Source organism: Camelus dromedarius, chromosome 29 (assembly GCF_036321535.1).
Source record: "Camelus dromedarius isolate mCamDro1 chromosome 29, mCamDro1.pat, whole genome shotgun sequence".
NCBI lineage: Eukaryota > Metazoa > Chordata > Mammalia > Artiodactyla > Camelidae > Camelus > Camelus dromedarius.
The window spans coordinates 4,164,672-4,235,512 of NC_087464.1; the positions used below are offsets into that span (position 1 = coordinate 4,164,672).

Here is a 70,841-nt window from a genome sequence, read left to right on the forward strand (position 1 = left end):
GACATCAAGTTCCAAATGGGACCTGATGGGCTCAACTGGCCTTGCCCACCTCCCTTCATTCCTTCTTGTTTCCTTAAATGACAAGAATGAAGGGGCGCCGCCTGGCTCTTGGCAATGGGTCTCGGAGAGGAGCCGGGACCACTGTGGCAGCAACTGGAAACTGGTGGCAATTCCCAGCTTCCCGGATGGGATCAGACACTCTGGGGGTGGGGCCAGCACTTAGTTTAAAGCCCTCCAGGGGCCCCCAGGGCAGCTGAAGCATGACACCCCCGGCTCACAGCTTCCCTCTCCCCCCCTCAGACGTGACCCCCAGCACAGATTCCCTCTGTCTGGTCCTCCTGACCCAGCTCCCTGAAGCCCTGCAGCTCCTCCAGCTAAAAGCCTCTCCAGGCTTCCTCCTCACTACTTGTGCCCAAAAAAACCTCACCAGGCTTATTCCTGGAACTCCCGATCTGTCTGAATGGCCCCTCTCACCGATGGTGGGATATGGGTGGGCATGTGGGAGACTCAGGGTTCAGATCCCCTCCTCTGCTCATAGCTGAAAGCCCCTCCCCCGTGGGAGTCACCTTCCAAAGGGCAGGGGGTTACAGATCTGCCTCAGTATCTGGTCTCCTTACTGCAAAGGTGGTGCCAGGCATCTGAGCAAGGACAGAATAGAGAGCATCCTACATCCCTGGGCGGCTGAGAGATAAGGGACAGAAAGCCAGTTCAGGGGGTGGGGGTGGGGGATGGGCTTTCCCAGTAAGGCGTCCAGACCTGTCCCCAGGAAGCCACCTGAGCATCTTGACCATCCCTCCGCTGTCCCAGTTTATAGGGTCGGTGCCCATGGGATACCCCTTCTTGGCACAGTCAGTACCCTGCCCAACAGAGGGAGGCGTGCTCAGCCAGACCAGGCTGCAAATTGGAGCTGAGTCACCCAGGCTGCAGAAACTGGCAGGGGCTGCCTCACCACTCCCCATCTCCCAGAGCTAGAGACTTCACTGGGCCCTCTCTGCATCTCTGTTCCCAGCCAAATCAACCATCAGAACATCCCTGTGGACAGACAGCATCTGTCCCCTGCATGGGTGAGCCCTCTGCCTCTCCAGCCCACCAACCAGGGTCCTTCCTCTACTTCAGAGCCAAGTCTGCAGACCCCCGGTCTCCCTTTGGAGCAGTATCATGTGTCCCTGTCATGTCCCTGACAAAGCTCTCCATCCCCTAAGGACAGGTCCGTTCCTCCTTTGAATTTGCACCCTCTCTGCCGATCTTCCCAGCCGCTGCCACTCATCTGGGCACATGGGGAAGGCATACGTCTGAGAGACCCCAGTTCCCATCCCAACTCTGCCCCTTGTGAGCAAGTGACACTGGCCAAGTGAGCCCAGGAGCCTGCTTTCCCATGTCAACTAAAATAAAATGCACAACCTACAAGCTGAGAGTTATGTTCTATTTGGTGGACTTTCTGAGGACCAGAGCCCAGGAGCAGCCTCTCACATCGCTCTAAAGAGACTGTTCCACCCAAGCAAGGGAGGACCAGGATATATAGGAGTTTTTGCAACAAAGACCATGTAGTTGGAACACCAAGAGATTACTGTTAACTAAAGAAAACCAGACATCTCAAGTTAAGGAATTTAGTGCTTTTCTATGTATGGGAAGGTGCAAAGGTCTGGGCTTGTTGAACTCATCCCTTTGATACTTATCTAGCTGTCTAGAGCCAGTGTCCTGTTCTTCCACATCCTGAGTCCCCTCAGGGGGCACCGTTTGGGGTGGCAGCAGAGGCCAGGCTGCCTGCTTGTCTCCATCCTGAGTTCCCTGCGCTCACTGTCAGGGGTGGGGGTGGCAGTAATGGCTGATGACTAAATGGCCACAGCATCCTCTGTTTACTAATGTGGCTGGCAGTATTTTTCATTCACACTCACCTGTCAAGTGATGCTTCCAACATGTTCCTTATTTGTGTACTCAGTGAATACATATATTCTATACACACTCGACATTCTGTTGGAGGAAACAGGAAAAGAGACCAGAAATGGCAGTGAGGAGAAAAGGGAAAAGGGTACGGGGGGGGGGTCCTTCAGACGGGGTGGGGGGTCGGGGCATCTGCGGAAGAAAGATGGGAAGGAGCCGGTGGGTCCAAGGTGCGAGAAGACATCACAGCCAGCTCAGACTCTAGACTGGAGCCCCTCAGTGATTCAAGGCTGGATGGCCATGGTGTGGGGAGCAGGGACAGACAGCCAGAGAGGGCAGCAGGGCCAGTGCACAGAGCTGGAGAGCATCCTGAGTGTGATGGAAAAGCACCAGTGGGATGAGGCAGGAGTGACATCTTTAAATAGCCCCTCTGGCTGCTGGGGAGATAGACTTGGGACAGAGCCACGTGGACAGATGGCTGTGGGTCAGTGCCCGCGACAGGGCGGCCCCATCAGTCTGGGACCCCATGTGCCAGAGCAGTGAGTGGAATTCTCTTCACCTCGCTCCAATTCTGCAGAAGATTTTTGTTAAAATCCACAGGAGATTTTTTTTTTATCCTCAAAGGGTACATATTATACACAGAATGTAGAGTTTATTTTATTTAAAATAATTTCAATATGCAACTTAACAGAATCACAAATATAAAGGTCTGCTTCTTCCTTAAGCTTTTGAATTCAACTAACTAATGTTCCTATTGTATACGTAAGCCTGGCAGGTTGGAACCATCACTTTGAGGGGGAAGGGCTTTGATTTGTGCTCACCTATCTACATATTTCATTAATTAAACCCCTCTAGACATATTAAACTACATTTGTACATTTAAGTTTTAATTCGACGGGGTAGGCATAGCTCAGTGGTAGAGCACATGCTTAGCATGCACAGGATCCTGGGTTCAATCCTCAGTACCTCCATAAAAAAATTTTAATTTGATTTTTAAGTATTTCAACAGTCTCAATAACAAAAACCCTTCTCAAGTGCTCAAGTACATTTTCATAAATCTAATACATTAAATACAATGACATGTTCTCTGAGTGTGCCAATATTGTAAGAACTTAGATTTCAAGTTAAAATGTCAAGTCTAAATTAATTACTCAAATATATCTTTAAATTCTAATTACAAGGGTGGCCAAACCAGATTATCTTAAATGTGACAGATGCGAAAAGGCCAAATGTGGATGTTTAATGATGTTAAAATTGTGGATTCGGTAGGAGGAGGGTATAGCTCAGTGGTAGAGTGTGTGTTTAGCATGCACGAGGTCCTGGGTTCAATCCCCAGTATCTCCATTAAAAAATAAACAAACAAACAAACAAACCTACTTACCTTCCCCCCCAAAAATAAATTTAATTCTTGTAGACAACTGGAGGGACAGTTTTACAGATTGTCATCCCAAATAATATCAGAATTCCCTTTCCAAGGAATGTTGGGTTGCGTTCTTGGCTGCCAGGGCATGTAACATGCGGAGAGGCCCTGCCGGGTGCACACTTGCCCTGCTGGCTGGGCCCGCTGCAGGTTTGCTCTGCCCATTCCTTCTCCAACCCTGGAGAGAGTGTGTCTTTCCCAGTCAAGTCCCTACACATGGGTCACTCATCACCTAATTCCTGTCTCTGTTCACAGAAGTTTGTGGTCTCCACCTCGGTAGCTCCACACTTAACTGCATGTAACTGGGCTAGGTACCTCACTCAGTTCTGGATTTCTTCCCAGGTCTTCTTACCTGTCAGCAGAACCAGCTGGTGTGTAAAATGCATCTGGCTCTCTCCCCTCTAATCAGTGACACTGGACTGTTGCTGCTTGATGATGTGGGCCACTGTGCCCTGGATGTCTCCCCCCACCAGATTTACGGATCTCAAGGAGACTGTGCTGCCTGCTGGCCCCAGTCCCCCAAGCCAGATGTCCAGCCGCATGGACAGGATGACAGGTGTGCCCCAGCACGCCCAGGTGTCCTGAGTACCCATCTGTACCAGCCCCACTCACCAGCCTTGGGCACCACGCAGAGCCAGCCTCCAGGCAAAAACCCCACCCACCCTGCCAGCCCAGTGCCCTCCAAGGCAGACAATAACAAGTGTTGGTGAGGATGTGAAATAATTGGTGCACTCACACACCACTGGTGGGGATGGAAAATGGTGCAGATGAAAATTCAAATTCTTCAAATGGTTAAACAGAGTTACCGCATGACCCAGAGATTCCACTCCTGGGTATATTGTCAGAAGAAGGACACACATCCGCACAAAACTTGTACACAGATGTTCCCAGAAGTATCATTCACAACAGCCCAAAAGTAGAAACAACCCCAATGTCCATCAACTGATGACTGGACGTTACTGGCTCCAAGCTCGTACCACTTGCTGCATGACAGGCCAATGAATCAGGAGACAAGTTGTTAGGGCAAGGAATAGGGATTTTATTTGGAAAGCCAGCAGCAGCAGACCGAGAAGATGGTGGACTGGTATCCCAAAGAAACATCTTCCCTGAGTTAGAATTCAGGCTTTTTTTAAACTAAAAGGGGGAGGTTAATGTCAAACATTTTCTGGTTCCGGTCAGCCTCCAGAGGGGATGTGTTAATTCTTCCTTCCTGCAGGCATTCACAGGTGGGCCTGGTCAGGATGTTTCCCGTGAGATAAACAAAGGTATTTTAGCTTAATGCACATTACCTGGGAGGCAGGGTTCCCAGAAATGGGCCATTATGTATAATTTAAGCTTATAGGCAACACTTTTTTAGTGATTAATTTGTAGCCAAAGCAATAGAATGCAAAAGTTAAAGTAAAAGAAACAGATCCAATATGGAGTCAGATTTGTTCTTCCCTATCATATGGATAGAAAAAAAAAAAAAAAAGGTGTATCCATACAGTGTTATTCCAGAAAAAGGAATGAAGTACTGGTATATGTTATATTATAGATGAACCTTGAAAACACTTGGTTAAGTGAATGAAGCCAAATACAAAATGCCCTATTTGGTAGAACTCCATTTATAAGAAATATTCAGAATAGACAAATCTATAGAGACAGAAGGTAGGCTAGCGGTTGCTCAGGGCTGAGGGGAGGAGGGAACCACAGGGTGAGAGTTAAGGGTGAGTCATTGAGGTGACAAAAGTGTTCTGAATGTGTAGTGATAGTTGCACACATCCATGAATATAGTAAAATCCCGTGAGTTGTGTACATCAAATGGGTGAATTGTATGATCTGTGAATTGTATCTCAGTAAAGTTGTTACAGGGAAAAAAGTACGCCCAGAGAAATCTTGCGTCCACTCCTATCCCCTCTGCCCATATCCATGAGACTTTTTGTTAAAATATTTACATATATGTTTTTAATGGCTCTTTTTGAGAGGGGGCATGGGGAAATAATTAGTTTCGTTTATATACTTGTTTGTTTGTTTATTTATTTATTTATTTTAATGGAGGGACTAGGGGATTGAACCCAGGACCTCGTGCATGCTAAGCATGTGCTCTACCACTGAGCTGCATCCTTCCTCCTCTGCTTTCAGGCTCATAGGTACCCTCTGGTACCTTACCTTTTTTTTTTTTTTTTTTTTTTTAAGCTTAGTGCATCCTAACTCTGGCTGTTTCCATCTTTGTCCTGTTTTCAGAAGGTAGGTGCACAGGACTTTCGGTTGGGGCGGCATGCACTGTGGGGAACATCTGTGCCTGCCTGTGGCTCAGTTCCCTGGGGAAGGTTCCAGGACCTGAGGGCACATGAGCCGAGATCTTATCAAGGCTGTGCTCTCCCTCCAGCCTTGCACCTGGCGCTTGGTGGTCTACAGGTATCTCCGTCTTCTCATCTGTAGACCGGCTGTTGTGGGAATCCAGCCCGTTGACACAGGTCGGGGTTGTAGAACAGCGTCTGGGACAGAAGGAGCATGATGTGAGTGGGAACTGTTATTCTTATGACCCTCGCCTTCAAGGCCAAGCCAGCCAGCCTGGAAGCTCTGCCCAACGCCTGGTACATGGCCTTCTCTTTGCTCTTTGAGGTCAGCAGCAGCTGAGCCCAGTAAAAGGGTGAGACCAGGGACAGTAGAAGCAGGCGGGGCCCTTGGATGGAGGAACAGAGGTACTGGGAAGGGAGGCTGCTTCCACAGTCTGGGAGGCCAGGGCACCCTACGTTAGGTGGGTAGGAGGAGTGATGGAGTGGGCGCTGTCTTTCGATAGGGTTCAGGGAAGTCCTGGCTCATGAGGAGCAGCTGAGAGGAGGCCTGCACGCAGTGAGCTCAGAAAGGGTGAAGGCCCCGAGCAGGGCCTACCCGAAACTACAGGGGGGCCCATGTGGCTCCAGCAGCATGGGGGCAGGGTGGTGGTGGGGTAGGGGCAAGGAAGAGTTCTGGAAGGGAGGCAGGTGCCAAGTCAGGTGGGGTCTGGCACCACTGTGAGTGGGGAAGGAGGCCATTGGTAGGTTCTCATCAGAAAAAGACCTGTCTACTTGCCTCTGAATCTGGAAGGCTCCCCTGGCCTGGGCTGGGAGTAGGTTGTATGAAGCCTGTCAGTGCCAGCTGCTGTCTCAGTCCAGGCAGGAGAGGATGGGGGCTGGACCCTGAGTGACATCTTGGAGGTTCTCTGATGGTGGGGTCAAAGAATTGACACCTACCCATCTCCTCTGTGCAGCAGGTCCTCCCTGGGGCCTGAGTGTCCAACTAGCCTCCATCTGCTGAAGACACCTTCTAGAAGCTTCTAGAGTGTGGGCAGTGAGGGGGTCCATTGAGGAAATGAGCGTGGGCTCTTGGCCCCATGCCCACTTGACCCATCTCTGGGGCTTGGGCAGAGATCACGGTGTGGAAATCACATGACCAGACTCTTCCATGAATTTCCAAAACATTGCCTGCCCCAGGCACTCTGCCTTGTGGTCCTTGTGTGGGTCCTCCCCAAGATCTCCCCAGGGATCCTCTCAATATTATGGCCCTGGGGCTCCAGAGCACAGAGGAAGGGGTCCCACTGGATAAGGCAGGGCAGTAGTGGCCACAAAGGACAGGTACAAGGCGGTGGAAGAGACAGTGTCGCTGGGACTGCCTGAGGCCTCTTCCGGAAGCTGGACACCCCTAGAGCGGGTGGAAACTGGAGGACGTGTGATCACAGACCAGGGAAACCTGGGCGATTCTGGTTACCAAGAGCTGGGGTGGGGAGGGGAGAGGAGAGGGCTGGGGCCAAGGTCAGGATGCTTGGACAGCCAGGAACAGGGCCTGCTGAGCCTCACCGCCCCTTCTGCGAGAAGGAGGGGGTCTCCTTCCCCTTCTCGGGGATCATCGTCAGCATTCGATGAGCTCTTGTGAGTAAAAAGCACCTTAAAATGACACAGGGAGCAGAAGATTGCAAGAGAGGATGACCGTCCTCATCGCCCAAGATTGCGGCATCGTTTTCCTATCATACAAGTAGTGTGTGCGTGAGTGTGCGTGTGTCCCGGAGTGGATGCAACATATTCTCAGAGCCCGAGGGCTGACACAGATTTGAGGGGTTAGAAATGCCAGCAGCAGCAGCAGCAGCACCAGCGAGAAGCCCCTCCCCGAGGTGAGCCCAGCGGGCACCGGCCACCTCGCCCGGTCCGGGGAAGTGGGCGGAGCGAGGGAGGGGGGAGGGAGGGACGCTCCGAGGGGGCGGGCCTCCGAGGCGCAGGCGGGCGTGTTCCGTGTGGGGCCCTGTACGCGGAGGGAGGTGGAGGCACAGGTCTGGGGTGTTCCTCCCGCGGAGCCCCGCAGAGCGGCGAGGGCAGACGGCGCCCCGGGACCTTTGCCGGGAGCCCGGCGGTCTGGCTGGAGGGAGCGGCCGGATGTGCGCCTCCGGGCCTCGGGGAAGGGGCCGCCCGCCTGTCACCGGTGCTGACAGCTCCACCCGCAGCCGCCCACACGGGAATCTCTAGCCTCCCGGGTTTCTGCAGAAAAACCACCTCTCTGGGAGCAGATCATGAATTCCAGGAATTTACTGGAGACTTGGGAAGCAAGGGAGGGGCCTCCTGCCTGGGCCCCTCCCCCCCAGCCCTTCTCTCACCCTGTCCCTGCCTCTAGGAGCCCCCGCAGGCCTGGAGGACAGTGCAGTGCCTCACAGCCCACCTCCGACCCCCTCAAAGCCCCCTGGTCTCCTGCAAACCCCCAGAGATTTCCTCCACAGCCCTCCCACAACTCCCCCACAGTCCCATCCCATAGTCCCACTCCTAGTCCTCCACAGATCCCCCCTTCAGGGACCCCCACAATCCCTCCACAGCCACACCTACAGCCCATCCCCAAGCCCCCAACATCCCCCAGACCCCCTTCGCAGCCCCCCAAACCCCACAGCCCCCTACAGCCCCTTCACAGCCCCCGACAACTCTCTACAGCCCCCCACAGCTTCCTTCCTAGCCCTTCATAATCCCTCCACAGCCCCTTCACAGCCCCAAATCCTTCACAAGCCCCACAGCCTCCCCACAGCCTCCCCACAGCCCCCCACAATCCCTCCACAGCCACACCCATAGCCCCCCACAGTTCCCCACAGCCCCCCCACCTGCTGGTAGAGAAGGCCATGTGGTTAAGAATGGTGAGTTTTTCCTATCTCAGCAGTTTTGTAAAGTTCAGGACCAGGTGCCCCTGGCTCAGCCGGCCATGGGCACTGCCTGGGGACAGGGATGCCAGGAAAGCTGGGAAAGGACATAGTGTGTGGGCTGAGTCTTAAAGGAGGCATGAGAATGTAAGTATAGAAGGCTGTTCCAGCTCAGGGAACAGACCAGGAGGAAAGATAAATCCAAGGAAAATCCAGAAAGACAGAAAAAGTGTAAGAAGATGTATGGGGCACTGCAGATTGACAGAAAATGACGCTCCCCAACCCCGGCCTGCCCTACTACAGATGGGAGGTAAAATGTGTTCACCCAATTTGCCCTTGAGGCTAAGAATATCTTTCTAGAATGGTCCGAGCTGAGGGTCACAGAGAAGGAAGTGTCCCCTAGCCCCGGGTTGACACATAAGGACATGTTCGAAGCCCGGGTGGTGAAAAGGCTCCCACGGAACCCTCCTTTACTGCAAATAAAGTTCACAAGAGCAAATGACTAAGGGGCAGAAGGAGGTCCTGAGGAGGGCGGAGTCGGGCAGGAAGAGGGCGTGGCGAGGGCAGGACCCTCACCTTCCACGGAGGGGAGTTGAGATGCAGCCCCAAGGTGGAGCAGCATCCTTGAGGGAGGAAAAACTTCAGAGGGAAGTGACGGGGAAGTTGAAAGTCTCCTCGTAATGTAAGTGCAGGGCGAGGAGACAGAGTCCATCACTCAGCCTTCATTATCAGGAAGCCCGTTAATCACAAAACCCGAGGACGGATAAGCGTTCCACGGAGGCTTCGGGGAATAACCAACAAGATACTGAAAAACAGAAATGATAAAAAATAAAAATAAAAATAATAATATTGGCCCTGGAGTGGTGGTGGGTCAAGATCGGGAGGGGGAGGACAGAGAAATTTTATCATTATTTTGGTGGTATTCTTTGGTTGTTTAACTTTGTTCATACACATATTACTTTGATTAAAATTCATAATTGTGAAAAATGAAACCGATGATCAAATTGCTTCCAAAGTCCATGAACTCGATAAAGCTCGTGCCTCGACCCTTGGTAAAGCAAAGTAAACTTACTTTGCTGTTTTACTGCGTAGAGTATTTTCACTGACACTTTCTCAATTAGTTTTATAATCATCACCGATTGTATACAGAGCATGCATTCTTTACCTTATCCTCTACAGAAAGGGGAAAAAAGTTTCAAGTATTTACCTAAGGGCACAGTGCCAGCCAGGCTGACGAATAACAGTAACAATAATTCTAACAGCTTCCCACCCCTACCCCTGAAGTGGATGCTGCCAGGTACCAGAGCAGGTAACTGGGACCCTGCCCTGCACTCAGGGCCATGTCCCTCCATAGTCTCAGATCAATGAATCTTCCTCTCAATTCAAAGGCTTCCTAGCCAGGAGTTCAGCCTCCTCCCCACCACTGGCCGGAGCAGTTCTGTTTTTATTTCTGGGCATTGCATATGGCTTCTGTCCCAGCCAGTAGCTCTGCTCCGGGTGTCAGGCTCCCTGGCAGCATCCCAGCGCTCCTGGGAACAGAGCTTTGCCCAGTATAGGGCACAGCCAGCCGCAGCCATCTCAGTGAGCTGCCGGCTGCACGTGGCAGGGAAGAGCCCAGATGGACTCGTATCGGCTCCATCCGTGGACCATGTAAAACTGTCTAGCATTTCACACCTGAAGCAAATCTGGTAAAAGAGGCAATCCCAGAGCTCCCACCACCTAGTTAGAATCCTAGTGGAATACATGCCACGTCAAAGGTACTGATAAAAGCCCTTGGAGCTCTTCTGAGCCACCTTACCCTGCCCTCCTGGTCTGTGGGTCCTGATGCACTGGTAACAGGGTCATTGCACTAGTTTTGAATATCATAAGGTTGACGTCCTCAGTTCTGCATCACGCCTTCGCACTTACGTGCAGGCAGCTGTTGGCTGTGTCCCTAAAAACACTGCTATGAATGATGGTGGATGTCCCCTGGGGGTGAGGTGGACACTTACCCTCCACCCAACTTACCTTTGTCAAGCTCTTAGCCTCACAAAAGCACTGTTGTGTTTTTAAAGTTATACCTGAGTAGTTTTGCAAATTCAGAGAAGAAAAAAATAAGAAATAAAAATAATCTATGTTTTCACTAACTAAAGAGAAAAACTGCTTGAGTTTTATGTCTTTTACCAGTATTTCTTCTGTGCATATAACTATGTAATCACAATTATATAGCTATGGACACAGGGAACACTATTCAATGGCCTGTAGTAACCTGCAATGAAAAAGAATATGAACAATAAATGCTGGAAAGAGTCTAGAGAAAAGGGATGTAGTTTGCTGCAGTCATTATGGAAAACAGTATGGGAGTCTGAAAAAGACTAAAAATAGACTTACCCTATGATCCAGCAATCCCACTCTTGGGCATATATCTGAAGGGAACTCTTATTTGAAAAGATACCTACACCCCAATGTTCATAGCAGCACTATATACAATAGCCAAGACACGGAAGCAACTAAATGTCCATCAACAGATGACTGGATAAAGAAGTTATGACTGGATAAAGAAGCTCCACACTCAATGGAATACTCCTCAGCCATAAACAAAGAATAAAACAATGCCACTTGCAGCAACATGGATGGACCTAGAGGTCATCATTCTAAGTGAAGTAAGCCAGAAAGAGAAAGAAAAATACTATGCGATATCACTCACATGTGGAATCTTTAAAAAAAGAGATGCAAATGAACTTATGTACCAAACAGGAAAAGACTCACAGACATAGAAAACAAACTTATGGTTAACAGGTGGAAAGGGGGTGGGAAGGGATAAACTGGGGGTTCAAGATTTCAGATACTAACTACTATATATAAAATAGATATACAATAAGCTTCTTCTCTATAGTACAAGGAACTATATTTAATACCCTGTAGTAATCTATAATGAAAAAGAATATGAAAATGAATATATGTATGTATATGTATGACTGAAACATTATGCTGTACACTAGAACTTGACACATTGTAAACTGACTATACTTCAGTTAAAAAATTTAAAAAGAAAAAGAATATGAAAAAGAATATATATGTGTATAACTGAATCACTATGCTGTACACCAGAGACTAACACATTGTAAATCAACAATACTTCAATTTAAATATTTAAATTTAAGAAATTATATAGCTATAGAGAAAATTTTTTGAAAATAAAATGTGATTGTATCTCTGATTCTGTTTTATAACCTGCCTTTTCACTTAATAATATATTGGATATTGGACATATTGGATATTACATAGTTCTTGAAATAATCCCCTACTCATATTTATGCTATTTTGAACATTTTGGTAATTATAACAGATGACTTTAACTTTTGTATGATTTAATATTTGCTGCATACTTTAGAATATATGTAACAGAAGTGAGTTTTGACATCCACCCCAACATCATTGACACTGTGCGTGCCCACCTCCCGGCCCTGGGTCCTTCACAGCAGAGGCACCTGCCCTCCAGGATTTGGGGTGTGTGCTTCTGTTGCCATCCAAGTTCATGCAGTAGCAGGTGGTGGTCCCGGAGTGGAAGGTTCATGTACAAATTTCCCTAGACTGTGGTTGCAAGAGAGCTGCAGGGCCCTGAGCGAGACACCCTCTGGCTCTGGGAGTCTGATCCACGCAGTAAACCCTCTGGAATGTGCTTACGGTTAGAAAAGGCAGGAGGCAGACCAGAGAGGGGAGTAGCTTATGTTCATCAGAGCCAGCATTCAGTACCTATTTCCCCAAAGCAATAATGAACCAATAACCCTTGTGAGGTTGGTATGTGTGTGGATGACTCTTCCTAATGTTACTCACGATTAGGTTCCTGTCTTGTCGCAGAAAGAATTCACAGACGAGGCATGGAGGTTAGGAAAGTAAGGTGAAGATTTATTAAGGGATAGGATGCTCTCAAGCAGAGAAAGGGCAGGCTCAGGTGAGCAGCTGCCCTGAGTTTCTTTGACAAGTTAGTTACATAGGGTGTAAAAATCAATGGGCAGGATATTCATTCAGGAGGGAAGGGTTTGGGGTTATTGTCCCTGATTTTCATCTCAGCTTCACCTTCCCGAGGGGAGGAGGGATTTTCATCCTTATTTAGTCTGGATTGGAAGTGTCACAACATTGGTGCATGATGGGTACTTCTAATCTACAAGGCTAACTTTATTGTAATGAGCATATAATGAGGCTCAAGGTCTACTGGAAGTTGAATCTTCTACCATCTCATGCCTATTTGGTTCTAACCAGTTTATGTCCTATCCTGTTTTTCTCCATGGCTGTGTCATTCTGTTAATGGTGGTGCCCTGCCCGTTCCCTCCTGTTTCACTAGGAGGAACAAGGGGAAGCCTGTTGGTTATGCAAACCATATTGATATTCATTGCTGGTACTCCCCCAGTGCTCCTGTGGAGTTCACAAATAATTCATTGCCCCATGTTGACATTGGGAACGGAAGATGCTCACATGGGGGCAGGGGTGGAGACTGAACCCCAGATCACCGCTTCTCTGAAGCTCTCAGCCCAGTGGAGCTTCGTTTGTGAATGAGGGTGACCACCGGCACTATATGAATCTAACATAGGCCCTACACTTCCCACACTGTGTCCATCAACACCTGCCGGTACTAAGGCCGCTGCCCCGGGATCTCAGATCCCCAGGTCTGGAGTCAGTGGGTGCACAGGCAGCAGCTCTGCCAGAAGCAGCCAGGGGGCTGTCATGGGGTTAAGATGCTTTCCACCTGGGGGTGGAGAGGGTATATAGCTCAGTGGTACAGCACGTGCTTGGCATGCACGAGGTCCTGGGTTCAATCCCCAGTACCTCCATTAACCAAAAAAGGGGGAAAAAAAGCTTTCCACTTGGAAGACCTTAGGGGTGGTGCTAACGGCAAACAATCTGTCATGGGATGGAGGAGGTCTGACTGGGGACACTGAGCCACCCATGTACCCAGAATAAGTTACAGAGTCTACCCTGAGGGCCAGCTCACACCCCAACATCACTGACAAGGCCATGAGGAGATAGTTTCTGGTTTCCCCCTAAACAATACTGACCAGCCTCCCCTGCAGAAAGCAAATCCCTTCCAGGCAGGCCTGACAGCTCCTGCCTTTGCTCGAAAACCTCCCTCATGGGGCCTTCCCTGGCTGAAGGCCAGTGCCTGGCAACGGGAAATTCTTCTATTTCATGAACCTTGGCTAGCCTCTGCCCTCCGGGATGACCCTGCCTCCACCAGATGCCCCTCCGCCCTACCTGCTCAAGGGCAGCTCTCTGGTCAACCCAGGCCCCGCTGTCCCCAGAGACGTGCTGCAGGCTAGGGTGGCCCAGCCGGCTCTCGCCCATATTCGGTCTGGTGAGACAGGTCTGTCTCAGCGGGTATCGGCTCTGGTCAGGGACTTGCTGTCATCTGCTGATCTGTCGGCTGTTTTGCATTCTCACCCCGTTAACTTAGTACGGTGACTACTACATCCCCACCCCTATGTGGGCCCGCTTCCCCCACGCCCGCAACACTGCATCCGACTGCCCAAAGTTTGACTTTTCATCCAAGTCCTGATAAAAATGTAGAGAGGTTGGGGCCCTGAAGGGCCTGGGGCTGGCCCCACAGTGACACCTGGTCACTGTCCAGTCCTGAGGTCCCGTCACTGCAGACCCTCCCCCCAATACTGCTTAGGTGCTGTTTGTGGACACATACTAGTAAATTTGTTTTATAAACACCAGGAAAACTATTGTTTATTCTCTTCCATCTGCACTATAAGGGGCCTCTCAAGGTCTCCAGGGATCCTAGGTTCCTGAGATGGGGCGGCCGGAATGCCAGGCCTCTCTCTTGGAACGGAACCCCAGCAGAACCCACGACCTCTTTCAGACTTTAGCAGTGACGTCATAACCGATGCCTGCTTTTTCCCTTCAATGTTTTTAAAGCATCTGGGCTCTCAGCACACATTTATGGAAGCGCCCACTCTCGCTTGCTCCTGTCTGGGGAGTTCTTGAGCAACCAGGAACCATGTCCAAGAAGGTGCACCGTGGGATGTCCTGAGAAGACACTCCAACCAAGACTGGGCTCCGAACACCTCAGCACCAGAAAGACTTTTGTTTGATAAACGTGTGCTTGTTTTACTGGGGGTCCAGTGTGCGCTGGGCCCGTCCGCTCCCCACCCCCACTCCTTATCTGTAGTGCAGAAAACAAGCCTTCATCACAAAACGGTGGCCAGCGGAAATGTCGCTTTCAGAGAAAGCATCTCTGATCACCTGCAACGCGTTCCTTCGTGGTTTTTACGCAGCCTATGAACAACAAGTGGTAACGTTAAGAATCACATACAGTCCCAGATGCAGTCCTGGGTCTGCATCTGGTGACGGCTGGGACTATCGGGGGGAATTACCTCATCTTCCCTCCCAGTCACGGTCCAAGCCCCCTCGTGGCCTCCTCCACTGGCCACGCGGACTCTCCCTGCTGCTGTGGACAGGCCCCGCTCTGAGGAGCAGCCGGGGGCCGCTCATGCCCACAGGAGATTTAAATGGGATCTGGTGTCACCACGTGGAGTGGGAGTATGATAAGCTAAGATGGGTCCTGGAGTGGGGGGTTGGGGGTGAGGGTGCAGGACAGGCAGCCAGAAAAGCGCTCAATCCCTACAAAGTCTTCCTCTCTGTGAAAGGCCTGCAAGTTCTCAGCCAAGTACACAAACCGCCTGAGTTGGGTCATTTGGGTTCCCCTCCCCTCCCCCCAATCCCAGACCCTCTCCAGGGCCTGCCCATCAAAGGACCAGCCCTGGCAACTAAAATAATGAATCATAAATTTTATTTCAAAATGTAAACGTCACTAAAACATGCATACACGTTAAAACAACAAAATTTACAATTTAGTTAATTTTTTTTCCTTTTTTTTTTTTTGCATAGGACATCATTACAATATAGAATCTATGCCTTACAAAATACATACAAAGTTTTATCCGAGCAAGCCAAGGCCAGACCGGGAACTGGACAGCTGTAATACTTGACTGTAGTGGTCCAGGAAAGGTGGGACATGGCCTTCGGAAGCATGGTGTGTGGTGCTGGTTACAAAAACGACAACAGAAAGTTCCTACAGAAATGGAAAACGTGTGCTCGATGGAAATGGTCTTGGACCCTTGGATTCTACCTTGGGGTTTTGGCAAACAATTCCAGAGAAGTTCCATCAATGGCTTTGGGTGGGGGAGGGGTTGTCTGTGCGGAGTCCAGGGCCTCTGAGTCCCAGAGGCAATCACCCCGCACAGCCACATGCCGATTCCTGGCCCTGCACCAGCCGGACCCCGCACAGCTGCTCAGGGGAGCCCCATGCCAAGGTCTTCCAGCCCCAGGGTCCCCAGCGATCACATAAGGGATTCTCCAAGGTGAGGAGGGCAGGCTGGGGAGGGAGGGGCTGGCCGGGCACAGGGTGCCAAGTGGGAGAGAGAGCCTGCACCAGACGTGCGGTCGCCCGGCAGGCATTCAGCTCATGCCCTTGGTTTCCAAATAAGCATGTGCAGCAGTCTGTGGACAGGTGACTGGAAAGATGTCCCCGAGCCCTGGGAGAAAGCTGCTTTCGTGCACCCCGCCCCCACGCTTCCTATGTCCCCCATGGGGAATGTATGGTGTGCAGGGCAGGGGACGCCGCTTTCTCCTGTCCTGTTCATCTTTAAATAAAAGTAGTAAGGTTTTAAAGCTGCATGAGAGGGGAGAGGCTGGGCAGGGCCAGGGGGCCCACTGCAAGTCCGATATCCAGATAAGAGGGTCAGTAGAAACCAAGTGTGGCCCCTCTTCCCTGGTGGCCCTGGGCTCATGCCTCCCACCAACTTCAGCTCTTCCAACTGAGAGACAGAACAGCATGAAGGGAAGGGCCTCTCCGTAAACGATGTTCAGGCATTTATCAGTAGTAAGCTGGATTGTGCATTCAAATTCTGGTACAAAATTCTCTGGAATGTGTCTGGGACAAACTTCTGAAACCCAGCCTCAGAATCAGGAAAATCAGTTACAGGACCTGGCTTTTCCCAGGGCGATCCTGAATTCAAAGTGTCAGCCCACACCCACTATTTCAGCTTTGGAAAATGCGGTCACTAGTATCGCACACAGAACCTTTGGGTAGCAAAGATGGGGGTGACTCGCAAAGCGTTTCTCACTGGCTGCAACGTGACCAACACATCAGCCCCTTTAAATCTTCCAGCACTGAGTCTTTGAATGACTTTGTAAAAAGGGATTAAAAAAAAAAGAAAGAAATCAGCTATAGCTGTCAGAAGTCAAACAAATCAGGTAGCCTTGTAAACACAGCCGAAACCAGGAGTTGAGAAATGAGGGCGCTATTGCTGAGATCACGCTTTCCTGTTAGGTGGCAGCCGGCTCGCTGAGATCATGGAGCACGTCCCTGGGGGGTGCTCTAACCCTGTGCCGCCCACCTTAGCACCTGCTCCTGGCAAGAGCGCAGGGACTTCCAGACACCAGGCTTGGGGGGGGGGGGCAGAAGCCTTGAATGAAGACCCCGCTTGGGCTGCATTTCACCTGGACCACAGAAAGCGACCAGCCCTGTCTGCATGTCCCAACAGGTGCGCTGGGGTGGGGGGCACCTGTGGCCTGTCTGTCCCCACCTCCCAATCACCTCCACTGGTCTGAGCCATGACCCAGGGTTGGGGGTGGTCAGGGCTGCTGATGTCTGCACCTGGAGGCTGCACCCTGGCGAATCCTGCACCTGCCCGGGTGCATGGCCTCAGAATCAAGGGGGGCTGTCCAGCACCTCGAGTGCAGGGGGTGGGTAGACTGCGGCAGGATGCAGGGAGGGCACCTCCAAGACTACACTCCCATTATGGGCATCACTGCCCTTTCCTGTGTAGCACCCAACAGGAGAGGACCCCAGGGCCCTCTGTCTTTCCATATGGCTGTGGGGCTGGGTAGACATCTGGGGGACAGACAACCCTACCATGGGGGACACAAAGAGGGCTTCCTGGTTGGGACACGTGCTGAATACCAGCCCCCAAGGGTGAGTCTGGGGTCACTTTTTGGCCTGGCGGGAGGGGAACTCTCCCTTCACTCAGGCAACCTTCGCTTTGAGATCTCTGCCCCCTGGCCTGCAAGACCTGGAGTTGGCCACGAAGTACAGTTTGAGTTTTCACCATCATTTCTAGGAGTCCTATGGGTTTGTTCCTCAATCACATAGAAGCCGGCAAGCATACCCAGAAACCAGAAAAATGAAAGACCCTGAAACAGACCCAGGCTGGGAAGACATTCTACATCTTAGAAAAAAATGCAGGCCATTCAGGAGGGTTCTCCCCGTGTAGCTGCTCCCCTGGGTGGGGCCCCGGGCGAGGGCAGCTTTCCGGGCCCACCACCCTCTTCCACACGTACTCCACATGTTGTGACAATGAGATGCTGGTAAGAGCCCACTTGAACCTGGCCTGAGATTCATGGGTTTCTCCCACCCTTCATGTGAGATGAATTTTAGCCCCAGATGAGTCCAGACAGTCCACTGGCTGGAGCCCTGGGCCGAGAGCTCAGGGATGCCGGGCAGGAACTCTGTCCAGGTGCCCTCATCAGAAAAGCAGTGGCCCATCTCCCAGGCCAGGCCCACTTGGAAGGACCGCACCCTCCCTGCCAGCAGCCAAGAACTACTTTGGGAATGAAGACACACTCATTTGCCAAAAATAGCCAACGCCTGCATATTTCTGTTTTAAGGCAATGTTACCCTTCCATCTATCAGACGGAACAGCCCTGGGTCACTTAGAGGAAAAATTAAATTAAGTGCTCTCTTTGGAAACAGCAAACGCCCGCTTTCCCTCCCCCGCCCCCCACCCCACCTCTAAAACAAACCAGCTCTTCTTTTATTCCAAGATGACTGGGTTTAGTCCTTTGCCCTCTTCCTATGTGCAGAGAGACATGGGGCTGCAAAGCCGCCTTCCGCAGTGGATGCCATGGGCTCCTCCAGAGGGCTGCGCTGTGTGGCTCCCAAGAGACATGTAGCCCTTCTCCCTGCCTCCGGGGCTCGTGGACAGTGAGCACACCAAAGGACTTTGGAATAAAATTCCTGAACCTGGAATGTGAGTTCCTGAGACATGAAATGTATTCGGAGTGTGGCTTTCCCTGCCCCACACAGAAACAACTTTGGGAGGGGCCCCCGAGGGCCTTCCGGGCCTCGCTTTGGAACCAGGCGTGAAGAGCTTTCACCCCAGGTACTCAGGGCACCACTCTGTCCAGGTGTCTGCAGCATATCCCGTTCCCTCTCCTGGACCAAAGGTGAGCAGGGCTGCCACACAGCCCCAACAGAGCCCGGCGCCCTGGGGAGCCAACTCTGCACCCACGCAGGGTGGGGACCACCCCCTACATCAGTCCCAATGGGTTTCCACCCACAGCAAAACGATAGTACTGCCCAACTGGGTACCTACCATGCTCCTCAGAAGCCACCATCATACCGCTAGCCAATCCCAGCTGACACACAGCAGAGTCAGAAATGGGCACCCAGAGTGTTGCAGATGGCAGACTGCCACCCCCTGGGCACTATGGCCAGAGGGCACCCACCCACTCTGGAGCCGGCCCAGGGTGGGTAAGCACAGCTGGGCCTGGGTCTCTGTGCTGTGTTTGGATGGGGCTGGAAGCAGGATGGCCACGGCCAAGGCACTCTGGGCTCAGGGGAGCCCATCTACGGCCCTCTGAGGTCCCAAGGGTCATTCCTCCTCATCAAAATGAGCAGAGGTCTCTGCAAGATACCCCAAGTCCTCCCAAAACCCACACCCCTCCCCCAACACACATACACACACGCACGCACACACACACACACACACACACTGGGGACTAGTCTTATATTTACAGGTCCCCAGCTCTCTGGAGGAAGGGAAGGGTGGTGCCTGGGCAGTGGAGGGCGGAGGTGGGGGTGGAGAGGGAGGGGGTTCCAGCTCTCTGCAGAGGTGTGCACTAGAGCCTGGCCTGACCCACCTGCCCGGGCTCGAACCCCCCACCCCAAGTCCCAGCTCTCTGCCCCTCCTCTCTTAGCACAGGAAGACTGGCGAGGGGGCCCTGCACCCTAGTGCCCCACAGGCTGGGTGTGGGCTGGGGCCTCCCAGGCAGGAGGGGAAGGGAGGAGGCCAGGAGACACAGAATTCGCAAAGAAGCTGGGGGTTAGTGAATTCTGAGCTGGGGACACGGTGGGTCTGAGAAAAGCCTTTCCCACAACTTTTGTCTGGTGTTCCTCCAGGAGAAAAGAGAATGCACATTCTCTGACCACATCTCCCATAATATCCGCTTGGCCACTTCCCAAAAGTTCCCAGTCACAATGCTCTGGTCTCTTTCTGTGAAGTGCCACGCAGGGCACACGCAGGGCCACACACTCAGAGGCCCCAGCAGGGTGACCCACTCTAACCGCCCTTTCAAACAAAGGTGTCTCAGGAGCAGGGCGGGACTGGCCCAACATGGGAACTGGACACACCAATGACACTTTGAGACATCTTTGTAGAGAAGCAGTCAGGGGCTTTGTGTAACAGTGGGAAGTCCCTGGTGCCTTCTGCAGGAACTCGGCAGCGGTAGCCCTGTGCAGCGTGGATCTCAGGGCACGGCCCTTGGCTGGGTGGACATCACATGGTGCGCAGCGGTCTGCCGGGCCGGGGCCTGCATCTCTGCTCCCAGTGCTCTGAGATCCCCCGAAGGACAGGGCCCTCTGCAGTCTCCCCGGGGCCCACCACAGCTTAAGGCGTCCCTCTGAGCTGTGTGCATTACGAGCTCCACTACCGGCTGAGGCGAGGATGAGGCTGGGCAGGTGGGCAGGACGCGGGAGCTCCGGGCCTGTGTAGGGGTCTGCCCTGGAAGCACAATGTCAGTGACTGCCGCTCCAAACCGACCCACCGACCGGCGGGTCTGCCGCCGACGCTGGGCTCCCCTGCACCGCTGGGCCCCCAGTGTGTGCCCCAACCTCAAAGGACACTCTCGAGTGCAAATCTATGTACAGAGTAAGGCGGCAGGAAGGGGGTGTCCTCACTGACCTCGTGGAACATGTCCATCCCTGAGAAAGGGGGGGGTTCAACACCACGGAATCTCACCTGCGTGGGCATATCTCTTGTGCAATCGTGGATGGTGTTTTTTGGAAATTTTTTTTTAACAAATTAATTTTGACACCTGAGGTGGAGAAAAAATGTTTTTTGTTGTTGTCGTTGACTTCATAAAGTTCTGTCTTCTTTCTTATCACAAAAGGAAAAGACACGAAATCACGAGAGGAAGTGAGAGCATCTGCTCATGGCTGTTGTAAGGAGGCGGGGCCTCAGGCTGGGCATGGGGCGGGCCCTTTGGCCGGGCGCGGGGGCGGGGCTGTGCTGCGGGAGCCGCCCCCTCCCTGGCCCCGCCCCGGCCCCGGCCCCGCCCCGCGGGCCAGCTCAGGGCGAGCTGGCTGGGCTGATGGTGGGGCTGCTGGCGTCAGAGCGGCTGTAGTCGCTGAGCGAGCCGGTCCGCGAGCCCCCGCCGCGCCGCTGCAGCATCCCCGGGTGGAAGTTGGCGTGGCGGCGCGCGTGCTTGGTCAGGTGGTCGCTGCGCATGAAGCGCTTGTCGCAGATGGGGCAGCTGAACTTCTTCTCGCCCGTGTGTGTGCGGTAGTGCCGGGCCAGCTCGTCGGAGCGCGCGAACTTCTTGTTGCAGTCCTGCCAGCTGCAAGCGAACGGCCTCTCACCTGCGGGCGACATGGGCAGAGGGTCAGTCTCCGCGCACGGCCACCCACGCCACCCCAGGGCAGACCCCAAGACCCCACACCTGCTCCCCCAAACCTGACTGCCCGCACCCCTCCCTGCGCCCCTTCCTGCGCACCCCATCTCCGCCAGCCTGAGCGACAAATCCTTCAGGGCAAAGGTGTGGGTAGCAGCGCCTTACAGTCCACACGGCATAAGGAAGGAGACATCTCCCAGGATGAAATGGCACCATCTCAGGTGCTCTGGCCGCCCAATATATGGCAGAGCAGTGCCACTCAACGCCCTGTTCGGGGTCAGCTGTCCCTGGCCTGTGGGGAGCACAGCCACGCCTCAGGCTCTAAGAATGGGAGCCAGGAGGAAAGGGTTCAGGGAGAGCTCGCACACCTGCAAAAGTCTGGCCACCCGACTCTGACCCCATGGGAGCCTTCCAGAGCCCCACACCCCTATAGGGCTTGGAGGTGATTAACCCCCTGCCAGTGCCCAGCCACCATTTGGACCCTCCTCCTTCTTCTCATCTGTAACACAAAGGGGTCAGGACAGACAATTCACATGGCCTGAGAGTCTATGACAGAGATGTCAGGTTTACCACCTCAGGCTTCAATTCGAATCTGCTGCATCTCCTCTCAGAGGAGTTCCAACATGGCCAACAGTCTGCAGAAGAGGAGACTGCTCAGTGACAGACAGGGTGGCTGCCCAGAACACCCAGTGAGAGGGAGGTAACAAAGGCTGGCTACAGTCAGGACCTCGCCCCCTCCCTCCCATCCCTTGCTCAGAGCAAGGGACAGGCCAGCCTTTGCCCAGGTGGACTCTGAACCACACGCACAAAAAAGACATCAGTTGCACAGGGAGAACCAGCAGGGGTTCCAGCACTCCAGAATGCAACCCTTCAGGCACTGGGGGTGGCCACACAGCCACCATCTCTGCCCTGTCTCTCTCCCTCCCTCCCTGACTCTGGCCCTGAAGCTGAGAGCCAGTCCTTGAAGCTGGCCCTTCAGTACCCAGCAAAGGAAACCCACAACACCCACTCCGAAAGAGCCCATCAACCTTAAATATAAACAGACACCCAAAAACGGCCAGACGGCAAGGAAAACCAGTGGCATGAACGGGAGAGGCCAAGAGTAACAAAACCACTGACTCCAGAGGAAAAAGAGTGAAGCCAGGAAACAGAAGAGAATATTAACCAAAAAACTCTAATTAGCATTCTCAAAGAAATTTCAGACAAAAATATTATGCATAAAGCAGATAGGATACCATAAAAAAGGAAGTTCAGAGAACAAAAAATAGTGTTTAGAAATTCAGAGTATTGTTACCAAAACAAAAATTCCATAGAAAGGCTGGAAACATACTCAAGGAAATATCCCAGAAAAAGAGAACCAAAAAACAACTCTAGAAAATTTGTGACTGTCAGTGTTCTGTCTCCTAGTAACGCTGAAGCTGATGGATTTTATGTTTGGGGTGGCAGCGTATGTGTGAGAGGGGGATTCAAAGCAAACCATCATTTCCCAAACCTATCTGATAGTTACAAACAGTAGGAACTAAAAATTCAGAGTCACAGGGAATCAGTCCTGTGGGTGCAACATCTAACTAACAGCAGGCATTGAATAAAAGAGCAGAAGAAAATGGAGGAGAGGAAATTACCAAAGAAACAATAGAGCAGTATCTGTCAGTTAAAAAAAAAAAAAAAAGAGACAGGAAACTAATCTGGAAAGGCTTGGCACAGAGGTGGGCAGGGTAGTGAGCAGAGGCTCCTGCTGTGAGAATATGTGCAATGTCAGAACACTGGGTAAAAAGAGATCACAAAACCTACTAGAGAGAAAGGGGAGAAGCAAGCACCAGGTCATCCACAGAGTAAGGCTAAGACAGACACCAGACTTCTCGTAAGTCACACTAGATGCCAGATGACAGAGCCTTCCAAGTTTACCTCTCACCATGCCAGCAAAAATGAGAAAAAAAACAAAACAAAACAAAACTGAGAAGCCAGGGAAGTGAGTGAACAATGAAGGGTCATTCCAGGACAAGAGTGAGGGAGAGACCTGGTGGGCCACCAGAGCAGTGGTCCAGGAATCAGAGGGATGGTTCCAAGAAGAGAGTGAGTTCCAGACACCAGAGAGTACAATCAAGAGGCTGAATAAATTTCAGGACACAGCAAAGGCACATAATATTCTTTGGCTAAAAAGAAAAAAGAGAGGCAATTAGAAACTCCAGGAAAAATAGAAGGTATGTGAGAAAACTGTCTAAACGAGAAGCAAACTAAAATATGACGTGATTATGAGCAGAGAGGGAGAAGTTCAGATCCAAGCACTGTTTTAGGGGCTTTTTGAGTATTATTTATCCTTCACAACAGTGCCATGGCATGGCAGATGGGAATGCAGTCCCAGCACGGACCCTGGCATTCGGAAGCAATCTGCACACAGTCGTGGTCATGTGAACCCTAGCACTAGTTGTCAGTGCTGAGAACCAATCTTAAAGACAAAGCCCATATGACTGATTCATGGCCCCAAGAGAGAATGTGGCTTTAAGGGAAAGGAAGGAATACACACATGTATAGTAAAGGAAATCTCTAAATGAGGTTAAAGTTATAAGGATAATTAACAAAAAAATTAAAAATAATAATATAGCAACAATTCAGGAGGAGGTGGGAGAGGGGTAGGAATGAGGTAAATACTTAAATTTCAGGGTAGAGATTTATTCAGGTAGGTAGCACCTAATTTGTAAAAACAAGAAATAGCAATAAAGGCATATCATTTTATTTATGGCAGTAACCACCAGATATGTGAAATCAAAGCAGTACTGGTCTCTAGAGAATAAGGCTAGCGTGAGAAGAGGATTTTTTTTGTTGTCATAAACTCTTCTGTGTTATGTGTCTTTTAGAAAAGACCATGTGCATTTATGTTTCTGATAAGAATAAAAAGGAATGTTGAAATATAACTCTTTAAAATATCTAGCCCAACATTTCTCAAACCATATTTAAAGAAATGTTAGACTTTTTAAAATTGTTCATCGGTTCCAGGGGAAAAAAACAAAATCGGCAACAGAAAGTTTGAGAAATGCCACAGGCTAATTCCACTCTTGAAGATTCACCACACACAGCTGTCCTAAGTGCTTGGAAAGGCCCAGCACTATAGAGTGGTGTCCCTTTGTGTGACTGGGCACTGTGCTCGAGTGTCCTACAGACGAGGCTCAGTCCCTGTCCCCACCGCATACTGATGGTGTGGTCCCAGACACGTGCCTTGCTGCCTGGAGTAGGGTAAACAGTGGCCCCACCAAAAGTATGTCCCAGTCCTGATCCCTGGGGCCTGTCAATGTGACCCTATTTGGAAAAAAAGATCTTTGCAGATGTGATTGACCTAAGGATCCTGAGATGAGATGACAAAGATTAGGAGAGAAGGGGAAAGGACTCCAGGGAGTAAAGTGCCTGGAAGCCAAGGAGCTTAGGATGTGGGGCAGCCCCCAGACCTTAGGAGGAGCAAGGAATGGACTGTCCCTCAGAGCCTCAAGAAAGCACTCACACCTGGAGTTCAGACCTTGCTCGCCCTCTGAAACAGTGAGGATATGTGTCTGTTTTTTGTTTGTTTGTTTTGTTTGTTTTTCCCTTGGTTCTCTCTTTTCTCAGATGTATTCACTTAGCAAGGGTTTAATAAATAGTCAAGCCAGGCACATTTCTGTTGTTTTAAGCCACTGGTCTCTGGTAACTGGTTGTGGCAGCCACAGGGAATGGACACAGTGCCCCATCCTCACCATGGGGTACGTGGTTATTCCACAGGGTTGCACACAACCAGCCCACACTTAAGCTCCCATCTATAATTCTTGTCAACTAGGTCTTCTCAGACTTGAGCCTTGCTTCCTAAGCCCTGGTCCTCACTGGGAGCCTGTCCTTTTCGGGGTCCTTCTGCTTGCAACCCGGGACGCACGTTAGGTGGTTATCACTAGAGCTGGGCTGTGTGACCCCAGGGCAGCAGAGGACAGTGGCATCCCACGGGATGGGATGCTGGCACCAGGCAGCCTGGTGGCAGCAGGTGGCGACAGCCCAGCATTACTACTTGGCCGGCACGAAGTTCTCAGCCAGTTCTGGGGTCAGTAGCATGACACTTTTATTGAGCACCAACGCGTTGCCTGGCCCTGGGGACGTGGGTGTGAGGCCTACAGACAGGGCTGTCCCTGCTCCATCCTCTATTCTTCTGTTAGCCCATTCCAGGAGGCCAATAAACCAGTCCACAGACAGACGGATAAACCATTTAGAAGTTGTGACTCATGCTGGCAAGGAGCAGCACCAGGTCTGGCCTGGCTGGCCTGAGTAGTGACATTCAAGCGGCACCCAGGAGGTGGATGAGGAGAATCGCAAACGGGTGGAGACAAGAGGACAGGGTCCCCCAGGACAGCACTTCCCACAGTTTCCATGAAGAGCCGTCGGCGCTCCGGTTGACATGGGTTAGGTCCACAGACATTTAACGTGTTAGAAATTAAAACAAAAAACTTTAAACTCAAGCACACATTCCAGTAGCCATCAGAGGGATGAAGTCACCACACATCATGTAGCCTCCGTAATATTCCACTCGATTATTCTGAGAGAATGAAGGACAAGTAACGTTATTGTTATGAAAACAGTTCTGACCTGTGGCCCCCTGGCAGGGTCTCAAGTACCTGCAGGTGTCCCTGCACTCCACTCTGCATACCACTGAGGCTCCAGAGACTGACCCTAGGAGGACATGGCTAAGCTGGGTGAGTACAGGGGACACACCCAGAGTGTGGGTGGGGGCCCCCAGGTCCTGGTCCTGCGGGGAGTCAACCCAGCGCACTAAACAAACCCGAGCTTCTCCCCAGGCTCAAATTCTGCATCTGCCTCCTTCTGGGCACGTGACAGGGAGGCAGCAGCACCACAGGGCTAAGACAAGGACAGTGTTCAGTCTAGCGCAGAAATGACCCTCGCCCATACCCTAGACTCCTGAAGGGAGCTCAAGCCTCTTGCAGCATCCCTGAAGCCTGAGCCCGGGGTCGGGGCACTCCAGGGTCACTGAGGGGCTCTTGGGGCCCGAGGGGCCAGCTATGCTGGAGGGGGTGGGTACCTGCCTGCAGGTGCCAGGCCTCAAGGGGCCAGAGCGGAGGGGCCGGGGTCATGTGAGCACAGGTTGAGGACTGCAGGCCCTGGGCCTGGGGGATGCAGTGTGGGGAGGCGTGGGGTGTGCAGTGACGGGGAGGCGGGGTTAGTCGAGGGCGGGGACGCGCAGGGAGGGAGGTGGTATGGGGGCGGGGCCGAAGGCGCGCAGGGCGGGGGTTACATAAATGTTCCCTGGCGCCCAGCGAGGCGGCTGAGAGCGATTGCCTCATCTTATCAGGGAACACGGCGTCCCACACTCTCTTGCCCAAGCCACAGGCCTGGGCGGGGACAGCGTGTTCCCTCCAGAAGCCACAGGAGGCGGGCGGGGAGCGCAGGGGCTCCTCTCGCGGAGCCTCAGACCCAGCGCCTGCGCCCGGGCCCTGCTCCCCCCCGCGCCCGCCCGCCCGCAGGCAGGTGCAGACCCGCGCACTAGCGCGCGTGTCCGGCTGGGACCTCCGGGCTCGACTGCCTCCGCCCCGCCCTCCCGTCCAGGGCGCGCCCCCAGCGATGCCCCTCGCCCTGTACAACTCGGCCAAACTGGAGGCCTCCACAAGGTGAAGGGCCCCTCCTGGCTCCAACAGCACCCACAGAAAAAGACCACAGTGGTTCTTTTCTGCCTGTGAGCCTCTTGTGGGCAGTCGGGGTGGGGGTGGGGTGCATTTTTCACTGTCTCCCAAAGGCCTCGCGCTGGGCCTGGTCCAGAGCACCGTCTGCAGACCAGGGCTCTTTCTGCTTATGGGCAGTGAGTGCCGGGCTCCTCAGTGCTGGCTGAGCGTCCCTCTGGAAGGGAGAAGGGAGAGACGTCTCCCACACGGAGGGGCCCGAGAGAGAAAGACAGCTAGATCCAGCAACAGGGGTACCCAGGACCACAAGAGCAGACCTCACTGGGCACAGGGAATCTGTGTAGATGTGTATCTGCGGGGAATGGGGAGGGGCAGGACTGGTCCAGATAGTCAGAGAGGCACAGGGAGAGGCCTCCACAGTGAAACAGCCTCTCCTGGGCTCCCAGGCCCCAGGTCCCAGCTATTCACTGCCAGCAAGTGGCCTGTCATTCATCAACAGATAGCTCTGATCTGTGGTCACGGCACGGGTCCACTTCCAGCTCCCAACCTCAAAACTGCCATGTTCCTCACTCCCAGGAGGCCCACTCTCCCTCCAGCTCTGAGGCATCTCAGCACGTGGCCAACCACAGGGGCCAGTCAAGTTCTAGCATCCCAGGGAGCCCAGGCCACAGCCTTGGGTTCAGCAGAAAGGCCTGTCCCTGCAGTGGGGAGCCGGCTTTCCTATTTTCTTTAGGAGGCCACTCAGCTACTCTGTGGTGGTTTACAGACCCTCATGGAGCTAATGCACAGATGCCCTGTCTCCTGCGAAGTCCAGACTGGAACTCTTACCCACCACTGTCCAGGTGAGGGAGGGGAAGCCCAGGAGAGAGAGCTGCCACTCGGTGGGCAGCAGAAGCAGTGACTTCTGCATGGAAGCAGCCCCTGCCGTGGCCAGCACCTGCCTCATCCTGACTCCGGCACTCCTGCCCGTTGGTTGAAGGCCCCATCTCACAGTTACTGTGAGGGCTAGTGGGAGAACACTCACACATGCTCAGAGGAGATATGTTGTTATCACCAGTGGAGCTCCTGGGAACGTCCCCAGCTGTACACCAGCCAGCACTCATCTTTGCTGAACTGCCTGGCCTGGCCCCGGATGCTCAGTTCCAGTGCTATGTGGGTCACAAGTGTGCTGACCACAGGCTCCCATATGCTCTAGCAGGCCCCAGAGCTGGTGGGACATGGAGGGAGGAGGCACCAGGCTGGAGACCACAGCCAGGGGCGTGGTTTAAAGGAGAAAATCCTCCTTCTACAGACGTGCATATCTTCACATTCGTACAGGGGATGCAGGTGTATTTCTAAAGCAGGCATTTTTGTTGTTGCTTCACCTTGCTTTGTTCTGGAATAAGATACCTTAATCCTAAAATTCATACAGAAAAATAAAAAATTGAAATAGCCAGAAAAGCTCGAAAAAAGAAGAATGATGTGAGGGAACTGGGCCACGAGGCAGTCAACACACTGTTGTCCAAGTGATGGCTGGCTGTGGAGCACAGCATGAACGCTGGAACTAGATTCTAAGACCGTGGGAACTGCTTAGCGGAAAGTAACATCTAAGACAGGCTAGAGGGACAGGGTCCAAAAAATGTCTGAGGACAACTAGGTAAAAACTGGTCTGTGCTCCACACCTGAAAGCAGGATAAGTTCTGAATGGGTCAAAGATTTAAACGTGAAAAGTGAAACTAGATATTCTAGGAGAAAACACAGCAACATTTCTTTATAATGCTAGAAGTTCTTTCTATGAATCAAAATCCAGAAGCCATAAGTGAAAAGAGTGATAAATCTGACTGTAAAATACATCTCCATGGGCAAAGTCACCATAAGAAAGGCAAAAAATAACACCAAGAAAGTGCTAATCTCCAATACAGGGCGATTGAATGAAGACAGAACACCCAACAGAAAAATGGGCGGGGGCTATAACTGACCGTTCCTAAACAGGAGGTGCAATGACTCTCAAACATCCAGAAGGATGTTCAACCTTGCCCATCAGGAGACAAATACAAATGGAACACCACGGACATCCTACTTTTTACCTATCAGGGAGCTGAGAATGTGGGAATAGGCAGGCCCACATTCTGCTGATGGAAACACAAAGTGCCACAAGCTTTTTGCCAGAGGGCAACTTGGCCATAACTGTCAAAATGACAGATGTGTGTATCTTTTGAACTCACAAATCAATTCGGGGAAGCTACCCTATGAAATGGGATATGTGCCTGGTTATTCAGTGCAGCAAAAGCCCCCAAACAACTCCTGCCCTTCCATAGGGGCCAGTTAGAATAAAGTAACAGAATCCTATGAAGGAGTGGGATGGGTTCTTCCTGAACGGAGACAGAAAGGTCTCTCAGAAACAGTGTTGAGTGAGAGAAGCAAGGTTCTGAGCAGAAGGCGTGGGGGCAGGACAAGTATCAAGTGTGCATGCGTATCTGCTTCTACCTGCAGAGAAGCTCAGGGAGGGCACTGGAGAAAGGAGTGGAGGTCGCCTGGGGGCAGAGAGCTGGGCAAGGAGGCAAAGGAGGATTTGGAGAACTTTCCTTGGAAAACTACTTAAAACCCCTCGGATTTTGAAACACAGTGTATTTGCCTACTCAAAAAATTAAAAACAAAATTCCATAACAAACGAGGAAACGGTAGCCACAAATAACACAGATTTAAAGGCGGATGTTAAAGGAACAATACCGCGCACTCCCATCCCGTCCTGGCCTCGCACATTCCCCGGCACAATCCAATACCACCCCCAGGAGATACCACCCCATAAGCACCCCTTAGACCTAGCAGGGGGGCAGTCCTTCGAGTATGAGAAACTCAAAAACAGCAATTAAGTCCAATCTACCTTTCCAGAAGGAGTTCCCAGGGCAGGACTCCAAGGCTCCGGAGCCCCTGGGTCACCCTGCAAATGCTTCTGTTGGAGGGCACTCCCTGATAATGGGTTAGACAGACTCAGCCTCACTTAAAAGACCATGGTGAAGCATTTCAACAGCCGCAGACACAGGGTTGTAATTATGTCCTGGAGGCCCCTCCAGGCTCCCGAATACCATGCTCCTGTCATAAAAGTCGCTCTGTCCACTCTCCCCCAACTGACCGACCGTTGAGAACCAGCCTGGGCGATCAGGGCAGGAGCTAGCTGCCACCCTCCCTCCCCTCACCAACCCAGGAGAGTTCTGCAGTCAGAACATGGACCCCAAGTTCAAGGCGGGAGACTCGCTGTCCTCTGCCAGGGCTGGGGGGGGAGGGGTGGGAACTCGGGGGACTGTGCAGGCTTCTGGGAAAGGGTTTTCTCTTGAACCAAAAAAAGAAATGACGGGGCAAGGCGTGGGCGGGGCAGGGGAAGCGTGCACAGGATGGAAGAGCCTCTGGGGAGCCGCGGGGCTGTGACGTCGGGGGTGGCACCCGTCACCATCACCAGCAGCACACACACAGGTCCGCAGGGACTCCCGCAGAAGCCAGGCTGCTCCGTGAGGCTGACGATCCCTCAGCCCACCTTACCCACCCACACCAGCCCTGCCCCAAAGAAACCAAGCTCCCAAGGTCAACCAGGGGAGAGGGCGCTCAGGCGGAGCACAAGGTTCCGGTTCCGGTCCCGCTGCCACCACCACCTGGCTTGGCCCCAGGCTCTCTGGGCCCCTCTGCATGGAGCCTTCAGGAACCACTCTGGTCCCACTTCCTCTTCCTGTGTCTCCCCCTCCCTGGGCCCTCCAGTCCTCTCTCCTGTCCTCTCCCTAGGCCCCCTGGGTGGGTCTGGCCATCAGGGTCCTGCCTGCCACAGCCATACAGCTTTACAGGTGCTGGGTTCACTTTTTTTTTCTTCCATTTTCTTTCGGGGGTGGGGAGGATATTTATTTATTTATTTTTTAACAGAGGTGCTGGGGATTGAACCCAGGACCTACGCAGTCTGCCACGGAGCTATACCCTCCTCCCACTTTACAGATGCCAGGTTCACTCCTGCCTGCGCTGGCTTGTGACTCCACCCACCCATCCCACCCCGCAAGAGACAGGAGGGTGTCAGGATGAACCCATCCCAGGGACCAGGCTGAGGGCAAAAGTCAGAATGACCTCCCCAAGGTCACACACCCAGATTGGCCGAGCCCCAGTGTCCATATCTTGCCCCCTCACCACCGTGAACCAGGAATGGCTGTGGTGAGCTGAGCTTGGCTACTCACAATGCCCCAGGCGAGGGCAGAAGAGGAACGAGGCAGGTCACCGCCCCATCTCACAGCCAGGTGGGACCACCCTCCCCACACAGGCTGCGAGGTCCCCCTCTGGCCCCTGGGAAGGCTCAGCGGACCGATGGCTGCACCAGGCCAGTCTACCCAGGTAGGGAGTGGCCCTGCCCACACCAACGTGGGCAGGGCCTGGAGGCTCTCCTCCCGGAGGCCTGGCTGGTTCGAGAGTACTGAGTGCCCTCAAAACCACAGGGTCCCTAGCACCCACTTCTGCCCTCTTCCAGGTGCAAGAAGCAGGCCCTGGTTCCCTCAGGGAAAAAATTTACGAGGTTCAAGCAGAATGGAGCACCTTCTCAGGGCTAACTCCATAAAGCAAAGAAATCAGAATAAAAGTAAGTTCTCTTACTACAGGCCCCAAGTGCCTTTAGTTTTTGAGGAAGCTGACACCAAAACAGTCCATCACTGACCTGCCTTTTCCAGAGCAGCTGAAGATGCTGAGGAACAACTCTAGACAACCAGGAGGGGGCCCAGGAAAGCTCCCAGCCCCTCCTTCAGCTCCCCAGGTCCTCAGACCCACCAGTGCCTGGCTAGCCCTGGCCATGTGGAGCAGCTGATACTCAATTTATCCACTTATATAAAAGAGACACTAGAGCGGTAAGCCGGAGGCCTTGCCCCGCAGCACACCTGGGTCCTGTTCAGTGCGTCCCAGGCTGCACACACGGAGGGGAGCAGGCCACCGTGCCCCCACCTGAAGAGATCCCCATGCCCACTGTGATGGGGGACAAGGGTGCTCCCAGGGCCCTTCCAGGTCAGGGTCCAAGGCCGGCCCCTTCCCCATCACAGGCTTGCCCACCACCTGCCACTGCCCACCTCCCCCCAGCCATTCCGTTCTTCTCTCTTCCTGCCCAGCTTTCCACCTGTCCTGACACACCCCCTTCCTGCCTAGCCTGGAAAAGGTGTAAGGTAGCTGACCCTGGGGACCCCACCACACAGGAAAGCAGAAGCCGCTCTGCAATCCCCACCCCTTTGGTATCCCCCAGAAGCCCCGAGGTGGGAGTGTCTCCTTTCTCAACAGCTCTGCAGGGGACTGATGCCCAGGGAGGGTCAGTGAAAGCCAGGGCCAGCTGCCTGGGGCAAGGACACTGTCCTGTACTCTGCCATCCCGCCCCCACCAGGACCCGAGATGGTGCACCCTGGAGTCACCCCCAAGGTCATGGAACCAGGGTTCACGTGTTGCATGGGGTGGGCAGACGAGGGGACGGAAAACATGGAGCCAACCAGCTGTCTCTCTGATGTTCTCATAGACCATAGACAGGGGTCCTCTTACATGCAGGTCCATGCCTATCAGCCAACCTAGACCACAGACGACCGAGTGGCTGAGCCCCGCTGTCCTGGGTATGCAGGAGGCACATATGCTGCAGAGCCGTGGCTGCAGGAAGGAAGCCTGGGGTCAGCTTGGGAAGACAGGATTCAGGCACAACTGTCCTTTCTGCATTCCGATGGCTTTCAACTGAACTGCTTCTCGTAGTCAGAAAGAAGGCAGTACGCTATCTCACAAAGCTGATGTATATGTACACGTCTATATGTATCTATATACATACGTACGTAGACATTACAAACTTCTATTACAGAATAACAGCCTCACCCAAACTCCAGCTCACTCACTGGGCCTGCTTCCCTGGGACCCGGGACTTCTGGCCTCTGCCAAGGGAGCAGTGCTTATTCACATGCCTGGGTGCACGTGCCTGGAGAGGTCAAGAGGACCATGTGCCAGGAATTCCATCAAGGTGTGGTCCCTGCTTCTGCTAAGGGTTACAGAACACACTTCAAAATTTCCGTTCCCAAGGTCCCTTTCCAAATGGTGATCATAAAATACCAATGGTTTCTGCCAGCAGGCAGCAGAAGCCACTCCAGACAAGGGCTCTGGGGTTAGTCCCTGTCTGTGTGTCACATACACACGCTGTATTTCTCCTGAAGGGATGTGCCAGGAGAGGTGTATCGGTTCCCCCCGCCCCCACAAGCTTCCAGACCCTGGACTGCTCCACGGGAGGGACCTTCTCCAGGTGATCAAATGCTATGGGGGACTCGTGTGAGCTAAACCCAAAGAACAGGCCTTTCCATTCCTTGCCTCCCTGTCCTGATGGTCACATCAGTAACTGCCTCCAAAGGGAAGCCAGGTGCAGTTTCCATCAAGCTCCTGGCCCCCTTCCCTTTGCCATCCTGGGGGGAGGGCTCCCCATGCTGTCATCCACCCTGCCTTGGCAGCTGTGATCCACTGCACACCCACACACCCAGCCCTCCTCAGGGAAGTTCTCAAACACCCCAGAAAGGCAAGGGCGTGAGTTTGGAATCCACAATGAGAGATCCAGGTTTATTCACTTGATAAAAACACTCTTCATTTGAGGCTGATCAAAAGTAAGGGAGAGTGAGGGTAGCGGTCAGTGGTAGAGTGCCTGCTTAGCATGCATGAGGTCCTGGGTTCAATTCCCAGTGCCTCCATCAAGAAATTAATAAACCTAATTACCTCCCCCTGAAAAATTGTTTTAAAAAAAGGGAACTCATATCCAGAATATATAAAGAACTCTGAAATCTCAACAATAAGCCAACACTTGATTTTAACAATGAACAAAGGATTCAAACCCAACTAAAGAAGATGTACAAAAACAACAAGTTCCTACTGTACAGCACAGGGAACTAGATTTAATAGCTTGTAATAACCTATAATGGAAAAGAACATGAAATAGAATATATATGTGTACATATGACTGAATCACTAGGCCATACGTCAGGAACTAACACAACGTTGTAAATCAACTATACTTCAATTAAACAAGATACACAGAAGGCAAATACGATGTGGAAAGTGCGCAATGTCATTTGTCATCAAGGAAATGCGAGTAAAACAACGAGACAGCACCATTCACAAGCTAGAACAGCTAAAGTCCAAAACACTGGCCACAAACTAGATGCTGGTGGAGCAGCTGGGACTCTCACTCGCTGTGGGTGCAAATGCAACGTGGTCCAGTCATTTTAAAAGATGGTTTGGCAGTTTCTTATGAAGTTAAACACAGACTCACCAGACAACCCAGCGATTCCGCTCCTGGGTATTCACCAGGTGAAAAGACCCTCTACTCATAATCAACCAACACTGTGAGGAGGCACTTTTCTACAGGTGAGCATAGGAACATGTGGTGGTGCGTCCATACAATGGACCACGACGGTGGCAAAGAAGAAGGAGCTAGTGACTCACACGCACTCAAATGGATGCATCTTAAATGCATTTTGCTAAGTCAAAGAAGCTAGACCCCAAAGTTTACACGTTGTGTGACTATTCATGTGACATTCCACCAAAGGCAGAACTTCAAAGACAGAAAATGCATCAGGGGTTGGGGGGGATGGAGGATCGGGAAGTGGCTGACCACAAAGGGAAATTTTTAAGGTGATGGAACTGTTCTGCCTGGTACCGGGATGGTGGATACAAGACTCTCTGCTTTTGTCAAAACCCACAGGACTGTGCTTTGTCAAGAATGCATTTCTATGTATGCAAATGTTCAGCCTGTAAAGGAGGCTAGGGGAGTCCCAGGATGAAAGGCAGGCAGTGATGACAACACATTCTGGCTATATTACAAATACATGCCATGGCCTCTCAGAAGGGGGCCAGGAAAAGGAGCTGACAAGAGGAACTGCACTTGAACAAAGCTCTTGCTTCTCACGAGAGAAACCAGGGTAGACAATTCCAAAACTGCTTCACGTGGACACGAGGGCTGAACAGACAGGTGAACACAGGGTGAATGGTAGAAGCCTGTGTCTCGCTGTTGGAGAGGGAAGTTACAGGTGAGCAAGGGGAAGGCAAATGAGTCCCTCGTGGGGCTGCCCAGAGTCTGAGGCATGGGTGTGAACTCATGCTGAGCCTCGGGTCAAGGGGATAAGTGACTGAAGGTTCAAGGGCTAGAACAAATCTATGTCCCTGGCTCTGTCCCTCAGGGAGGGCTAGAAGCAGTGACACCCCAGAAACAAGGAGCACCTGCAGCACCCAGATCTTGGTGTCTAAGTATCATTTTCTAATAAAGGGAAACAGGGTTCCTTGGAAAGATGGCTGATTCTAGGACTGGAAGAGGAGACACACAAGACAAACCTGAAGCACCTTATAATACCAGGAAGGAAGGAAGGAAGGAAGGGAGGGAGGGAGGGCGGGCATGAAAGTCTAAATGATGGGGGCAGGTCCGGGGACACAGGAGCCAACCCAACAGAGTCCCTGGCCAAGAATGAACACTGGAGCAACAAGATAAATATCAGAAGTAAGTTCCATGGATATCATTCTCCCACTGATATGGGGTGATGGGAAGGTACTTCACCGCCCTGGTATTTCTCCCCAAAAGCCATAAACACAGTCTCATCACAAGCAAAACACCAGGCAAACGCAAACTGAGGGCCAGTCTGTACAACGGCTGGCCACACCTCTCACAACTGTTAAGGTCACGGGAAACAAGGCAGGTCTGGGAGCCTGTCCCAGCCAAAAGAAGCCTGAGGAGGGCAGACAACTAGGTTCAGATAACGAATCACGGAAAACCCAGCTTACCCACATTTTGTGATCACTGAGGCAGTGACCGTGGAGCTCATGTGTGAGTGAGTAATTCAGCAGGGACCACAAGCCCGGGGACCCCAGAGGTCTGGAGAAGAGGTGGGCGGGGGGCAGGGGGAGGCGGAGGGAGAGGGGACAAGACAGTGACAATAGCACTGAGAAAACCAAGCATAAACGGTAACTATGAATTCTAGGAAAAGAAACCTGTGTGACACCAAGGTCACCTGCAAGTTGCGTGTCCTTAGTCCTAACCATCTCTGGAGACGGAATGCTGACCTAATCCAAGCTCAGAGGAGGCGGCAAGGTGCCGGGAGTGCATCTGTCCTCAGCCATCCTGGGAAGTCAGCAGATAAGGCCCCAAAACTGGGACCTGGAGAGAGCCCTCTGAGCACACGCTGGGCAGCCAACACCAGAGGGGCCCCTGGGCTGGGGCATGACCAGGCACCCGTCCATCACAGCAGATGCACGGGGCGCTGCGGGCCTGGGGCTAGGGCACTACTACACTCGTTACCCTAAAAACCTTTTAGAATAATTTACAGAGTGGAATGGAACTGGTCCAATGTTCTCAGCAGCCAAGCCTTTTCTTAGAGAATCACTTTGCCATCCTTGTCACCATCTTCGGAAGCCCCACAAGGGTGCGGGCCGGCCAGCACCCAAGGGAGAGGACACGGCTCCCCTCCTGCTCCTCCCTGTCCCCCCCACCACAGGAAAGCCTCACCGGGCAGCCTCCCCTCTGCGGGCCTGTATGACCCTCAGGCACTTTTCATTGTTTTTGCTGTCGCTGCCTCTGATTCCCTAAAAACCTGAGTACAAAGTGCTCAACGCCTAGCGGCTGTATGCTGGGAGCCCATTCTCCTGGTGATGGTGATGCAGCTCCTACTTGGGGCAAAGGGGCAGTGAGGTGGGACCTGGCTGCAGACGCACTTCCTAAGTCAGTGAGTGTCACTCTAGCACGAGACATGCTCTGATTTCTAAATTCACGGCACAGACACATTAGTGGAAGAAAACACACAGCATCCAGGCAGTGGGGGTGCCAAGGAAGTGAGCACTCCCCACGGGCTCCCCTCCCTACCCAAGTCTAAGCACCGTCAGACGCAGGGCATGACCACAGGCCACAGGCCCAGCCAGAGCCCACTGCACACCAGGCTTCATCCCCCGGCCGCTGGTCTCCAAGGCCCACTCACCGCACCCCAGGTAGGGGTCTGGCTGACTGCTCCAGGACCAACTGCCCCCCAATGTCACACTCCAGGGGCGGGGGCAGGTAGCAGCCTGCAGGCCAGGCCATCGCAGTGTGTTCACAGCTGGAGCAGAGTGCGCTGGGCGGGGACCGGGCCGGGCTGCGGCCAAGCGCCACGTCTGACCCCAGACTGTGCGCGTCCACGCGGCCCTGGAGCCTGGTAGCTCTGGGGAGTTCCTGCCTCCCAGGGTTCTGTGAGCCAGGAAGGGTAGGCGGTGGTGGAGGAGGGGTTCCGAGAAACAAGACTCAGGCGAGTCCTTCTCTTCTGCATGTCCGTGCCCTGTGGGTGCGGGGTCCTCCCCGAGACAGGGCCTGGGGTCCCCGCCTGCAGGGCCAGGGCTGCCCCATATCCCGGCCAGATCGCTGTGGGAACTCCAGCCGCAGACACCACAGCCCCCCTTCCTAGCGCTATTCTTGGTGTGTGTCTCCCTTTGGGGGAAGGATAAGGGTGGAAATGATCAGAAGCTAAAATTAGCAAACGGCAAACAATTGAGGCCAGGAATCTGAGGTCAGCTAAGGATAACGGTTGGTTTTCTGTGGCCTTGAGGTGGTTTGAGCAATAAAGGGAATTGAAAATGAAAACAGATCTGGAAGCAGCCCAGCCCCTGCCGGGACCAGGCCAGACACGGGCCAGCCGGGGGGCGGGCTAGGCCAGGTGGCAGCGCTTTGACGGCCCAGACCCTCCCAGGGCTCGCCTCCCCTCCTCCTGACTTTCCACCCTGCCTTCTTCCTTGGAGCCGGCCTCCCCTTCTAAGCTGGAGGAGCACCTTCTGCTGCCATGGGCTCCCTGGGCACCAGCCTGGCTCCGACTCCTCCTCCTGGGCGGTGGTGGCTGTAAACCCCCAGGGACTGAGCCGTGTTACCAGGGCTACGGGCCCAGCTCTGGTTCCACCGGGACCTGCCTTCTAACTGGACCCAGTAAAAGTGCCTGGTGATAGACCAGGAAATCAGGCCCAACGAGGGTCTGAGACACGTTGGGTCACACAGCCCTAACCCCAGCCAGGCGCTGCCAGGAGGCGAGGCAAGCGCCCCAGGCCTGAGGGGTAGGGGTGGGGGTGGGCGCCTTGACTCCCTATTGCCCCGGGGGGCCGGCTGCACAGTGGCTACAGACAGACCAGGGGAGGGTGGCCTGGTCTCGTTGCCCCTCCAGGGTCAGGAAGCTGCCCTCCCCGAAGAACTGCAAATGGCCGCTCTGGAGGCCATGCCCAGCAGTTCTGAGACCTGGAAACAACCTCTTTGCCTCCTAAGGGCGCTCAGCTTGGCCTCGTGATGCCCAGCCGTCACTAAAGCATGCAGGAGCCTGGAATGCAGCAACCATGGAAGGGCCCTAGCCCAGAGGACAGAGCAACCACCCAAGGCCCTCCCAAGGGGCCAGCCCGGGGTCAGGAGCTGGAGCCACCGCAGATGACTCCACTGTCACTCCAGCAGCTCTGACCGGGAACCAGCTGGCCGCCACCCTGGCCACCAGGCCTGTGCGCGCAGAGCAGGGAGCCAGGGGGGCTTGCGGGGTGGAACCTCGGAGTCCAGGCAGAGGGGCCCCTGCAGACACCAGCTCTGAGAAGAGATGGAAATCCCTGGCCTGGCCTGAACGCCAAAGGCAAGAAAGAAGAGCTCTCACGGCCACCTTCCCAAGACCAGGAGGCCTAACCACACACCCTCCAGCCCCAAGAGTCAGGAGGTGGGGTGTACAGCAGGGCAGTGTGGGGACCCCGGGGTAAAAGAGCGGGCCTGGGGCCTTTGTTAGGTAAACGCTTCCCAGCCGGCCCACTCAGTTCACCGCAGGGCCCTCGGACATCTAAGAACACCTTTCTTGCCAGGGTGCCGGGCTAGGTGCTCTCGAGCCCTGCTGGTGGGGTGTCAGGCTCGGTCTTCCTTCCTAGGAGGCAGTTTGTCCCTACCTGCACCTTCCCTGGCTGGCTCCCAGGAGTTCATATGAAAATGACAAGCACAGGCCCACCATGGGTGACAGTCGGTCACAGGCTATTCCAGGGGAGCAAGTCGCTGGAAATATCACACCTGCACAACCCCGGGCTCCGTCAGGACCCCGGGGATGAACAGATGAGGACCCCCCTGGGCAACCATGAAAGGGCAGGTCCAAGAGCCCGGCAGCGCTTTGGAGATGTGCTCATGACAGAATGCTAAACAGTGGGAAAGAGCAGGACGTAAAATGACTTGTGCGGGACACCCCAAGTTTTCTACGGAAATACGCACAGGCACACGGGGTAGCAGTAGTGACGCGCGGACGGTGGGATGAAAGTTGGTGCTCTTCCTCCTCGTTAATTTTTCTCTCATTTCTTTTCTGTTTCCCACATCCTATTTCGTGAGCGTGCTCCACTTTTACAATCAGAAAGAAAAACAGATGCAACGCACTCTAATCACAGTCTTCCAGTAAAGCAACTTCTTACGAGAAACAGGAACATACTCACATCTCACCCTGTCCCAGAGCACCAAAAGCCAGTCCCAGTGTGGGTGGACCAGGCATTTTCCAACTGCTGACTGCACCCAACTCAGAAGCTGCCCTCCGGCCCACAGATGGCCGATTTGGGTCACCTGCAAAGGCTCGTCACTCCTGGAGACGCTGTGGAATTCTCCACTTGGGTGTCCACCAAGCGTTGCCTCCTGGTGTCCCCTAATCTCCCTGCCGCTCTCATGTTCTTACACAAAGGCCACTGACAGCGAGGGTCCTTAGCTATTCAAAACTGCTGCAGCCCGAATCACCCCGGGCAGCGGGTGCCGGCATCTCAGAGCCCAGTGGGCCTGGCCTCCTGCACTGGCCTGGCCCACCCCTGAGGTCCTCCCAGAGGGCTGGACCCACACCAAAGCTACCCTGGAGACCCTCTGAAATCAGGCAGGAGGCCTCCTTACACGCCTGACCGCTTTCTCTAAACACCGCTGGGTGAGACAGGTGCAAAGCACCAGGCCCTGGGCCTCATTTCCCTTACCCTACACCCTGGGGACATCGTTCCTTACACCTCAAGTTCAAGCAACTGATGAAGACAGAACCTAAGGGGAGCATCCCGCCTGGACCCTCACATGCGTCCCCTGGGATCTGCACCCCTGCCGCCGAGGAACAGCTGTCCCCATAGGAGGTGCCAGGACAGGCTCTGAGCAGTGGGCCTGCACCGCCTGTGGAACGAACTTCCCACCCACCAACACCTCTGGGTCCTCATGCCCCTCCCCAACTGTGACAGGCAGACCCCTTCCCTTCCTGGCCTGTAACTTGCATAATGGCTCCACAGCCTGACTACTCTCCAAGTTCTGGGAGCTCAGGGGGACCCTCTGCAGGGCTTCACTAGGTGGAGAAGAGCCACCTCTGCCAGAGAAGCGGTCATCACTGCCGCAAGGGCCTCGCTGAGGACCCGGCGGTGTCAGCAGCTCTCCCAGTGCTCCGGTCAGCCCAGGACATGTGGCCAATCGCTGGTTCCACCGTCCAGCTCTATGGAATTGCAGGGATGCTTTTTGTTCATTCCCACCCAGCCTCACAGTGGTGGGAGGGCCGCTGGAAGCTGTGACCCCTGGGGGGACCCCCAGGGCCAGGATGGGGGCCTGAAGCATCCTGGAGAGACTGAAGCCCCTCTCCTGAATCTAGTCCTCACGATGCGCCCACCTCTGGGGCCCCGAGGGAGCCCATTTCCTCCCTGCCCATCCCTAGGCACCAACACACGCTCGTGCAGCAAGAGGCCCATGCAAGTATCAGAGGTGAGGTGGGTGACAGGGGCTGACAGGGCTGACACCTGGCCAGGACCTAGAGACTGGGGTCCAGGACCAGGCACAGCACAAGGCGGGCATGCACACAATCCCTGGCCCCCGGGATGACGTCCACTCCACTGACTGGAGGGCTGCTACTCCCACTGCAGCCCCACTGGGCACATGCTTCCCAGCTGCTGGGGGCCTGGCCAGCTCTCGGAAAACATGCCCAAGTCAGGACCACCCAGAGGGTCACTGGAGCGCCCGGGGCAGCAGCACTCCCACAGTCCTGAACTCCCCCAGATGGAATTACAGTCACGGACCGGGACCCCACAAAGGGGAGTCAGGGGAGCAGGCCTGCATAGGACACAGCTCCCCTGCTTCACCCCACAGCCGCACCCTGCAGGTCCAGAGAGAGCACAGGCCTCTACAAACAGCCCTGGACGGTGCCAAATCCAAAGGCAGTGACATGGGCAGCAAAGCTGAGCCCAAGGCACGGAGGCCTGGCATGCAGTCTGAGCCCCAGCTCATGAAAACGAAGCGGTCAGCGCCCGTGCAGATGGGCTGTGCGTCTGCGGCCACGCCAGCCAGGCCTGGGCGACAAGGGGTCTTTTGGGGGCTGGTGAAGGGAAGGATCACCAAGGGTGAAGTCAGTGCCAAGCAACCTCTCTGGGAGGTAAAACTGAGGGCACTCTCTCTCTTTCTTTGAGCTTTTCTAATTTTCCAAAATGGTTCGCAGTTAACATGTCACTTTCAATAAAACATAAGGGCACCTGTGCATGTGGGTGCCATGAGTGGCCCTTCTCCTCCTGGAGAGCCAGACCCTCAGACCCTCAGGTTCCACTGTCACTTAAGCTGGAAACCAGGTCAGAAAGGGTAGCGGGGCCAACGCCACTCTCATTTGCTTCCACTGCATCCTCTTCTCTTTACTAGACTTGACCTTCCCGTGGGCATCCTGACATCCCCCAAGTCCTGTGAGTTTTCCACTTTCCTCCCCGAGCAGGGAAACCAAGGGTGTGGGTCTCACCTGCAGAAACAGATGGAGGTGCCCAGAAAGAACAGAAGAGACCGCAGGAGCTGAGGCTGGCCCGCGGGGAGCCGTCAAGAAGGCAGGGAGGCAGGCACTCAGGCATGAGACGGGCTTTTGGAAACACACCTTCTCCTATCCCCGGGTGGGGGGGCATGTGGTCAGGGAAAAGCCAACAGAGAGCCCAAGCATTCTCCCAAACATGCTCATGGAAAGGCGGGCATGCACGCGGCCCGGAGCCAGAGGCCAGAGGCCAGGGCACAAGGGCACCGTGACACCCACTTCTTTCTTCTTCCCCTGGCATCCTGAGTCACACCGCCCCCTCCCTCCTTCCCTCCTCGCCCTTAGAGTCCCCCACCCCACCCTGTGCAGAATCCCTGGGGAGGAGCCTCCATAAGACTCCTCTTCCCACCACCCCTCAGGAGCAGCATGACCCCTGGATGCCCACACCCTGGGCCTGTCTCTCATCACCAAGACAATGCCCCTCAGGCCCAGACCTGCCTCCAGAGGGGTCCCTCTGACTTGCCTTTCGCCCACCCCCCCCAAGTGACTGGGCGGTGCCTCTCTGCTCCCACGCCCTCCGTGGTCCCCCCTAAGACCCCTTCCTTACAGGAATCTGGCTCATGGCTTTGAAAGACACCCCCACTTACCTCTCCCCACCCACAAGTGGCAAGAACAGCACTTCCCAAACCTCCGGCCAGCCCAGCATGGTCTGGGCAGAGCAGCCAGCACCCTTGTGACCTGGTCTCCCAGGTGGTCCCCAGGCACAACGGCAGAAGCCCTCTCCTCGGAAGCCTTGGTGCCACCGGCAGAGCTCTCAGGGGACACCTAGCCCTAGCTCCGTGCTTACCTCACCTAGTCTCTCAGCCCTCAAGTCCTCTGACCTGCCGAGCTCGGCCCCATCACAGACCTGACCCACCACAGCCTCAGCTGACAGCCAGCAGGCGGGGACCCTACGTGTCCCCTCAGAGCCCCTCCCTTGCTAGCCCACTCAACCCACTGTTCCCATCTGCACCTCCCCAACCTCCAGGCCCCAAAGGCAGGGGGCTGGGTCCCAGCAGCCCACCCATGACTGACCACGCAGCCCACGACCAAGGCCCAGGTCACCCCATCTGGAAACTGAAAGGTTCGGAGGCACAGGTGGTGCTTTCGTTTCTCCTTCCAGTTGAAGGTGATGCCTCTGAGAGAGAAGACGAGAAGCGGACCTGTGACAATGCAGGCGTCACCTCGAGGGAAGCCCTCCCTAGAAGCCGAGGCTGGGGCGTGGGGGTGGCAGGGGTTTCCCCCCGCCTGGAAGCCCCCAAGGCCCCGAGAGGCTGGGGGTCCAGGCAGGATGTGAGGAGAAGAAAGAGGTGGCCAAGGGGCTGCCACAAGGCTGGAACGTGGAGATGAGCTGGGGGATGGCATGCAGCCCCAGGGACGAACCAGCACTGCCGGTGACACAGGGAGGGGTCCTGGGCACATCCACCTCACTTCTCCCCAAGCGGGTGGGTCAACATCAGAGGGACCCAACCCAGGAGGGGCAGCCAGTGCTGAAAAGGAGCCCAGGACTCATGCGTGCGTGTGTGTATTGGTGGGGGAGGGGTGCAAGTTTCAGGAAAAGGAAGAGGGTGCTTTCTGGAACCACAGATGCGTGATCTTCCCAGAAACAATCAAGCCAAGCTCATCGACCTGGGGTTCTGTGCAAAATGACGGATTCCTGCTGGGACAGGCTACAGGTGCACAGAAGGTGCCGGGCGATGTGTGGGGGCCTTTGTCAGGAAAGGGGTTCATGCTGCATACATGGACACTCAGAGGGTCACGTTCCCTCTGCACCCACGACCATCTGTGCTCTGGGCATGTCATAACAAAAGCCTGCGCTCTCCCTCTAGGACGGGGATCAGAGCACGGATTTATTCCATCGGTGACCACAGACTTTACCCATGGGACAGTAGAGGCGATGAACCAATGAGGGCCCAGGGACAGCTGGAGGGTGAAAATACCATCATGAGTGGCTAAAACATTTGAAGACCTTCCCCCGGGGCTGGCTAAGCAGACACTCTGGGTCAGTGGTCAGTCCTGTGAAGGGAGGTGTCTCCACTCCACACCCCTCCAACCCCAGCCAGAGGCAGGACCTTCACAGCCCTTGGGAACAGCGAGGAAACCCCATGCCTCCCACCCTTGGCCCTGTCCTGACACCCACCCCCACCAATGCAGCTTTACACAGTACTGTGTGTACCATTGGGCAGGCCGGCTCCCAGCCCCAGCCCCATCGCCGCGACCCTGGCCACCTTCTCTCCCCTTTTGAGAGTCTAGAGCTTCTCAGCCGGGCTGCAGGGTGGGTTGGGACCCTGGTGCCCAGGGCTAGTGCCCCCCGAGCCTCCTATCAGGCCCACTCTGCACCTCTGTGTGGCCAGGGTCTCACTGCAGCCTCCTCCTGCTGGGCCCCAAGAACCCCCCCAATCACCCTGGGTCCAGCCTGAAAGACCTGAGGAGATGCCAACCCACAGCCCAGAAGCACCTGCCTCAGACTTCAGGCCCCAACCCCCCCACCAAGCCCCAAGGGGCAGCCGCACCTAGCCCCCCGCCTCAGGGGCTGGATCCCCTCCTCACAGTGTGGAGGCAGGACGGCTTTGGGGCAGTTGGGTGCTGTCCTCAGGAGGGTGGGAAGTGCCTGGGACAGCTCAGTGGGGAAGGGGCCCCGACTGCAACCCCTTCTGCCGCTTCCACCCCTGCCGGCAACCGCCCTCCCCCAGCTCTTTTCTGCCCTGGAATCCACCAAGATGTTGTTGACATAAAGGTTCTACTGCTTCTAGGGGAAAGATCTGTAAACCCCAGACTGGGGCTCATTCTCCACATTCTTAGGACAAACCCTGTGACCAGCATATTTGGCCCCCAGGAGGGGTGTGGAGTGACGGCCCAGGCCTCCCAAGCAGGGAGTGACCCACTATGAGCCAGGCCCCCGGCAGAGGGGCAGAAGCAGGCCACCCCAGAGGCCCAGCACCCAGCCAGGGCACAGAGGAGCCAAGCTGGACGAGCACCCGGACTGCTGCTGGTTCCAGCCCGGCTCCCAGCACCCCAGCCCCCTCCCCACAGCCCTGCCGGCGGGACTCCTGGACAGGTCTGAGCCACAGCCCGATTTCAGTAGGCCCTAGCCTGAAAACAGGGGTGAAGGCGGTGATGGAGATGCTCATGCTGCTGACACCCCAGCTGTGCTGCAGGTAAGGAGTGAGACCAGATGTCAGCACAGACGGGAGGGAGGGGCATGGGGCCTGCCTCTGGGGCTGGAGCCACATGATCCGGCTGCACAGGCACAGGGCTCTCCGGGCCAGGGTCCTGGCGGACATCTCGGCCCTCCAGAAAGACGGAGAAGGAAGACTCCTCGGGCCTTCTCTAGCGGCTCAGGAACCTGGACCCAGAGACGCCAGTTCCGTGCCTGGGAGGTCAGGCACCCTTGCGTTATCCGCCCCGGGCCTTTGCAGGACTCCGTGTCCACGGATGCACAGCAGCCACTGTCAGAACATGCAAACCCTGGAGAGCCTCCCGGGACCCGGCTGGCCAGCTCCAAACAGCTCTGGGCTGTCCCAGGTCACCTCCTGCGGATGGAAATCGTCCCCTAATGTAGGAAGCCCAGTTTGCATGACTACGTCCCAGGGTGCTGCTGGCACAGGTGGGCACACGGTCTGCCGGGGCCGAGAGCCCCCAGGCCATGCACCGGCAGAAGCGCCCTTCCGCTGTGGTCCCCATGGAAGGCTGGCCCTTGAGGCAGGTGAGGCTCTTAGGGCGGTCTCCCTGACTGGGGCGCAGAGAGGCAGGGGTGCAGGTGCGCGCAGCTCCGGGCCTCTCCGTGCCCAGTGCCTGGTCACTCCAGACCACGCGAGCGGGGCAAGGAGACGCTCCACACATGTCCTCAGAAACAACTTAGATGCCAGAGCAGAAAGAGGATGGCTGCAAGAGCGCCCAGGTGTCAGCTCAGAACAGACACCCCCAGCTCACACGCTCACTCAGAATCTCCCCTCAGACCACACAGGAAGCATCTCAATGCCAAAGGATGAAAAGCTGGCAGGAAGGGTGCATGACCTGTGGTCGGACAGCTGCAACTCTGGTCTCAAGAAGACCCTCATGCTTCCCCTTAGGAAACAATTCTCATATCTGATCTCACATCTGCAACTTAGAACTGCGGGCCCCAAGAAAGAGAGAAGAAAGGGGGATAGACGGCCTGACACTCACGAAGGCAGTACCCCTGTAAACAGGAGGCGGGGTGCTGCTGATGGAGCGGCCCGGGACGCCAGAGAAAGAGCGACTGTCAGTCCTGAGCGGGAGTCCCCGGCCGAGCACGTCAAAGCCGCGGGGACAGCGGGGCCGGGCTCTCCACCTGAAGGAGCTCTCCTCCCAAGGGCTGGGCAGCCTCTCCCAGGCAGCCCGCTTCTGGAAGTCCTGCCCAGAGCACCTCATCCATCTGGGTGGGGTCACCTGGCAGGACTGGCACAGCCACTCATCACCAGGAGACTGCCCAAGACTATCGACCCCCAAAGGAGAGGGGACAGGTGAGTGAGCATATCCAAAATGGCTCTGGTGACGGGTGACCCGGTCTTTCACCTCAAGTTTCCAGTTTAGTGGCTTCCACCCTTTAAAGAGCCTGCCCAGCTACAACCAGCTGGTACCTGGTAACAAATGAGGCTCACCTGAGACTGGCCGCTGCTCGGCAGTGGGTCTCCATAGCAACAAGATGCTTGTGGAGCCCCACTATCTGCACTGCCATTCTGGGGCCCAGGATGGGCACTTTGCTGACTGGGGAGCTGAGGTGGGACACAGCTCAACCCATGTAGTGCCACCAGGAGGCTCTGGGAGGTCCCAAGGCAAGAGCCGGCACCTGCTTCAGAAAAGTAGTTCTAAATTGTCTGTTTCTTTCCAAAAGAGAAATCAGCAAAGATGTCTGTTCATTCAGGTGCCGGTGAGCAGTACTATGGTGGGTGAGATTCTGCTCCCACAGGTTAAACAAATAGACACACGCACACTCATATGCACACATGCACACAACGCATACTACACACATTTATACACAACCACACACACACACATCCCTCCTACTGGGTGCCTCGCACACACTCTCAGAGGCCAGGGGGTCAGCACACCTTGAACTTGGACCAGAAGCAATCTGTTGTCCCTCCAAAGCCAGGGGACCTCACCAACACTGCATATCACCCCTCTGTTTAAATGACAACTCACCATCAGACAAAAAGGCCTTTCTCTGATAAAAACAAAACACTGAGAGGCTACTGACTGAGGTCACTAAGACACACCACACGTGGGGTCAAGCTTCCATGTAGTCAGGACAAGAGACGCGACAATGACATGGGGCTCAAAGTCCAAAGCCCAGACGGTCAGGATGTAGCAGAGGGCACAGGGCACCGGGTCCCGGACAGGAGTCCCAATGCTCTGCCCCGGTGATCACACCAACCCCACTGCAGGGAGACACTCCCTACTCAGGTACGCGCAGGGGACTGGCAGGGAGGCTGGGGCAGGAGGGCCCAGGGGCAGCCCAGCCCAACCCCATGGGCTTTAGCCTGCGAGTGCCAAGGGAAGGGAGCCCAGGGCCCTGCATGCCCCCAGTGAAGACGGACCCCCGCACACTGTTGTGACTCTGCAAAGTGACTCCAAGGACACGCCACCCACCAGAGCTGCCTGGGTCAGCTCCACTCACAACAAAACGAATGAAGTCAGCTCTCCTGTAGACTCACCCGGCACCTTCTCAGTGGGGGCTGGTGACTCCGTAGCAAGTAATTCACAGGTGATGGAGCAGGGAAGCCCAGGGCTGCCCCCAGTAAAGGGTAAGGTCTGCACAAGAGTCTGCTGCTGAGTCTCCCTGACACTGAGGTGCCCCAGCTGGCCCGGACCCTCCCAAGTCCCTCCCCCTGAGACGGGACATCCAGCCCAGTCACCTGGAGAGCAAACACCAAAATGTCACCTTGTACCAGGGTGTAAACTAGCTCATCGGGTGGGGAGAGCGCTGCTCAGGCTCAGACAGACTTACTGCCTGTCAGACCCTTCGACTGGGACCTGAACATCCCGAGGTGAGAGAGGCATTGCCTCTAAATTCTCCATGGAGCCTAATCAATCTCGGGTAGATATGATCCTGGTGTGGGGCTGACATGAGGGCTCCCGGTGCCTGGACCCCAGCCAGTGCATCCCCTACCTGCCATCCTAAGGCCACACCAGCTGTTGGTGGTAGGGGGCCCTCTGTGACACCCTCACCCTGCCCGCCATGCCAGGGCCCCTCCACAGTTTAAAAGAAAAAGCCCATGAGTCACTGGAAGAAACCTTCCTCCCATAAAGGGAATATAAATGTTTATTAAAAAATTATAGGTACCAGGTCAGGCATCTTGGAACCTTAGTCAATCCAGCTAATTAAAGGGAAAAAAAAAAATCAAAACAGAAGCCCATCCTAGAAACTTGAGACAATGAGAGCTTCTCTGGCCACAAGAGCTCTGGTTCAGCCGGTTGCCAAGGAGACCCAGTGTTTACCCCTCCCTCTGCTGTGTAGGAGGATGCTGACCAAGCCTGACCGGGAGCAGCTAGGCTGATGCCTGCAACAGCCCACAGGAAGGACCACAGGGGTGTCCTCAGGGGCCTAGCCCCACCCTAGCCCCCCACCGGTCCGCCAGCCAGCCAGGGCAACAGCACAAAGGAGAGGTGTCCACACCTTCCCCAAGCCTCCAGCTCCTCAGCACACTCACCCTCCCCTCATCAGGAGAACTAGAAATCCCTCAGGGCAGGTTAAAAAACAAGCTCAGGTCCCAGGTGTGAGGGGAGGAGGAGGAAGGGGAGGGAGATGCAGGAGGAGGAAATGCGAGGACACACCAGGCTGGACCCTCAGCTGGGCAGCACAGAGCTCAGCTCAGGTGGGTTCACCCAGCCCCAGCGAGACCCCCACATCAGGCTGCTGGCCCCATCCAGGGCCGAGCTGAGGGCCCCACCGGGGACCAGGAACTTGCACCGTCCAGCTCAGCGCCAGGGTCCCTCCAGCTCAGCGCCAGGGTCCCCTCCACCCTGAGACCAGTCCTGCCCCAGCAGTCACAGTGGGGCACACGAGGCTCCTCCCTCCCTCCACGCTCCTGCAGGACTCCACATGACGCGGCCCCACTGGGGGTCGTACAGAACAACATGCCTGTCACAGCACAGGCCACCAGCCAGACCTCATGCTGGACTGGCTTCCTTCCAAAGAAGCAACTGTCCTGACTCTGGCGGGAGGCAGACCCCGTGCACACACTCAGGTATGTGCACACACAGACACACGCATGGACAATGGCACACACATAAATATCTGTGTCCCGGGGCTCCGGGCAAAGATGAACATGTGATGGGAGGAGCTGAACACGGGAAAGTGTTTCAACACCTGGCTCATAATTCAGGGAGACAACGACGATCCGGGAAAGGGAGAATAAAGCTTGATGTTTTCAGACTAAAGTGAGAGAATTTAAGAACAAATGATGCCACCCGTGCAAGCAGAATGCTGACACGTAATACCCAGCCCCAGCTGAGGGAAGGGCAGCTTCGAATCAGCACCTGTGAGAAGCCACGGCTGAATCTCCTGCAAACCCCTGGGGCCTGACGGTAACTCAGGACAACCCCCATGAGCTCACCCTGCTGCCTACGCTCTGCTGGGATGCCCACAGGCCCACCGCATAAAATGACAGCGAAGCTTCATCATCAGAGAAGACAGCACCCTGCAAAGTCCCTCAGACTCTCCCGGAGAATCCCCTGGGGTCTGCGGCCAGGGAACAAAGCAGTGTTAGAACACAGGGTGTGCTACACCGGTAGCCCATAGGGGGCACTCTGGAAAAGACGAGGAGACCTTGGGTGACTGCCCGCAGCACCCTGGGCTGCCGGAGCTGGAGTCCTGGGGGTCCTCCTCCCACCACGTTGCCCTTGCCTGGGGACAAAAATGGCAACTGATGAACAAACTGAAATCCTTCCAGAGTGTGACATCTCAGCGATGGGATGGAGGGGATCTAACGCAGCGTCTACACTGCCTGAGCCCACCCCGCCATGCTCACTCAGCATGCCCAATGGGAGAGGACCTCAGGTAGAGACACAAAAGCCACCTATGACCAGTGGGCAGACCAGACATGGCCAGTCCGGGGAATGAGGACAAGGGGCAGTAAGTCAGGGAGGCAAGCGGAGCCCACGAAGTATCCAGACTGCTCGCCACTCCTTCCACAGCTTAGTTAGTAGCAACTGTGTAATTAATCCACATTTACCAGCCCTCCTCCAAGGAAAACCTGTCGAGGTTTGCTACTGACAAGATGCCTGGGGAGCAGCCAGGGTGCTAACCCCCCGACCTCTGGGACCCTCCCCGTCATCTCAGACATGGTTTTGAGCAAGTCAGCCGGCCAACAGCCCAGGCAAAAAGTCACTCCCGCCAAGGACACGCCTGGGCCCCTGGGCCTGCTCCTCCCCTCCTGCGGGCCAAGTGCTGGGGCTCCTTTGCCTTTTCTACTTCCTCTCTCTTTCCCAACACTTCCTTGCAAAAACTTATATGCTTGATCTTTCACTAACTTTATCTTCTTCCTCCAGCCCCCAAACAAGTTATTTATTCTTTTGTTTTTCCTAGTGAGCACTTATATAATAAAAAGAGTTAAAAACAAGTGGAAAAGCTCAGAGAAAGAATTTATAGGGGGAGGAAATTCCTGTCCTGCTCACACTAGAGGTGAATGACCTGGGGGCAACGTAACCCAAGAGAGGGAGGAGGCTCCATCCTGAGCTCCGGGGCACCAGCCGGCTGCCCAGCCATCACCTCCTGAGTCCCTCTGCGTCTGGGTGGTGGCCCTGGGTGCAGGACAGGAAGCCGCCCTGAGCTCCTCGGAGCCCACCTGGTTGGCTCCCATCTCGAAGCTTCCTTTCCACTTGCCAAGTCTGCAGGAGACAGGCCCTCACCAGAACTCCACCTTCAGCAGCTGCTTCTGAGACACGAACCCAGCAAAGTGCGCACCCCAAGCTCTCTGGTGAGTGCCCGCTGATCTGGGCCCCTGTCTCTTGCAAAGCTCTCCCACAATGCACCCTGGGCTCCAGCTCCAGAAGCCAGGCCTATGCCCTGGGCTCGGGGACCACGGGTCACCCACCCGTGCAGGGCAGGCCACACCCCTGGGGCAGCAGCACAGGGACATGTAATCTGAGACCTCAAGTCTCAGCACTTTTTCAGTCAGGTCACCTTGGGACAGACTGGCCAATGGCCACAGAGTGAGGCCAAGTTCCTGGTTAGCAAGTGTTTTTGTGTGATGAACTTCAAAAAGGGGAACAATAAACAGATCCACTCCCCCACCAAGACCCTCCCCTCGCACACAGCCAAACCCTGGAGTGGGCCCCCCTGCCCTCGTTGTCTGTGCTTAGTGATGTCAGGGCAGATGCCGCACTGGGCCAGCCTGCCCCCACCAGCATACAAGGCCCTCAGCAAGCGTGAGGATGGCCCCAGGTCGGCAGGGGACCAGAGCAGGTGGAAGACACAGCAGAGCCAGGCACCGAAGGAGCAGGGGCAACCAGCCTCACCCCCGCTGAGGGTCCCCCGAGTCTCCCCTAGGAAGCCTCACCGGCCCACTGTAGAGCCACAGGGCTGGGGGCCAAGGGTGCGTCCCCTGTGAGGCTGTGAAACAGGAAAGGAAAACAGGCTCAGGTGTGCGGACTCAGAACAGTATTTGGCTTTTTTCAGGAAAGCATGCAGAGACCCACCAGGACATCCAGGGTATCACCGGGCACAGGCCCCACCCAGGCCTGAGAAACGGGTACCCATGGGCATGGTGCCAGGGTGTGAGTGGGCGGGCTGACCAAGAGGAACACGCCCATCACCACCGCCCGAGCTGCTAGAAATACCATCTGGAAGTATGTGATGCAACATAAAATGAGGATATCTTCCTTGTCTGGGGAAGGGAGCGCCTGAGACACTCCTGCATGGGGCGGAGGGCAGGGATCGTAGCAGATGGGCCAGGCAGGAGCCCAGTGAGGGTCACCAGTGTCACGCCTGCCCCGGCAGCACCCTGGTCCTCTCAGAGTGTCACCCAGGGTTACCTACTATTAAGGGGAGAACATCCCTTCACAGTGGAGAAAACCGGCAGACGCTCCCTCACCATGTGACCCAGCCATGTAGCCAGCTAACAGAGTGTCCCCACTGTGGGGCACGGAATGCCCACTGTCACCTGCACTGCACTGTATTTCTGACCACATGTCATTTAAACTGGATCTGATTGTGAGGAAACGAGGCCGATCCAGATGGTGGGATGTTGAACCGGACAACTGCCTGGGATCCCTAAAATGCTAGTACACCCAAAGATGGGGGGCTCTTCCAGACTAAGAGAAACTAAAGACTTATGACAAGCAAATGCCATGTGTGATGACCTGCATCCCGGGCCTAGATGTGCCATCTGGGGGATCATTAGAGAAACTTGAGTATGGACTATAAGTTAGATAATGTGTAGTATTTGGAGAAAGGGAGAAAATATAATATTAGGGAGGGAAGGAGGAAAAGATTTTTTAAAATTTTTTTTTGGTGGGGGAGGTAAGTGGGTTTATTTATTCTTTATTTTATTATTTTTTTTAATGGAGGTACTGGGGATTGAACCCAGGACCTCATGCATGCTAAGCTCTTGCTCTATCACTGAGCTATACCCTCCCCCAAAAAGATTTTTTAAAAGTGTGACAAATATAACTAGTGACTCAGGGAGAAGGGTATATGAATATGTGCAAGGGGTGTGCGGGCTTCTGACATCAGGAGGCCCTGCTCACCTATCGTCCCCTGGGACCCGGTCCGGATGGGAGCAGCAGTCAGGCCCAGTGGGCACAGCCAAACTCAGGAGCGTGGCTGCCCAGGCACTAGCCCCAGCTCCACCCTCATCTGCTGTGCAGCCTCGGCCATATTTCTTGACCCATCTGAGCTTAGCATCCTTATTTAAACACTAGTAACAATAACAGTGCCTATCTCATGGGGTCCTTGTGAAGATTAAACAGCTTACTATAAATGGCTGCAAATAGAACACCAGGCCCCTAGCAAGCAGTGTGGACGTGTTAGACGCAATGTGAGAACTGAGTGTGTCATTCTACAAGTTTTTATTTTAAAAACTATTCTAACTGGGGGGGGGGGGGTATAGCTCAGTGGTAGAGCATGTGCTTAGCAGGCATGGGGTCCTGGGTTCAATCCCCAGTACCTCCATTAAAAAGCAACAACAACAACAAAACTATTTTAACTGCCTTCTTAAAGCACAAACCAGACACTCTTTAACAGTGCCCCGAGAGCTCAGATCTCCCTTGTGAATGTCAGGTATCACAGAACGCAGGCCTCACGGGGGCGGAAGGACAGAGCAGCCCTCCACAAACACCCCGTGTTTGTTCTAGTGCTATTCGGTTTTGTGGGGTTTCTCGAGTTACGTATTTAAACGCACATGTATACATATTCATAACCCTTCACTGTGTTTCCTCCCTTGCTTTTAGCCACCATCAAGCCTTCCCCTTTTGATTTGCCCCATCTAGGAATCAAACCACCACCTGGATTCAGGGTAAAGTCAGAGCAGACAGGCCCTGAGAGTGTGGGGGCCACCAGGAGCTCCCGTCAATGAGCAAACCCCACAGTCCCTACTCTGATGGGGAGGGCCCCCAACTCTGCTGGTTCCAGAGAATTCAATCAAGCCCCACACACAGGGCCTCTGGGTAAGTGAGGCGTGGTCCTATCAGCCGGCTCACACGGGAGGGCCTCCTGTCTCAGGCAGGGGAAGGAGGGGTGCAGGTGGCATCGCCCCAGCCCCCCACACACACACCACAGGCTGTGCCAAGAAGCGCCCAGGGGGGCTACACCTGATGCCTGCAGGGGCTGAGAGCCTCAGGGCATGAAAAAGTAACGATGGCTTTGTTGAGGTTGTTTCAAATGGTCTCAATATAATGCTGTCACGTGTACAAAAGGAGAACTGGGAGAAGTTTAAAAAAAAAGACAGCCAGAGACACAGCAGGAACTTAAGTACCAGGGAGACCAAGAACTGTCAGTCTATTTCCTTTAAAAAACAGAACGTGTCTTTGAAGTCAACACAGGAACTCCACAACACATTTAAATGCTGCCTACGCTGCTGTCATGAACACCCCAGGTCTCAACCAGACAGAAACACTGGCTGGACACCAGAACACACACCAGAGTCCATTGCAGCACATCTTATAATAGCAAAAAAAAAAAAAAAAGAGAGAGAGAGAAAAGCAACATCATTGTGCTTTCAGCAGGTAAGAAGCTGGGTAAGTTATGGCATAGCCAGAGGCGCACCTTGGAGTACAATGCAGCCAGGAAAAAGAATAACAATGCTTCACTGAGCAAACACATGGACCAAAAGGCTCAGTAGGCTGTGTTTGGTAGGATCCTATACGTATATTTTTTAAATCATCATATGCATGTGTACAGAAAAATCCATGAAGAGGGTCTAGAAAGAGACACACCCGTAGAGGGAACAGTAGTTAGCTGGGGGAGGGGAAGGCTTGTACATTCTGTCTACTCACTTCTGCATTGTTTGAGGAGTTTCACAATGAGGCCCATGGGCAGCCTGGGACTGAAGTGGGGGTGGGCAGGAGCTGGAGCTGCTGGCCTGGCTGTGTCCCAGACCAAGAGCTGGCCCTCTGCCAACCTGGTCTGCCCAGGGTGAAGGAGATCCCAGTCAGTCACCCTCCACTGGGACAGGCTGCCTTTCCAACGCAGCTGCCCTGGGGAGCACCTGCCAGGGCTCCATGTGCTTGGAGACCGTGTGTTAAGGCCAGAGCTTGTACTGGGGGAAAGGACCTAAATCCTGGCCCCATTACTATCACTCAGGATCGAATCCCTTGTCCAGTGAGCCAAGATAAATTTCAAACAAACCCTGCCCAAATCATCACAGGAAATGGCTGAGAGGAGGAAATGTGACTCTACCCCCTTACCCCACCCCAAACAAGGCTAGGTAACCAGGAACACCTCTCGGGGGCTGCAGGAGGGAGGGTGCACAGCCCAGAACTGCTGAAATGGGCCCAGCTCAGGCAGGGTGCAAGGGATATTTTGGCTACTGATGCTGGAGGGAAAACAGGGCACAGAGGTGTTCTGGAGACAATTCTTTGCGGGAAGAAATAGGCAAGAACGTGTTTGGGGCACATTGGCCAGGAAAGACAGAGCGGCCACTACATTAGGGGCCCACCGAGCCCCACTACCCCGGATGACAAGCAGGAATCTCCAGATTTGGGACCTGGCAGCTAAGGGTGTGGGTCTGCCCTCAGAGGGCTACAGAAGTTTCCTTCTTCAAGACCTCAAATTTTCAAATCAAAGCCCTTCAGCCTCCAAGAAAATGTGGTCGTGGTCTAGGTGTTCCCCATGGTGAGACTCAGCAAACTTCCCAAATCCAAGCTGGGAAGTTACAATCAACCAAATAATGACTGGCGAGTTGCAAAGACGTTTGTGCCTTTGTTTTGTTTTATCATGCGTTTGCTATAACGTCAACAATCACCACAAAGTGACAGAGTTGGATGACTACTGGGGGGTGTAGGTGGGAGGCCACACCGCCACACAGCCAGCAGGACAGGTGGCTCTTTGCACATATTTAGTCGGAGTGGGGATAGGAGATGAAAGCAGAGCCAGGAAGGCCAGGTCCACCCAGAGTCAAAGCTGACCCTAGGACTTCCTAAAGAATTTTCACACACACGCACACATCCTAGTTTCCCGCTTCCAGGTGGTCAAGGGAGGCATCATCAAGCTGCAGGGAGGCCTGTGTCCCTGGTCACAGAGCTGGGCAGATCAAGCTGCCAACTGCCTCCTTGGCTAAAGGGGTTTTGGTATTCAGTCCCTACCATGTAATTACCATGGGGGGGGGCGGTTCCTCAGCGGACAGAGTGAAAGGCCTGGCGTGACCTGAAACACTGCCTTCAGAGACCCCCCAGAACACTCTGGGAGCCCACAGACCAGAGCCTGCTGCTCCGGTCTTCCCAGGATGGCCTCTCGGTCACCCCCTACAGCCAGCTCGCCAAGCCTCTCCCTCCTGTGGGCGGCCCCTGTCTCCTCTAGTAACACCAATTACTTATGCTCTGCACACCTGGGCTCAGGCTGGAACTAGGCATGGACGTGCCCTCGACCATAGGTAGGGTCTTGGTTCATAATTAGGTTCACCTGGAGTACCCCTTAAACTGCAGTCAGCATCTGGGACTTGGAAATCTTCATTTCCAAGGGCCCCAAGGGAACTGTGCACTCCTGACTTAGAGATCTGGCTGGAGTTTCCACACACCTGGAGGGCGGGGCAACTCCCTATTCTTAGACGTAGCACACTGCCATCCTCTTCTGGCCGCCTTCGGTTTCCAGGTACCCCAGAGAGACTGGCTTCCACCCCACTCTGAGAGGCGCGCCCTGCTCCAATCATCTAGCCATCCTGCCCTGGACCCCGCAGGCAGGGCACACAGCCTAGACCACGGGGGCCGAGCCAACCCAGAAGGTATCCCCCGGCGGAGCCCCGGGCGAGCCCCGCCCCTGGGCCAGCCCCTCTGCAACTGGGTGGGAGGCCACAGATAAACAGGCTGGGAGAAAGATTTTCCAGTCAAGTTCCCCTCCCAGTACTGGCCTCGCCCCCAACGCGGTACTCAACCCCAGTCACGCCCCAAACGCTGCCCCACCTGGCTCCGAACCTGGCCTGGCCCCTCCCCCACGACCACACCCACTCTGGCAGTGACGTCCCCACCCCTCTCCTGAGTCCACACACCCCTAATTCTGACTCAGAAAGCCTAACGACGGCCTCGCCTTCACCCGCGACCCCACCATCTGCCACGTGGTTTGAGGCGGTCACAGCGTGGGACCAGAAATGCGGGCAAAGCCTGGTGGGAAAAGTTCGTGAGATCCTTGGTTCCTGACACCTGTAGACCTGGGGCCGGCTCAGTTCCAAATGACCGGGAGAAAAGAGCCCTTTGGCTCTAGATTCTTTAAGACTGCGGTTTTTAAATCAGCCTTTTAATCAGCTTGTGAACTATTTTACAAACAGAAAGCCTAAACCTTTGATAACAAGGTAGCAGTGTAAGGGCTTTGAACCTGTCCCTGATATGTAAGACTTAAACGTCACAGAAGACTTCCCGTGAGCTCAGGAAAAACACAATTCTTTAAACCAAACTGGGGGAGAAAGATGGCCATCCATTAAAAGGCTGTTTCCACTTTTGTGCTTAAAAACCAAAAGACGACCACAGAAAAATCAACTACAAAGTCCCGGGCACGCGCGAAGGGAAACACCGCCGTAGGGTCGGGGGCGAGGGGCCGGCGGCGGTCCGCGTCTCCCAGGCTGCAGGCTCCGGCCGCCCGCCCCCGCGCAGGTGCTGCCTGCCCGCATCCGGCCCCGGCAGGTGAGAGCGGGGCCGGGAAGAGGGCGGCGCAGGCCGACGGGCTGTCGGCGGGGAGCTCGTTTCAGGAGAAAGCGCCGCCGGGCGGAGGAGCCCCCTCAGGTCGGGCGCGCCCCCGCCGGCCGGATGGGCGGGGCTCCCACAAAGAGCCGCAGGCGAAGACCCGGGACCGCCCCCCGCGTCGGCCGCCGCTGTCTCCGGTTTCGACAAATTGAACCTTAGAGCGCTGGAAAAATTACAGGAAGAGGAGAGCGAAGAATGTGCCGAGTGCCTGGAGGGAACCCTGTCCCCACGTGAACTTCGCCCGCCGCGCGCCCGACCTGGGACGGCCCCTCCCCTCGCGGACGCGCGCCCAGCCGACTGGGGAGGGGCCGGGCGAGGACAACCCTCCCCCGCAGCTCCTGGGCGCCTGGGCCACCCACCTCCCCAGGCAGCACCCGCGGCCCCTACCCATCCAGCCAGCTCGCCCGCCCGCACCTGCCCGCGCGCCCCATGGCCTGGGCGGGGTCCCCGCCCCCGGCCCCGGCCCCGGTCCCGGCCCCGGTCCCGGTGACGCCAGTCGCCCCCGCCCGAGCGCGCCCCGGGAGGGGGCGTGCCAGGCGGGGGCGCGGTCGCCGGGCGGGCGCCGGCTCCCAGGGCCGCGAGCCGCCTCGAACCGCGAGCGGGGTCGACCCCAGCACCAAGCGGTGGGGTAAGGGGCGAGCCCACAATCGTTCCCGGCCCGCCGTCCCTTGCGCCTGGCCGGCCGGCGGCTCCGGGGGCGTGGCGGGGCGGCTGGCACTGGCCCGGGTCCGCGCGCTAGGGGTGCCCAGGCCGCCCCACTGACCTGTGTGAGTTCTCAGGTGCGCCTTGAGGTGCGAGGATTTCCCGTAAACTTTCTCGCAGCCTGCGTAGTGGCACTTGTGCTTTCTCTGCGGGGACTCGAGGTCGGCGCGACTTCGGCCCCGCCGGCCCCTTTGTCTGAGGCCGGGCTCGCCGCTCCCCGCGGGCCCCGGCTCTCGCTCGGGCTCCAGCCCCACCTCGGGTTCGGGCTCGGGCTCGCTCCAAGCCGGGCTGAGGGGCGCGGCCGCCGCGCCTTCGGCGCCGGGGGAGGCAGGCTCGGGGGCTGGGGGCGGCGCGGGCGGCAGGCGGCAGGGGGTCCTCGCCTTGCGGGCCGCGGCGCCCTCTCTGCGCTCCGCAGGGGCGGGTGCCGGCGCTTGTTGGTTAAGGTCCGCCAGGATCCGCGCCACTACGAAGAGCGAAGCGCTGTCCTTGCCGTCGCGGCGCTCCTCGACACGGGGCAGGGTGGCGGCGACAGCGGCCGCGCCCTCGGGTCTGGGCTCCGGCCCCTCCCGCGACCCGTGCACAACCGCGCGGCTCGACATGGATACGAGGCACTCGGCGGCGAAGTGGTCCACATAGGCGGCGGCTGCCATGCTGCGGGCTCCGGCCGGCGGCACTGCTAGTCGCTGCGAGTCGTCAGCCGCGCATCCGCACCCACGGCCTCCGGAGAGCGGGCGGAGGGCGGGGGCGCGGCGCGCCCTCTCCACGGGCTGGGCTGGGCGCGCAGCCGCCTTTGCCGTCACCCGCGCGGCTCCGCGTCTGCGAGGCGCCCGCCCGGCTGGGCACCGAAGAGTGAGCGCATGGGGGGCGTGGGCGAGTGGGGTCCCCGCAAGGCGTCAGGGGCGGCCTGTCCTAAGGATGCCGAGCGGCGACGTCAGGGATGACCGCGCCAAGTCGTGGCCGCAGCCTCCCCGCGCATTGTGGCAGGCGGGACAGCAGCCGTGCGCGCCGCGGCTCGGTGTGGGCGGCCCGGCCCTGGGGGTGGGCGGGGCCGGGGCCACATCTGGACCCGACGTCAGCCCCCAGCCACATCCTGGCGGCGCAGGTTACAGGCGGCGGCGGCGGCAGCCGGGGGCTGCGCACGCGGAGGGGGCGGGGATCCCGGAGCGCGCACCGGCTGGGTAGGGCGGTCGCGCGCCCACGCCTGGGGAGGGGGCGTGGCCGAGGACGAGGGTGGGCTCCATTGGTCCGGGGTTCCGCGCTCTGGCCAATCCGTACCGCGAGAGATGGCTACCAGGCCGCCGGGCCTGCGCGTGCCAATGGGCGTGCCTCCTTGGCCGGCGGGAGGAGGGGCGGAAACCGGAGCCGGGAGCCGGGCACGCTGACGCACGACGTTCGAGGGCGGTGGGTCGGACGGGGCGGGGCCGCTCCCCCTCCCCTCCGCGGTGGGGACTCCGCCGGGTATTTTGCTGCCAGAGCTTTTGTACCGTGACAGTCTTGCACCCGTGTGGAGGCGAGCACTCGGGAGGGGGCCCTTTTGTCCCTACAGCCCAGCCTGTGAGGGGCGCCTGGGTGGGTCTCTTTCCCCTGCGGAGCGCGGTTTTCTGGGCGAAGAGGCGTGCCCGTTCGGCCGGGTTCAGGGCTGCCGGTCTGGCCTGGGGGCGGAACTGCTCTGGCCGCACCCCACCGAGGCTGGGTTCCTGGGTGGCCGCGCCCAGCTCCACGCTCTTTCCCGGCTGAGCCTCAGGCCCTCTGCGCGGCCCGGCCAGGAGCGAAGTCGGGTGGGGCGGGGCTGCGCCCGCTAGAGGGACCAAGATCTCCCCGACCGGTCCTGAGCGGCCCTGGAGACCAGGTCGGCCGGAGCCAGACTGGCCCCAGGCTGGTGGTTAACCTGGCTGCGTGGGTGACGTGCCCCCAGCGTCCTGCGCTCGCAGGAGTGAACTACGTGCTGGGGCGGCCAGCGCCTCTACTTGGGGAACGCGGGGCCCCTTCCTCCGCCTCCCCTCCGCAGGCTTGCTGCCAACTTTTCCAGGCTGCCCCTCTCCCGCCGCGGTGGGAGGCTTCAAACGCCACCAGCTGCGAGGGCCCTGCCCACCGCGCCCCACCCACCCACTGTCGGGGCCTCCCGATGGAAACGCTCCGATGCGCGCGGCCCGCGGTGTCCCCGCCCCGCCGCTCCGACTTGCCCTTGGCTCTGACCGGTGCCCTCGCCCTCGCTTGCTCGGCGTCCCCGCCGCTCTTCTCCAGGCCTAGGCCATCACCTTGGAGGCCCGAACCAAGCGCAGCAAGCCCCTTTCCGGGCCGTCGCCGCCGGCTCCTGACCCTGGGAGACAGGGGCCGGGGTTTGCAGCCCCTGGTTCCTTTGCCTTTAATGATAGACGTTCGAAAGTGTCAGCTGTCCGCGCGGGGAGCCTGGAGAATGAGGGCAGCCCAGGCACTCAACTCCCGTGGACCAGAGAAGAGGGGTGGGCGGGGCAAAGTAATTCTGCGCACAAAATTAAGAGCAGCCACTTCTCACCGAATTAATTTGGGGCTTGAGTAGAAAAAACTCTTTTCAGGTCACCAAGGAGGAACAGAGACAGGCGTTCTGGGTTGGATGTTACAGTGACCTGTAAACTGGTATCTAACTAAAACCCTCAAGTTCCCTCTCGCTGGTGGTGCCTGTGCTCTCTGGGAAGACTACACAATGTGCTATGTTGGGGTGGGGTCTCTACCGGCCAGCTGGGTCAGTTTCCTCTAACAGGGTCTCCTCTTGGCAGGAAGTAATCATTCTTCTCCCAGGCGAATTGTGTTGATGACATTTAAGAGATTTGTGTTCTGACCAAGTAATGATTCAGGATGTTTCTCCAATTCTACCAAAGTCAATCACTTTATTAAGGATAGAGCTGGCCCTACACTGACTTAGCAGTCACCGGCCCCCTCCCTGTCCCTCTCCAGCTAGCAGGATTCTGCCCAGTCTTCAAGGTACCACATCTCTCCACATTCACCATAATCCCTCCTGGGAAACCCCAGCCTGGGCACACACTAACAGGCCTCCTATGAGCAGGCACCATTCTAGGTATTGGGCCACAACCATGGACAAGACACCTGTTCTGGGTGAGGGGAGGCCAGCTTGGATCAAGGGTCCACTGCACTGGGAGACACTCCACCCCATCCACAGCCAGAAAGAGTCCACAGGCCTCCCCATGGGTGCAGCCTCCCTGAGGGTTTTGGCTGTGCCCGCATGGCATTCCAGAGGCAAAACTCAGCCCCTTGGCTTGTTTCTCAAACATCTGATGACTGTTCACCACAGGAAGCCTCAGGGAGGAAAGCCAAGAACAAACTCTGAATCCCCAAATGTTCCGCCAATGAATGGCACTGGGTACCTCTGGACGTGGGTGTGACAGGAGCTAAGAGAACATCTAGGGCTGAGATACTAGACACAAGGGCAGAGGGGCCATAATGGGAGCAGAGGGGTTAAATGAACCTATGGATGCTGGCTGCTAAGATATGCGATGCTGAGGCTATGTCTCCGCCCCCTCAGTGGATTTTCAAAATACAAGCAGCCAGGTGGCTGGAAGGGTCTTTCCTGGGGCAGTAGACCAGGCTGAGGGGAAACACCTAAACCTTCTGACATCTGCACTTGCCTCACTGAACAGCCAGACCATCCTAGAGGGAAGGCCACAGTTAACGAGCCCCCATATTTCTGGAGCCTCAAATCCGTCTTTCATGGGCAGCCAAAGCTGACCTGGTATCGCAGGAAAGCCTGTGTCATGAAATCTAAAGCCCCAATAGGTTTTTTTTAAAAGCATCTTGGAGGAAACAGAAACGATGTGGAGAGAAGTCCAAGTCAGCAATGCTATCAGGAATGTCTTAACAGAAGTGAAAGAAAACATGGCAACCCACAAAGGGAGGACACAGAAAGAAGCAATCAGAGAACACACAAAAAGTGGTCTTAGAAATCTGAACTAGCAGAAACGAAAAAATCATCAAAAGAGGGCTTGGAAGTTAAAGTTGAGGAAATCTCTAGGAAAGCAGAACCAAAAGGAACCCTGAAAATGGGGAATAGGAGAGGGGGAAAAAAGAGGACCATCCAGAAAGTCCACTGGTCAAAATGAACCCCAAAAGATTGGTATGAGAGACGCAGGGGCAGGGGTGGAAGGGACGAGGGAATCTTCAATGAATTAACTCTTAAGAAAAGTCTCCAAAACTTAAGAACATGTGTTGGAAGGGCCTACAGAAAGCCCAATGGGAAAAAAATAGTCCTACCCCAAGGCACATCACTGCTGAATAATGGGGACAGAAAATGTCCTGACATTAAAAGCTGGTCACATAGACGGTCAGGAGTCAAAATGTCTGTGGCTTCTCTGCAGTGACACATAGGAGTTGGAAGCCAGGGTGCAAATCCTTGGGAATCTAAAGGAAAATTTTTCTCCAATTTTCACCCAAATATTTTTAGAGGTAGGAGCTTTCAAAAATTTTACCCATGCATCCTTTCTCGTGGTAGGATTCTACCAGAGATAATGCTTCACCAAAATAAAGAAGTTAACCGAGAAAGAGGAGGCCATGTGATCTAGGAAGGAGGCAGTCCAGCTGGGCAGGAGGGAAGGAGGGGAGCAGAGGATCTTCAGGCCCGTCAAAACATCCACAGACCCTTCTTCAGGAGGTGAAATAGACAGGTCCCTGTACCCCTCAGGAGAAGCTGGGCCATGCTGCAATCCAAACTACCTGCAAATCTCAAAGATTTATTTCTGGCTGTGCTACCCACCCATAAGGAGGGGCCTGGGGATGCCCAGGCGGATGGAGCAACCCCTCAAGAACATGCTGGTCACCATGGCAGAGAGAAAGGGCGAGGATAGACCCAGAGGTGGCCCTGATGCCTTCTTTCCCACACACAAAATACACCATCCCTCTCCCCAGGTGAGAAATCCTTCAAAACACGTTGATCACCATGTCACCCAAATCTGGGTGACAGTTGCGTTTCTTCAGGGGCACCTAACCCACTGTGGGCAATCAACATGTTAAATCCTGATCTAGAGGCCAGAGACAGGGAAGTTGGAGACTGGAAGGAAGGCAGGAATTTGAGGCCAAGGGAGATAGTCCAGCATCCAGCTGGAGACCCAGGACCTCTGCGGTTTCTTCATGTGGTCCACGTGGCTGGCTCCAGTGGTTCTCCTTTGTCTAGAGACCAGTGATCAGTTGTCTGCACCACCACCCTGACTCCACCCCCAGCCCTAATACACAATCCCAATGTACAGTGATGGAAAGGGGCAGAATAACACCACAAACCGCCGAGTTCAAAAAGGGGAGGAATGGGAGATACCCAGCAGACAGTGTCCATAGCAATCCTGAAATCCTCTTGGACAGATACAGTCCCTGATCCCCAAGTGTGGATGTTTGGTGAATAGTCTCTGTCCTGCTCCCTGGGAAGGCCTGACTGGCCCACTCTTCTGCGGGGCCTTAGTCCATTTGGCGGGGGGGGGGGGGTTCCTTCCTCCACCATCGTCCTCATTGGCTGCGTGGAGCTGGGGGAGTGGGGCAGGCAATGGGAATCTGCCCTCCTTGGGGGCTGAGCAGTTTCCCCAGCTCACTTCCAGCCTCAGAAGGTTAGAGATTAAGGGTTGGCTTAAGTTCCAGCCACAGACTCAATTAGTGCTTGTACCTGGTTTCTTTGGCACTACTAGCTCGTCAAAATTCTCGCTTTTTACCTAATATATTCAATTCCAGTTGGCTTCATTGTCAGTAACCACTCTCACAGTGCTTTTCTTTTTTAATTTAATTTTAAAATTTTCTTATTCTGGGGGTGGAGCAGAGGGCAGTAATTAGATTTATTTATTTGTTTTAATGGGGGTACTGGGGATTGAACCCAGGACCTCATGCATGCTAAGCACGTGTTCTACCACTGAGCTATACCCTCCCCCATCGCAGTGCTTCTCAACACATGCTTCTGTCTCAGCTAAATTGCAGACTTTGAGTCACTCGGTCTGATGGTAGAGTAACACCCTAAGTCCCTTCAGTCTCTGAAACTTCTAAGCTATCCCAGGTGACAGTTTACCGTACATCCTACCACCGGCCATGCTCCAGCCTCTACAGTCAATCTTCTCACTGCCTGCTGGGTCTGCCTTTATGCCAATGCCACATACTCTGTTTTCTGTTGCAGCTATGCCCCATTCCCAGTCACCATTCTCTGTGCCAGTCAGGAGCAGCTAAGGTATGCTACAGTAACGAGTAGTTCTGAAAGCTTCAAATACCACATGTTTAATTCGCAGTACCTTGAGGTTTGGCAGGGGACTCTGCTCTGTGGCATGATCACCCTCACCCCGGCACCCAGATGGACAGAGCAGCCTGTCTCTGGAACACTGGCAGTCGCCATGCCAAAGGGAAGGCATACCTCCTGGAAGGTCTTGTAGTGACAATTAAATGCTTGGCCCAGAAATGACACACAACACTTCTGCTCTTAGCTAGTCACATGCACCATGCTACCCACAGGAAACCGGGTGCAGACCCATGATGTCGTCAGAAGATGAGCTATCCAGTGACACATTCATGGTTTCCACAAAACCTGTGGCTGTGACTTGAGAGACTCTCGAGAAAACTGGCGAAGAGTTGGATGTTGAATTAACATGGAGATAGAAAATAAAGTGAACAGAAAAAATAGTCAAGCATTCCAAAGAGAACAAAAGGAAAGTCTACTGTCATTGACCACTTGGCTCAGTTGCTAGAATCCAGGACCTGCCTATTACTGGAGCTTAGTTTACCTTAGCTAGATGAAAGGGAAAAGGGGTGGAGGGGATGAAAGATAACAACAGAAGAAGGTATATGAAGAGAGGATTTGGTGCCAGGTGGAACCAGGTCTGTGCTTTATTCTACAGTCTTCTTCTCTAGGGTTGGTTCCCTGGTGGCAGCCAGGCTGTGGGGTTCCAGCTCAGGGCATCATCCTTCCTCCATCCCAGGGCAGCTGCTGCCGGTAAATCCTGCATCTGCTCAAGGGCTATGGCTGAGGGTGGCTGGGGTTTATCCAGGACCACCTCATGAAGTCCTTATGCTCAGAGCTCCCCACACCTGGTTTTACATGTCTCCCAACTTACTTCCAATATCATAAAGAATCATTAGTTCTAAAGAAGACTCAGTGGCAGAGCACATGTTTAACATGCATGAGGTCCTGAGGTCCATCCCCAGTATCTCCATTAAAATAAAAAAAAAAAAAAAAAAAAAAAAAAAAGACTTTGACCCCGGAACTTTGGCAGCCCTCAAGTCTAGCCATTTCAGAATTGGATGGTTGGATGGGGAACTTCTGATCAAAACCCTCATCACAGCCACTGATGGCTTGACCTCCTAAGAGGAGAACAAGCCATCCTCTGTTGTAGGATATGGCAGAGGGGTGGCTGAAGTGGGTAGAAGACTGTATTCATGTTCCGTCTCCCAGGAATCCTGGAGTGCCAAAAAATTCATCAGATCTCAAACGATGAAAGCCAGCTTTGCGTCTGGTGCATGTTTACTTGGGGGAAAGATTAAAACCAGAAAGGCTTCTGAGACCCAGTCCTCAAAAGACCGAAGAGATATTTACAGGGTCGGCAACAAATGTAGGAGGAAAGCACTTTAAAATGATGGATGGTTCCTTCCAAGCACGCTGGAGCAGATGGCTCCCACTTCTAGACACCACAACTGACTTGAGATCCCGCCCTCCTTCATGACAATCTGGGAGGATCTCCAGTCTCACTAGAAACTGTTCTTTGGTGCATCCCCTTTCCCGACTTTAAACCCTGGTTGTCTGCCATCGATAACTTGTCATCCCCTGCCTGGTGGCTGCTCTGGGTCCAATGCTACATCTCACCCTTTCAAGTTGACTCTGAGATTCCTCCCCAGCACTGGTCAATGATAGTTTCAACCTCTGGGACCACTGCAGAGCTCCCCTGATATGTTGACACACATGGGAGATCCACCAAGGAAGGTGCCATTCCTTCCCACTCTACAGGTGAGAGAATCAAGCCCCCTTCAGGGCAAGAGACTTCCCCAAGGCCACACCTAGCAAGAGCCCGAGTCCTTTGGCCTCACAATGGTCCCCCATCCCCAGCCTCGGGGCAGCCAGCTAATTAAGTGAGGATTAATCAGATCAATTAAACAAGAGCCAGTTTAGTCCATTCTGGGCTCTCCAGGGAATCCTGTCTAATGAGGATTCCCATTAATGGGATTGGGCGGATTTGCTGTGAACAATGAAGGATAAAATTCTCTTTAATTCTTGGCTGTTTGCACGTAGGATTCTGTGAAGAATTGAAGGATGGACAGGATACAGGGGAAGCACTCTTCTTTTTGGTTAGTGCTGAAGGGAGTACCAGCCAGGATTACTTAGGTATCATAAGATCCCAGAAATTGGGTCTGGGTCAGGCCAGTCACAGTCAGGTGAGTTCTTCAGTGTGGGCGCCGAGGGTCTGTTGTCACCTTCCAGATTCATCCATATATTCACTTGGTTTTCTGGGCTTTGAGCTTCCTACATAGGGCAGTCCATTGAGATAGTCAGTAGCTATTAAACCTGATTTTATAGTGAAACTAGTTGATTTACAATATTTTCCAAAGGTAGTAGGAGTTGGGTCTTTCTACTCCGAGGCTCTTTGAACTGGAACTTTCTGACCTAGGATTTGGGACTTGGTATGAAACTTCTCTCAGCTGTAAAGCGGAGAACTGTACAACCAGGGCTATTGATATTCCGGGGGAGGGGGGATGTTTATGCCCAGGAAAAGGCCAGAAGTTGAAAATAATTTGTTTTAATCACACTCCAGCTAACCTGAGAGCCACCCGGAGGCTGTCATCCCCCATCAGAAGTCATTTCCCGAGAGCCCAGAAATAGTTCCCACTGGAAATGGCTGACAAAGTCCCTTTGAGGGGTCTGTGTTGGGTCTGGTGGGTCGCTACGAGGCAGGCCCTCCAAAGGCTCCACTCCAAGGGGGCAAGGATGCCCCCTGGCTGTGGGCCAGCCCTGGGGTCAGTCACTGGACTGTGCTCCAGTGCCTTGGGGCGAGCTGCCACTCAGGAAACAGGTCCTCAGTGGATGGGGACACATTCTATTGTGTCCTTGAAGTCTCCCCTTAAAGACCTTTCTCTCCCCACGTGTCGTGATGCAGCATTAACTCCTGGACTGAGAGGACCCAACTCAGAGACTGTGGTCCAGACTCCTGGACTGGCTGCTAATGCTAAAGGAGCCAGGCTCATCTGAACCATCCAGGGATGCACACATTTCTACCTACAGCAGCTTCACTACATGCCCGTGACACATGAAGAGGTCTAGGCAGTGCAGGGGCTGCTCAGGGAGGCCTGCAGTGCCATCTGGGAGGGATAGTGGGGTGAGGGTAGAGTCCCCCGAGCCTCAGCTCAGCTCAGGGCCAGCTCAGGGCGCAGGCAGCCTGAAGGGGAGCCCACTCTCAAGGCAGAAATTGTTGCAATACCGCAAGGCAGTGTGAAATACTGTTGCAATATTGTTGCAGTTTTTTAAATGGCCACAGAGGTTTTGACACCACTCCCTTGGACTCTGGGCAGCTCAAGACCGCTTCAAGCCACAGAGCAGAGTGGAAGGGGAGCTGTGTGATCTTCATCATAAAAGGTGGCATCCCCCGGCTGTCCTGCAGTACACCTCTCCCCAGGGAAGAAGTCCATCTGCCCTGAGCTGGAAGCCAGCATGGGAGTGAGGGAGGTCTCGGCCTCAGGTCCTCAGGTCCTCCCACCTCTGGACCTCCCAGCCAAGGCCCAAATACCAGAGCAGCAGAAAAAGCCATCCCTTCCGGGCCCCCATCCATTGACTTACAGAGGCTATGGTTCTTACTCTAGGCTATCACATTTAGGGTTATTTGTTACGGAGGAATAGTAACTGAAATAAACATGGCTGCTGTAAACCAAAAACTGACTGACCTAGTGCTCGATCAAAGAAAAGGGGTCTCTTTCAAACCTGGGGAGGCAAAAACCAAGATGGTGGGATTTGATCTGAGGTCCAGTCTCCACACATGAGCTGAGGGGTTTAAGGGACTTGACCTATTCTGTGTTTAACTTATGGACAGACTTGAGACTCCCCTCACGGCTCAGGGAGAGACCCTCAGCAGCAAGCTCTCTCTCGATGCTGCTGTGACCTGGAAGGCCAGACTGCCCAGGACGCCCTCCAACTCAGGACGGACAGTGGGGAGGGAGAAATACCATGAACACCCTTTACGCAGGTTCACCAATTGTTGAGTTTTTGCCATGTTTCGTTTTCTTTCTCCCTCCGTGGATCTTTCTGTATCTCTTTTCTCCTGAATCCTCTGACACCTCACTCCCTGATGTTTCCAGAAATAAGGACTTTCTTCTTGAGAAGCCACAGCACCATTATTGCACTTAAGAATATCACCATTTATTGATGACCATCACAGAATATGCAAAAAAAAAAAATTGAATATTTATTTATTTATTTTTTGCAATGGCTTTCAAACCCTTTTCTAGCAAAAAAAGAAAAAAAAAATCTCTTCTTTATCAACAAGACTGAGATGGCTGTCCCCAGAATGCCACAGGCCCACCCAAATGACCCGTAACTTCAATCTTTCTATAGGGCCTGCCCACCTTGGTGCAGAGACAGTGAGGGCGTCAACAGGGACCAGGATGTCTCCTTGTCCCGCTGTCATCCTCATCTGGCCCTAAAGGGATGGACTTGAGCCCCAGCAAAGGTACTGTTTGTGTTCCTGCCTTTAAGCTGTTTGGCTTCAAGGCCATAACCCAGGACCTCACCCTCAGCTATCTCAACCCCGAGGGCTGCCCTCGGGTGCTCAGCCATCAGTAGTCTTGTCCCCACCTTGTCACCATCTCATCCCTTCTTATGAATGCAGAAAAAACCCCTTCCTTCCCTTGAACTGCCCTCCAAGGTAAAAGGATTAGGTCTGGAGGAAATCAATGATCACTAGCCAACAGTCTACATTCCTCCACTCACAGGGGACACCAAGCATTCTTATCTGGTACCTGCCATGGCCCCATGGTTTGGACTGAATATTTGTGTCCCCTTCAAATCTCATGTTGGAGTTCTAGCCTCCAATGTGGTCTCCAATGTGGTAGGAGATGGGAGGTAATCAGATTTAAATGAGGTTTAAAGTGAGGCCCCTCACGATGGGATTAGTGCCCTTATAAGACAAGGAAGAGACACAGAGAGCTCTCTCTCTCAATTTATTTTTATTATTATTTTTTTTTAATGGAGGTACTGGGGATTGAACCCAGGACCTTGTGCAATCTAAGCACACCCTCTACCACTAAGCTATACCCTCTCTGCCAAGAGATCTCTCTCTCTCTCCCCCTCTCTCTCATCAGCGTATAAAGGCACAGCAAAAAGTAACTGTCTGCAAGCCAGGAAGAGCATGCTCCCCAGATGTTGAATCTGTCGGCACCTTGATCTTGGACTCCCAACCTCTGGAACTTTGAGAGACGAATGTCTGTTGTCTGAGTCACCAGTCTGAAGCTGGAGCTGACTGAGACACCCTGTGATGCAGGAATCACTTTCCCATGGCACAGGGGGAAGCCAGCTCTGAGAGGCATATGAACTACACTAAGTTAAACCCAGGACCTAGGTTGGAGCCCTGTTTGGAAATGCTTTGAGTTGATCAGTTAGAAATGCTTGAGTTGCAAGTGACAGAACCCAGTCAACAGTCACTTCAGTGCATAGGGGTCTCTCTTGAAAAGATGATGGGAGGTCAGCCTTCCCAGGGCTGGAGGAGTGTCTTGGGGAGACCAAGGTGGGGCCCAGCACCTTCTCCCTGTGCCCTTGCCATCCTTAAAGTTTTGCCATTCTGCTTCCGAGATGCTGGCCACAGCTCCAGGTCTACAACTAGGGCTAGAAGCTGGGCGGTGGGGGCAATGGGGGAAAATCGAAGCATGTGACCTATACCCTCGGTGAGAAGCCCACCAGCCGCTGGTATACTGAGGAAGCAACCCTCTGGCTTCCCAGCCATTATGGTGAGAGACAGCCCAGGACAGGGGTTCCGCACATCCTGTGTCATTGGGTACCCCCAACACCTCTTACAGGCCCTCCTGTCTGATTCAGGGTGTTTGCCCACTTGGGTCAGTTGGGGAATTCATTCAAATTCCCAGTGCCTCTGGAAGGTTTCATTGGATTCCTAGCCAATGCGCATGCTCTGGTGGGGGTTGTTTATTTTCCTTGTGGGGAGGGGCAGAGGATGGAGTGCTTCTAATTCCATGTCTCCAGCCTGCCTCTGAGATGTTCCAGGGTTTCCGTGATGAGGGTTGCTGGCCTATTTGTTGGAAGGATTTTCAAGTTCATTGGGAGCTTGATCAAGGTGGCTGTTACCCCACAGAGCCTCCTGACGGGTAGGACAGGGGTTCCCTAGAGCTCCAGGGAGCCTGTCCTCTGGTCCTTCTCCCTCCAGCTATGCATCAAGGCTCCAACTTGGTCCTGCTGAGATAAATGGTGCTACCCAAGCTCACGCTAAACTTGGCAGCCCTAGCAAGGGCTCAGTTCCAGTGAACGGGCTGCCAAAAATACTGCCCTTGCGCTGTGACACTGAGGCTTGGGGTGAACAGGCCCCTCCCACTGCTCCCAGCCAGCCAGCCCTCTCCCCTGCAGGCCCAGCTGATCTGCAGCCTCTCCTTGAAGCCTCCCCGCATACCCCCTTTCTAGCTTCTGCTCCTCTCTGGCCCCCATTCCTCCCCCTGAGGCCTGGACTCAGCCCTGACTTCCCTGGCTGATGGGCATCACCAGTCGGCTGTGCTGGCGTCAGGCTTTCATGGCAGGGTGCGGGGAAGAGGGGTGCTGGGGTGGGTGGGAATTACTGGCCTTGCACCATGGGTTCCTCCAGCTGTCCCTTTCTTCTGAGCCACCGAGGATCACAGGCATCCTCGACTTTCCTTGGACTTCTGGTCAGTTTTGGACTAGGGGGAGCCCCAGGTAGAAATCACGGTGAGGGGAGGCCTCCCCTGGGGTCCCTGCAGACTGGCCGTGTCCCTTGGGAGCAGGCCATGGCTTTGCGGGAACCCCTTTCCACTCAGCTGTTTCCTGGTTCCAGGCGCCTCTCACCTGCCCCATGAGGACCCCGGCGGTAGCAGACCCCTCACTTGGCTCTCACTACCCTGAAGGGATGCTCTGCCCCTGTGGTTTCCCTGCCCTTGCTCACAGCTTAGTCAAAGGCACAAGCTTTCCCCTCCGGGCACATGGGTGCGTTTGCGTCTGTGGCCAGCCCGACTCAGCCCAACTCTCCCCACTTCAGGTTAGCTGGAGACACAGAGTTAGACATTCTCCCAAAGGCCAGAGGAGCTGCAGTGTTCTTTGGAACACAGTTGTGAAGTGAGTCTAGTTC

The 70,841-nt window shown here is 54.8% G+C and overlaps 1 protein-coding gene across 1 annotated transcript; it reads right to left on the reverse strand.

The window, feature by feature from the left end:
* Positions 1 to 15,264: 15,264 nt before the first annotated feature.
* KLF13 (KLF transcription factor 13) lies at positions 15,265 to 58,607 on the reverse strand. Its single transcript, XM_064480506.1, has 2 exons — positions 57,614 to 58,607; positions 15,265 to 21,054 (listed from the first exon to the last, which is right to left on the reverse strand). The coding sequence occupies exons 1-2, from the start codon at positions 58,200 to 58,202 to the stop codon at positions 20,765 to 20,767; spliced, it is 879 nt and encodes a 292-aa protein (XP_064336576.1). The 5' UTR covers positions 58,203 to 58,607; the 3' UTR covers positions 15,265 to 20,764.
* Between the last annotated feature and the right edge of the window lie 12,234 nt (positions 58,608 to 70,841).

Bases quoted from the DNA above. Each gene is read 5' to 3' on its own strand.
- KLF13 (XM_064480506.1), bottom strand. From the start codon at position 58,202: ATGGCAGCCGCCGCCTATGTGGACCACTTCGCCGCCGAGTGCCTCGTA. The intron at 21,055-57,613 runs GTCAGTGGGGCG...TGTCGCCCGCAG, and splicing joins GCACCTGAGAACTCACACAG to GTGAGAGGCCGTTCGCTTGC.